General features: G+C 31.7%; 4 protein-coding genes across 6 annotated transcripts; 2 read left to right on the top strand and 2 right to left on the bottom strand.

Annotated features, from left to right (window-relative positions):
- Nucleotides 1-17,601: 17,601 nt before the first annotated feature.
- On the top strand, nt 17,602-27,494 carry LOC134715685 (protein disulfide-isomerase A3-like). Its single transcript, XM_063578030.1, has 13 exons — nt 17,602-17,852; nt 18,745-18,832; nt 19,252-19,369; nt 19,776-19,883; nt 20,531-20,657; nt 21,521-21,634; nt 22,384-22,506; nt 22,650-22,832; nt 23,480-23,582; nt 24,282-24,410; nt 25,201-25,280; nt 25,790-25,847; nt 26,595-27,494. Exons 1-13 carry the CDS (start codon nt 17,719-17,721, stop codon nt 26,706-26,708), a joined length of 1,479 nt encoding a protein of 492 aa, XP_063434100.1. The 5' UTR covers nt 17,602-17,718; the 3' UTR covers nt 26,709-27,494.
- Nucleotides 27,495-33,082: 5,588 nt separating this feature from the next.
- On the bottom strand, nt 33,083-41,632 carry LOC134715684 (methyl-CpG-binding domain protein 3-like). Of its 2 annotated transcripts, none has more exons than XM_063578027.1 (6): nt 41,449-41,632; nt 37,659-37,816; nt 35,790-35,938; nt 34,830-34,920; nt 33,997-34,151; nt 33,083-33,254 (listed from the first exon to the last, which is right to left on the bottom strand). In XM_063578027.1, the coding sequence occupies exons 1-6, from the start codon at nt 41,559-41,561 to the stop codon at nt 33,159-33,161; spliced, it is 762 nt and encodes a 253-aa protein (XP_063434097.1). In that variant the 5' UTR covers nt 41,562-41,632; the 3' UTR covers nt 33,083-33,158. The 2 variants fall into 2 exon arrangements, with proteins under 2 accessions (XP_063434097.1, XP_063434098.1); XM_063578028.1 differs by having other exon boundaries at nt 37,698-37,816.
- A 26-nt stretch (nt 41,633-41,658) lies between these two features.
- On the top strand, nt 41,659-51,874 carry LOC134715683 (uncharacterized). Of its 2 annotated transcripts, none has more exons than XM_063578026.1 (7): nt 41,659-41,701; nt 43,646-43,737; nt 45,370-45,451; nt 46,993-47,129; nt 49,025-49,089; nt 49,661-50,081; nt 50,696-51,874. In XM_063578026.1, exons 2-7 carry the CDS (start codon nt 43,653-43,655, stop codon nt 50,788-50,790), a joined length of 885 nt encoding a protein of 294 aa, XP_063434096.1. In that variant the 5' UTR covers nt 41,659-41,701; nt 43,646-43,652; the 3' UTR covers nt 50,791-51,874. The 2 variants fall into 2 exon arrangements, with proteins under 2 accessions (XP_063434096.1, XP_063434095.1); XM_063578025.1 differs by lacking the exon at nt 41,659-41,701 and adding an exon at nt 41,746-41,866.
- A 3,409-nt stretch (nt 51,875-55,283) lies between these two features.
- On the bottom strand, nt 55,284-69,166 carry LOC134716714 (uncharacterized). Its single transcript, XM_063579718.1, has 4 exons — nt 67,150-69,166; nt 66,682-66,711; nt 60,418-60,722; nt 55,284-58,645 (listed from the first exon to the last, which is right to left on the bottom strand). The coding sequence occupies exons 1-4, from the start codon at nt 68,699-68,701 to the stop codon at nt 55,352-55,354; spliced, it is 5,181 nt and encodes a 1,726-aa protein (XP_063435788.1). The 5' UTR covers nt 68,702-69,166; the 3' UTR covers nt 55,284-55,351.
- Nucleotides 69,167-69,647: the final 481 nt, after the last annotated feature.

Below are 69,647 nucleotides of genomic sequence, written 5' to 3'. Positions count from 1 at the left end.
CATTTCTCACTATTTCAATTTTAATTTCTAATTACCAAGGCAGCAGAAAATAAATTTACTTCTACCTATTATCTTGATGTAAAATCTAGGTGGCGCCAGCGATCTATATTTACTTCCTTTTAACCTATACTGACACATATTGAAATAAAATCGGACAACCTTTACGTTAGTCGATTACTATATACTACTGCTGCTTAAGTTCAAAATTTTGGATTAAAGAGACAATTATTCACCATTTAAAATGACTTTCTTTACAGGTACCCCCTTTACAGAAAACGTTACTTTTTACAGACTTGGGACAATTGACCAGCTCATTTTGACTGTTTGGTTATATTTAAAACGCGGTTTTTGATTAATGAAGTTCGATTGGGGTCTATTAAAGACTTTAGGCTGATAATTTAATAACTGTGTCCAAATTATATGTCTTTATCGCGAATATATGGACACCGTTGCATAAGAGTCAAAATATTTTATGAAACAGACTATAAAAATGCTGAAACTAAGAATTCATCATTGCTGTTATGTGTTTTATATGAATTGTGTTCAGAATATTCAATTCGACGATACTAAGGAGAAACATGTATAGCCTTTGATTTTTTACCTAATTTTTAATATTTTACGGTCATTTTGGCACATTTTAGCCATTAAAAATACAAAAAAATCGCTAATGTGAGCAAAAATAAGCCCCCCTTTTTTTAGATATGCATAAATACATTCAGTGTTATCGAGGATGAGGAGAAATTATTAAAGACAGAGTCCTTGACAGAATTCTCGTTTTTACAGTAGCTCGATGAACCCTACCCCTGAGACAGAAGAACAAAAAAACAGTAAAAATTTGATATAGACTATAGTTTCACGGCGATCAGCAATTTTCTTCTGATATAGTTAATCACTTAGTACCTTATTAATTTACCGATCCAATTTCTAAAATATCTCGAAAAATACAGTGATGCCGCCAGAAATCGTCATTTTGCTTTAGGTTACAAGGAAGTAATTATTTACATAGGCGACAATGGTAACCTTATTTGGTCCTGCCTTTTCACTATCAAAGATCCATTAAAAAAGATTCGAATTCTGAATTATCAACACCTTTGGGTGTAATTGCAATGGTCAAACACATATGGTGCCGCAGCTTTTTTGATAGAAAAATGGCATTTTTTAAGGGTCTCAACGGTTCCGGAATTTTCGAAATAGTATGAATGAAGAACACCCCATGCTTAATTTGGCACAGAAAATCTTGCTAGTCTTAGAGAGTTTTCTCTAAATTTCTCGCTATTTCTACACCAATGGCCAACACTCATTTCTCACTATTTCAATTTTAATTTCTAATTACCAAGGCAGCAGAAAATAAATTTACTTCTACCTATTATCTTGGATGTAAAATCTAGGTGGCGCCAGCGATCTATATTTACTTCCTTTTAACCTATACTGACACATATTGAAATAAAATCGGACAACCTTTACGTTAGTCGATTACTATATACTACTGCTGCTTAAGTTCAAAATTTTGGATTAAAGAGACAATTATTCACCATTTAAAATGACTTTCTTTACAGGTACCCCCTTTACAGAAAACGTTACTTTTTACAGACTTGGGACAATTGACCAGCTCATTTTGACTGTTTGGTTATATTTAAAACGCGGTTTTTGATTAATGAAGTTCGATTGGGGTCTATTAAAGACTTTAGGCTGATAATTTAATAACTGTGTCCAAATTATATGTCTTTATCGCGAATATATGGACACCGTTGCATAAGAGTCAAAATATTTTATGAAACAGACTATAAAAATGCTGAAACTAAGAATTCATCATTGCTGTTATGTGTTTTATATGAATTGTGTTCAGAATATTCAATTCGACGATACTAAGGAGAAACATGTATAGCCTTTGATTTTTTACCTAATTTTTAATATTTTACGGTCATTTTGGCACATTTTAGCCATTAAAAATACAAAAAAATCGCTAATGTGAGCAAAAATAAGCCCCCCTTTTTTTAGATATGCATAAATACATTCAGTGTTATCGAGGATGAGGAGAAATTATTAAAGACAGAGTCCTTGACAGAATTCTCGTTTTTACAGTAGCTCGATGAACCCTACCCCTGAGACAGAAGAACAAAAAAACAGTAAAAATTTGATATAGACTATAGTTTCACGGCGATCAGCAATTTTCTTCTGATATAGTTAATCACTTAGTACCTTATTAATTTACCGATCCAATTTCTAAAATATCTCGAAAAATACAGTGATGCGCCAGAAATCGTCATTTTGCTTTAGGTTACAAGGAAGTAATTATTTACATAGGCGACAATGGTAACCTTATTTGGTCCTGCCTTTTCACTATCAAAGATCCATTAAAAAAAGATTCGAATTCTGAATTATCAACACCTTTGGGTGTAATTGCAATGGTCAAACACATATGGTGCCGCAGCTTTTTTGATAGAAAAATGGCATTTTTTAAGGGTACTCAACGGTTCCGGAATTTTCGAAATAGTATGAATGAAGAACACCCCATGCTTAATTTGGCACAGAAAATCTTGCTAGTCTTAGAGAGTTTTCTCTAAATTTCTCGCTATTTCTACACCAATGGCCAACACTCATTTCTCACTATTTCAATTTTAATTTCTAATTACCAAGGCAGCAGAAAATAAATTTACTTCTACCTATTATCTTGGATGTAAAATCTAGGTGGCGCCAGCGATCTATATTTACTTCCTTTTAACCTATACTGACACATATTGAAATAAAATCGGACAACCTTTACGTTAGTCGATTACTATATACTACTGCTGCTTAAGTTCAAAATTTTGGATTAAAGAGACAATTATTCACCATTTAAAATGACTTTCTTTACAGGTACCCCCTTTACAGAAAACGTTACTTTTTACAGACTTGGGACAATTGACCAGCTCATTTTGACTGTTTGGTTATATTTAAAACGCGGTTTTTGATTAATGAAGTTCGATTGGGGTCTATTAAAGACTTTAGGCTGATAATTTAATAACTGTGTCCAAATTATATGTCTTTATCGCGAATATATGGACACCGTTGCATAAGAGTCAAAATATTTTATGAAACAGACTATAAAAATGCTGAAACTAAGAATTCATCATTGCTGTTATGTGTTTTATATGAATTGTGTTCAGAATATTCAATTCGACGATACTAAGGAGAAACATGTATAGCCTTTGATTTTTTACCTAATTTTTAATATTTTACGGTCATTTTGGCACATTTTAGCCATTAAAAATACAAAAAAATCGCTAATGTGAGCAAAAATAAGCCCCCCTTTTTTTAGATATGCATAAATACATTCAGTGTTATCGAGGATGAGGAGAAATTATTAAAGACAGAGTCCTTGACAGAATTCTCGTTTTTACAGTAGCTCGATGAACCCTACCCCTGAGACAGAAGAACAAAAAAACAGTAAAAATTTGATATAGACTATAGTTTCACGGCGATCAGCAATTTTCTTCTGATATAGTTAATCACTTAGTACCTTATTAATTTACCGATCCAATTTCTAAAATATCTCGAAAAATACAGTGATGCGCCAGAAATCGTCATTTTGCTTTAGGTTACAAGGAAGTAATTATTTACATAGGCGACAATGGTAACCTTATTTGGTCCTGCCTTTTCACTATCAAAGATCCATTAAAAAAAGATTCGAATTCTGAATTATCAACACCTTTGGGTGTAATTGCAATGGTCAAACACATATGGTGCCGCAGCTTTTTTGATAGAAAAATGGCATTTTTTAAGGGTACTCAACGGTTCCGGAATTTTCGAAATAGTATGAATGAAGAACACCCCATGCTTAATTTGGCACAGAAAATCTTGCTAGTCTTAGAGAGTTTTCTCTAAATTTCTCGCTATTTCTACACCAATGGCCAACACTCATTTCTCACTATTTCAATTTTAATTTCTAATTACCAAGGCAGCAGAAAATAAATTTACTTCTACCTATTATCTTGGATGTAAAATCTAGGTGGCGCCAGCGATCTATATTTACTTCCTTTTAACCTATACTGACACATATTGAAATAAAATCGGACAACCTTTACGTTAGTCGATTACTATATACTACTGCTGCTTAAGTTCAAAATTTTGGATTAAAGAGACAATTATTCACCATTTAAAATGACTTTCTTTACAGGTACCCCCTTTACAGAAAACGTTACTTTTTACAGACTTGGGACAATTGACCAGCTCATTTTGACTGTTTGGTTATATTTAAAACGCGGTTTTTGATTAATGAAGTTCGATTGGGGTCTATTAAAGACTTTAGGCTGATAATTTAATAACTGTGTCCAAATTATATGTCTTTATCGCGAATATATGGACACCGTTGCATAAGAGTCAAAATATTTTATGAAACAGACTATAAAAATGCTGAAACTAAGAATTCATCATTGCTGTTATGTGTTTTATATGAATTGTGTTCAGAATATTCAATTCGACGATACTAAGGAGAAACATGTATAGCCTTTGATTTTTTACCTAATTTTTAATATTTTACGGTCATTTTGGCACATTTTAGCCATTAAAAATACAAAAAAATCGCTAATGTGAGCAAAAATAAGCCCCCCTTTTTTTAGATATGCATAAATACATTCAGTGTTATCGAGGATGAGGAGAAATTATTAAAGACAGAGTCCTTGACAGAATTCTCGTTTTTACAGTAGCTCGATGAACCCTACCCCTGAGACAGAAGAACAAAAAAACAGTAAAAATTTGATATAGACTATAGTTTCACGGCGATCAGCAATTTTCTTCTGATATAGTTAATCACTTAGTACCTTATTAATTTACCGATCCAATTTCTAAAATATCTCGAAAAATACAGTGATGCGCCAGAAATCGTCATTTTGCTTTAGGTTACAAGGAAGTAATTATTTACATAGGCGACAATGGTAACCTTATTTGGTCCTGCCTTTTCACTATCAAAGATCCATTAAAAAAAGATTCGAATTCTGAATTATCAACACCTTTGGGTGTAATTGCAATGGTCAAACACATATGGTGCCGCAGCTTTTTTGATAGAAAAATGGCATTTTTTAAGGGTACTCAACGGTTCCGGAATTTTCGAAATAGTATGAATGAAGAACACCCCATGCTTAATTTGGCACAGAAAATCTTGCTAGTCTTAGAGAGTTTTCTCTAAATTTCTCGCTATTTCTACACCAATGGCCAACACTCATTTCTCACTATTTCAATTTTAATTTCTAATTACCAAGGCAGCAGAAAATAAATTTACTTCTACCTATTATCTTGGATGTAAAATCTAGGTGGCGCCAGCGATCTATATTTACTTCCTTTTAACCTATACTGACACATATTGAAATAAAATCGGACAACCTTTACGTTAGTCGATTACTATATACTACTGCTGCTTAAGTTCAAAATTTTGGATTAAAGAGACAATTATTCACCATTTAAAATGACTTTCTTTACAGGTACCCCCTTTACAGAAAACGTTACTTTTTACAGACTTGGGACAATTGACCAGCTCATTTTGACTGTTTGGTTATATTTAAAACGCGGTTTTTGATTAATGAAGTTCGATTGGGGTCTATTAAAGACTTTAGGCTGATAATTTAATAACTGTGTCCAAATTATATGTCTTTATCGCGAATATATGGACACCGTTGCATAAGAGTCAAAATATTTTATGAAACAGACTATAAAAATGCTGAAACTAAGAATTCATCATTGCTGTTATGTGTTTTATATGAATTGTGTTCAGAATATTCAATTCGACGATACTAAGGAGAAACATGTATAGCCTTTGATTTTTTACCTAATTTTTAATATTTTACGGTCATTTTGGCACATTTTAGCCATTAAAAATACAAAAAAATCGCTAATGTGAGCAAAAATAAGCCCCCCTTTTTTTAGATATGCATAAATACATTCAGTGTTATCGAGGATGAGGAGAAATTATTAAAGACAGAGTCCTTGACAGAATTCTCGTTTTTACAGTAGCTCGATGAACCCTACCCCTGAGACAGAAGAACAAAAAAACAGTAAAAATTTGATATAGACTATAGTTTCACGGCGATCAGCAATTTTCTTCTGATATAGTTAATCACTTAGTACCTTATTAATTTACCGATCCAATTTCTAAAATATCTCGAAAAATACAGTGATGCGCCAGAAATCGTCATTTTGCTTTAGGTTACAAGGAAGTAATTATTTACATAGGCGACAATGGTAACCTTATTTGGTCCTGCCTTTTCACTATCAAAGATCCATTAAAAAAAGATTCGAATTCTGAATTATCAACACCTTTGGGTGTAATTGCAATGGTCAAACACATATGGTGCCGCAGCTTTTTTGATAGAAAAATGGCATTTTTTAAGGGTACTCAACGGTTCCGGAATTTTCGAAATAGTATGAATGAAGAACACCCCATGCTTAATTTGGCACAGAAAATCTTGCTAGTCTTAGAGAGTTTTCTCTAAATTTCTCGCTATTTCTACACCAATGGCCAACACTCATTTCTCACTATTTCAATTTTAATTTCTAATTACCAAGGCAGCAGAAAATAAATTTACTTCTACCTATTATCTTGGATGTAAAATCTAGGTGGCGCCAGCGATCTATATTTACTTCCTTTTAACCTATACTGACACATATTGAAATAAAATCGGACAACCTTTACGTTAGTCGATTACTATATACTACTGCTGCTTAAGTTCAAAATTTTGGATTAAAGAGACAATTATTCACCATTTAAAATGACTTTCTTTACAGGTACCCCCTTTACAGAAAACGTTACTTTTTACAGACTTGGGACAATTGACCAGCTCATTTTGACTGTTTGGTTATATTTAAAACGCGGTTTTTGATTAATGAAGTTCGATTGGGGTCTATTAAAGACTTTAGGCTGATAATTTAATAACTGTGTCCAAATTATATGTCTTTATCGCGAATATATGGACACCGTTGCATAAGAGTCAAAATATTTTATGAAACAGACTATAAAAATGCTGAAACTAAGAATTCATCATTGCTGTTATGTGTTTTATATGAATTGTGTTCAGAATATTCAATTCGACGATACTAAGGAGAAACATGTATAGCCTTTGATTTTTTACCTAATTTTTAATATTTTACGGTCATTTTGGCACATTTTAGCCATTAAAAATACAAAAAAATCGCTAATGTGAGCAAAAATAAGCCCCCCTTTTTTTAGATATGCATAAATACATTCAGTGTTATCGAGGATGAGGAGAAATTATTAAAGACAGAGTCCTTGACAGAATTCTCGTTTTTACAGTAGCTCGATGAACCCTACCCCTGAGACAGAAGAACAAAAAAACAGTAAAAATTTGATATAGACTATAGTTTCACGGCGATCAGCAATTTTCTTCTGATATAGTTAATCACTTAGTACCTTATTAATTTACCGATCCAATTTCTAAAATATCTCGAAAAATACAGTGATGCGCCAGAAATCGTCATTTTGCTTTAGGTTACAAGGAAGTAATTATTTACATAGGCGACAATGGTAACCTTATTTGGTCCTGCCTTTTCACTATCAAAGATCCATTAAAAAAAGATTCGAATTCTGAATTATCAACACCTTTGGGTGTAATTGCAATGGTCAAACACATATGGTGCCGCAGCTTTTTTGATAGAAAAATGGCATTTTTTAAGGGTACTCAACGGTTCCGGAATTTTCGAAATAGTATGAATGAAGAACACCCCATGCTTAATTTGGCACAGAAAATCTTGCTAGTCTTAGAGAGTTTTCTCTAAATTTCTCGCTATTTCTACACCAATGGCCAACACTCATTTCTCACTATTTCAATTTTAATTTCTAATTACCAAGGCAGCAGAAAATAAATTTACTTCTACCTATTATCTTGGATGTAAAATCTAGGTGGCGCCAGCGATCTATATTTACTTCCTTTTAACCTATACTGACACATATTGAAATAAAATCGGACAACCTTTACGTTAGTCGATTACTATATACTACTGCTGCTTAAGTTCAAAATTTTGGATTAAAGAGACAATTATTCACCATTTAAAATGACTTTCTTTACAGGTACCCCCTTTACAGAAAACGTTACTTTTTACAGACTTGGGACAATTGACCAGCTCATTTTGACTGTTTGGTTATATTTAAAACGCGGTTTTTGATTAATGAAGTTCGATTGGGGTCTATTAAAGACTTTAGGCTGATAATTTAATAACTGTGTCCAAATTATATGTCTTTATCGCGAATATATGGACACCGTTGCATAAGAGTCAAAATATTTTATGAAACAGACTATAAAAATGCTGAAACTAAGAATTCATCATTGCTGTTATGTGTTTTATATGAATTGTGTTCAGAATATTCAATTCGACGATACTAAGGAGAAACATGTATAGCCTTTGATTTTTTACCTAATTTTTAATATTTTACGGTCATTTTGGCACATTTTAGCCATTAAAAATACAAAAAAATCGCTAATGTGAGCAAAAATAAGCCCCCCTTTTTTTAGATATGCATAAATACATTCAGTGTTATCGAGGATGAGGAGAAATTATTAAAGACAGAGTCCTTGACAGAATTCTCGTTTTTACAGTAGCTCGATGAACCCTACCCCTGAGACAGAAGAACAAAAAAACAGTAAAAATTTGATATAGACTATAGTTTCACGGCGATCAGCAATTTTCTTCTGATATAGTTAATCACTTAGTACCTTATTAATTTACCGATCCAATTTCTAAAATATCTCGAAAAATACAGTGATGCGCCAGAAATCGTCATTTTGCTTTAGGTTACAAGGAAGTAATTATTTACATAGGCGACAATGGTAACCTTATTTGGTCCTGCCTTTTCACTATCAAAGATCCATTAAAAAAAGATTCGAATTCTGAATTATCAACACCTTTGGGTGTAATTGCAATGGTCAAACACATATGGTGCCGCAGCTTTTTTGATAGAAAAATGGCATTTTTTAAGGGTACTCAACGGTTCCGGAATTTTCGAAATAGTATGAATGAAGAACACCCCATGCTTAATTTGGCACAGAAAATCTTGCTAGTCTTAGAGAGTTTTCTCTAAATTTCTCGCTATTTCTACACCAATGGCCAACACTCATTTCTCACTATTTCAATTTTAATTTCTAATTACCAAGGCAGCAGAAAATAAATTTACTTCTACCTATTATCTTGGATGTAAAATCTAGGTGGCGCCAGCGATCTATATTTACTTCCTTTTAACCTATACTGACACATATTGAAATAAAATCGGACAACCTTTACGTTAGTCGATTACTATATACTACTGCTGCTTAAGTTCAAAATTTTGGATTAAAGAGACAATTATTCACCATTTAAAATGACTTTCTTTACAGGTACCCCCTTTACAGAAAACGTTACTTTTTACAGACTTGGGACAATTGACCAGCTCATTTTGACTGTTTGGTTATATTTAAAACGCGGTTTTTGATTAATGAAGTTCGATTGGGGTCTATTAAAGACTTTAGGCTGATAATTTAATAACTGTGTCCAAATTATATGTCTTTATCGCGAATATATGGACACCGTTGCATAAGAGTCAAAATATTTTATGAAACAGACTATAAAAATGCTGAAACTAAGAATTCATCATTGCTGTTATGTGTTTTATATGAATTGTGTTCAGAATATTCAATTCGACGATACTAAGGAGAAACATGTATAGCCTTTGATTTTTTACCTAATTTTTAATATTTTACGGTCATTTTGGCACATTTTAGCCATTAAAAATACAAAAAAATCGCTAATGTGAGCAAAAATAAGCCCCCCTTTTTTTAGATATGCATAAATACATTCAGTGTTATCGAGGATGAGGAGAAATTATTAAAGACAGAGTCCTTGACAGAATTCTCGTTTTTACAGTAGCTCGATGAACCCTACCCCTGAGACAGAAGAACAAAAAAACAGTAAAAATTTGATATAGACTATAGTTTCACGGCGATCAGCAATTTTCTTCTGATATAGTTAATCACTTAGTACCTTATTAATTTACCGATCCAATTTCTAAAATATCTCGAAAAATACAGTGATGCGCCAGAAATCGTCATTTTGCTTTAGGTTACAAGGAAGTAATTATTTACATAGGCGACAATGGTAACCTTATTTGGTCCTGCCTTTTCACTATCAAAGATCCATTAAAAAAAGATTCGAATTCTGAATTATCAACACCTTTGGGTGTAATTGCAATGGTCAAACACATATGGTGCCGCAGCTTTTTTGATAGAAAAATGGCATTTTTTAAGGGTACTCAACGGTTCCGGAATTTTCGAAATAGTATGAATGAAGAACACCCCATGCTTAATTTGGCACAGAAAATCTTGCTAGTCTTAGAGAGTTTTCTCTAAATTTCTCGCTATTTCTACACCAATGGCCAACACTCATTTCTCACTATTTCAATTTTAATTTCTAATTACCAAGGCAGCAGAAAATAAATTTACTTCTACCTATTATCTTGGATGTAAAATCTAGGTGGCGCCAGCGATCTATATTTACTTCCTTTTAACCTATACTGACACATATTGAAATAAAATCGGACAACCTTTACGTTAGTCGATTACTATATACTACTGCTGCTTAAGTTCAAAATTTTGGATTAAAGAGACAATTATTCACCATTTAAAATGACTTTCTTTACAGGTACCCCCTTTACAGAAAACGTTACTTTTTACAGACTTGGGACAATTGACCAGCTCATTTTGACTGTTTGGTTATATTTAAAACGCGGTTTTTGATTAATGAAGTTCGATTGGGGTCTATTAAAGACTTTAGGCTGATAATTTAATAACTGTGTCCAAATTATATGTCTTTATCGCGAATATATGGACACCGTTGCATAAGAGTCAAAATATTTTATGAAACAGACTATAAAAATGCTGAAACTAAGAATTCATCATTGCTGTTATGTGTTTTATATGAATTGTGTTCAGAATATTCAATTCGACGATACTAAGGAGAAACATGTATAGCCTTTGATTTTTTACCTAATTTTTAATATTTTACGGTCATTTTGGCACATTTTAGCCATTAAAAATACAAAAAAATCGCTAATGTGAGCAAAAATAAGCCCCCCTTTTTTTAGATATGCATAAATACATTCAGTGTTATCGAGGATGAGGAGAAATTATTAAAGACAGAGTCCTTGACAGAATTCTCGTTTTTACAGTAGCTCGATGAACCCTACCCCTGAGACAGAAGAACAAAAAAACAGTAAAAATTTGATATAGACTATAGTTTCACGGCGATCAGCAATTTTCTTCTGATATAGTTAATCACTTAGTACCTTATTAATTTACCGATCCAATTTCTAAAATATCTCGAAAAATACAGTGATGCGCCAGAAATCGTCATTTTGCTTTAGGTTACAAGGAAGTAATTATTTACATAGGCGACAATGGTAACCTTATTTGGTCCTGCCTTTTCACTATCAAAGATCCATTAAAAAAAGATTCGAATTCTGAATTATCAACACCTTTGGGTGTAATTGCAATGGTCAAACACATATGGTGCCGCAGCTTTTTTGATAGAAAAATGGCATTTTTTAAGGGTACTCAACGGTTCCGGAATTTTCGAAATAGTATGAATGAAGAACACCCCATGCTTAATTTGGCACAGAAAATCTTGCTAGTCTTAGAGAGTTTTCTCTAAATTTCTCGCTATTTCTACACCAATGGCCAACACTCATTTCTCACTATTTCAATTTTAATTTCTAATTACCAAGGCAGCAGAAAATAAATTTACTTCTACCTATTATCTTGGATGTAAAATCTAGGTGGCGCCAGCGATCTATATTTACTTCCTTTTAACCACAAAGAACCCCTTTATGAATGTAAATCTAACTGCTAAGAAGCTGAAGGACGCCTCCGAGTGCGGGAAATTCTCGCTGCATTGAAGACCTGCTGGTGACCTGCTGTTGTCTGTTCTATGGTTGGGTTGTCGTCTCTTTGACACATTCCCCATTTACATTCTCAATTTTAGTTTTCATTTTTGAATTGTTTATTTCGGTGCCTTTTATAGCTGACTATGCGGTATGGGTTTGCACATGGTTGAAGACCGTACGGTTACCTATAGTTGTTAATTTCTGTGTCATTGATTTTGATCTCTTTTGAAGAGTTGTCCCATTGGCAATCATACCGTGGCACATCTTCTTTTTTATATTTATTTTAATTTGTTATTTCCTATTTGTGAAATAAGATTTAAGAAGTGAAATAGAATGGAAAAAGACACCGTATATATGCTGATAATTCATCAAGCAGAATTTCATGTGGTAGGCAATCAAACTTCTTTGAACTGGTTGTTATCTAATGTTGCACGCTTACCTTCTAACAGTCGTAGCAGTGTTGTCTGACATCAATGGCCAAGTATAAAAGCACACAGATAAGCGGGATGAAAAATACCAGTTTCCAAAAAAATTATCACATTGAATTTCAAACACATTTTCATAAATTTTAAAGGGGAAAAAATGGAAGAACGCTGACAGGCCTATTATTGACTTTGTCAAGTTGGTTGTTGTTGTTTGTTGTTGTTGTTGTTGTTGTTTTGTTTTGTTTTTTTGCAGTGCTGTTACTTGAACCTGATTGAGTCTATCAGGAAATTCACCAGTTTCTACAAATAGCTTTATCAATGTTGTTAACTCCCGCACGATAAAAGGTTTACAATATTTCACTTCGATCTTTTGCCATGTCACTGTCTGTTTGTTTTCGACTTATGAGGTTGTGGTATGATACTAATCCCTTACTGGACGGAATGTGCTTGATTTACATAGTATGATACTAATCCCTTACTGGACGGAATGAGCTTGATTTACATACGATGAAGACATAATCTATCAATTCTTAAAATGTGCATTGCTGAGTTTTTGTTTATCCTACATTGGCAAGATGTATAGGGGAGGGTTGAGATCTCACTAAACGTGTATTCCTAACGCATTGTTTTGCGACTGTCCCATGTCAGGAGCCTCTGACCTTTGTTGGTCTTGTATGTTTTTTTAAATTTTATTTTGTGGGATGAGTGTTGATGAGACGGCTCTCCGTCCAAGCTGGGACTATTATATAATTGAACCAACATAGCAGCCTTTGTTTAAATCATTTCGGAATACCAGTATTTTAAAACATTTGTAAGGATCAATTGCTCTCAAGCTATCCTATTTAAAGCAAATATTTTACAGATCCGTAAAATATCTTCTGACGAAAGAAATAGAATTAATTTTGATCTTCTAATGCATTTATGGTACTTTTGGTAAACCTAACTCAAACCACCAATACTATATATACTATACAATACACTGAATCTGAGCAGCATAAGAAAACCATCAAACATAGCGCCAATTTTTTTTTAACATTATAAAAAAAAACGTTTAGGTCGAATTCAACTTCCAAACTTTCATGACCCTCTTTCAAAACTTGATAACCCCTCTACCATGAACCAATAAGCAATGCTGCTACCAATATACATTTTTAAGACGAATATATATATAAACAGTTCATATGATAAACCACCACACAGGTAATTAAAGAATGCCCAACATGTACTCCATCAAAAACAGAGCTGACGAAACGTAAGCAGGTCTTGTTCCGCAAGTGGCACTCATCGTGTTAATCATTTAAAAAATCCATTTAAAAGTCTCATTCGTTGATGTCATAAAAAAAGAATGGAGTTACTATAATGGCCATCTTTTTATTGTTATTTATACGTGTTATTGCTATGTCTTTGCTTAAATTAAAATTGTGCTGTAAACATTAAACTCATGTAGTAATAATTGTCTGAAACATGCATGAAACATTTGCCACTGTACGTTAAAAAAGAGGGACGATAGATACCAAAGGGACAGTCAAATTCATAAATCTAAAATAAACTGACAACGCCATGGCTAATCAAAGTACTGAAGTACTGAAAATCAGAGGACCTCAAGTTATGTTGATTTTTTTATAATTGACAGGTGTTTATATTATACCTGCCAGACAGATATGTTCACCTTACAATATAGTACAAATACTATAATTTGCTATCATATCTGAGATACTGACTTGAACTAGAAAACTTAATTTTGTGAATTATCAATGGTTACGTGGTCAAATGAGAACTGTTGAACACACATACAAAAATCGTTAGCATATAACTTATAATAGAGAATCAACATAGCAAACAATTCTTCGAGTCGCTATAAAGTCACTCACTGAACTATGAAAAAGAGGTTCAAGACAATCATATTAAAACAGATAAATTGGAATATTGGGGCTAAATATACCAGATGAACAGCAAACTTGTAAATCGAAAATAAACTTACAATTCCATGACTAAAACTGAAAAAGACATCCAGACAAATAAATGTACACTAGAAACAACATAGAAAACTAAAGACTGTGCAACACGAACCCCACCAAAACTTGGGCCCAGGGGGTGATCTCAGGTGCTCTGGATGGGTAAGCAGATCCTGCTCTACAAATGGCATTTATAAACAATGTTTGTACATGTAGTATCCAGGTCTTCTATTTTCTGAAACATTTAGCTTTTGAAATTGCAGTCAACACAAACTTTTTAAATTTTCATAAATAGCTTCACTGAGTTATCTTGGTTTTATTGTAACACAGTCAATCATTTATCCATTATATTATTTTTTTAAATCAGCAGCTAAACATGTACATTGTAGGTTCTGTTTGCTAATTATACGACCGCAAAAATGTTTGGTCTTATCTTGGTATCACGTTGGCGTCGTCGTCGTCCGAAGACATTTGGTTTTCGCACTCTAACTCTAGTAAAAATTAATAGAAATCTATTAAATTTAAACACAAGGTTTATGACCATAAAAGGAAGGTTGGGATTGATTTTCGGAGTTTAACTTGAGTCCAAACAGTTTCGGAATTAGGTGCCAAAAACAGGTCCCAAATAAGCATTTTTTTCTTGGTTTTTGCACAATAACTTTCGTATAAGTTGAAAGAAATCTATAAAATTTTAACACAAGGTTTATGACCACAAAAGGAAGGTTTGGATTGATTTTGGGAGTTTTGGTCCCAACGAATTAGTGTCCAAAATTAAACTTTGCTTGAGTTTCATAAAAAAAATGAATTATTGGGGATCTTTGATATGCCAAATCTAACCGAGTATTCAGATTCTTAACTTGTGGTCGTGTTTTCAAATTGGTCTACAATAAGGCCAAAAGGGTCCAAAATTTAACTTAGCTTGATTTTAACAAAAAATAAATTGATTTGTTGAATCTAAATATGTAATTAGATGTTTGATTATGGGCCCAGTTTACATGTTGGTGCAAATCGGGGTCCAAAATTATTATATTTAGTATTAATTTATGCAATACAATCTCTCATAAAAAAAAATGGGCAACCCTTACACCTTACAGCAACTATAGAATATGCATGCTCCACACCATGCACGAACCGTTTAAAAGGTGCATGTTACACTTATTTCATGTTTTTAAGCCCAAAAAAAGGTCCCATTTTTTTTTCAAAATCAGAGATCTTAATTTTAATTAGTCAAACAACCTGATTTCTGTACGAGCACCGGCATTACAATCAAACGGCTTTCATTATTACTATGGGAATTCGTAATTAAATTTTTTTTTCTCCGCTTTAGTGTAGAAGATCTTACGTATTCTGTACAATATGAAGCAAACAACTTAAAACATGTTTAACCCCGCCACATTCTGTAAGCGCCCGTCTCAGGCAACTCAGCATGTAAATCAGTGGTTGTCGTTTGTTGCATTATATCATATCTTTTGTTTATTGTTTTTTTTACATAAACCATGCCATTAGATTTCTCGTTTCCTTTTTGGAATTGTTTTACCTTTGTCATTTTGGGACATTTATATATCTGACTGTGCGGTGTGGGTTTTGCTCATTGTTAAAGCAGTTAGGTGACCTACAACGTATTGCGTCCAGTCATTTTGGCTTCTTGTGGAGATTTGTCTCATTGGCAATCATACCACATCTTCTTGTTTTTATATATACCATTAATTTGGGCAACTTATGCTTTGTTTTTATATTCTACTATTATTGGGTTTTAGCTTTATCAGGGGCGGATCCAGCTATTTAAAAAAAAGGGGGGGGGGGGGGGTGATCCTAAACCAGAACAAAATTGGGGTTCCAATTACATGTCCCTATTCAAATGCATTGATCGTCACAAAAAGGGGGGTTCCAACCCCCCGGAACCCCCTCTGGATCCGCGCCTGTTTATGAAAAGCATGAACGTTGGACTAATACGTCAATCTATACTGGTCACAGCTTGTACAGGTTAAACATATTTTTTTTATTTTTAGGTGTCAGACAGTTTTTTCTTCATTATTATTTTCAGTTGAAAGTTTTCTTCTTCAAATAATGTAACATCATGACTGAGGGTATAGACAAGGTATACATAATAGAGAATAATGTTCACTAAGAAATGGCAGAGTAAAGGACAAACAATATAGCGAATTATAAAAATAGGCAACAAAAATAAATATTAGCGAATTAAACTGAGAATAGAGAAAATTAATTAGCATAAAAATGAAGAACCCCTATCCAGAACGTAACGACTTCAGAAGACACAGAACATCTGTTACACAGTCATTGATTTAGTAAAACAAAGACTTACATAAATTCAATTATTAGTTAACAAAAGATTTGTTATGTCCTATTGATTTGTATATAATGTTCTAACAAACGAGCGGAGGGTATAAATACTATGATCTGTTATTGACATGTCCATTGAATGGCTATTTGTTGCTCAATTTGTAGAGAGGTTGTTAATACCTCGGGCTTACCTGGCCCTTAAATTGACCTTAGAGAAATGCGTCTGTTATTGCCAACATTTGGTATTTGTCGTCGTCTCTCTCTTGTTAAACTCTATGAAAAAACCTTCGCTTAACCTACATGGCCGAATTTTACTCGAAACTTGACATGGATGTTCCGTAGGCCAATGTAAAGTTTACAAATTATAACCCATTTTAGAGTCATTTCTCGTGAAATGTCTATTACATAAAAAGCAAATTTCACTGGTTTTACTATCTTGAATATCGTTAAAAATGCAGAGAAAATCTGATAGCAAAATGACCAGCAAAATCAAATCTACAAATAAGACAAAAATGCCGTAATCGACAATTGTTCTCTAGTAGGAGTAATTGCCTGTGAGTTTCGCCAAGGATTTGTATAGTTACTATACAAATCCTTGGTTTCGCTAATATTTATGTCACCAGTTACATATCTTTTTGCACAGATAATAAAAGAAATTTGCAACTAGGCGAAACCCTGTGATATGAGACCACAGTCGAGGATTCCATTGAAAATATTTTAAAATAAAAGTTTTGTCATACAATACAGACTGATTTCTTAGAAAACCCAAGGACTTATATATACGTCCCTGGAAAAACTAAGAACATATAGATACGAAAAACAGAGTAGCAAATAATATAACATTTATGCTACCTTTCTTTTATTCATCTACTTCGTTGCATATATCTATCTTTGTCACCACATAAGTTCTGAGTGTGCTTTATCTAACTTTGTCAGATAGTATTAATTAAAATCGCTTCATCTTGACGTGTCTGTAAATTCTTGGTCCGGAAGATTTCGATAAAACTCGTCAGGTTCCGACATTTTCCGTCATTCGGAAGTGTATATCTGGACCAATCAATGCTCGACAGCACACGAACTCTACTACACGTTTTATTTAGAAGTACTCACACACATAACCGGTGTTTTGTATAGAGTAACAATGAAGACCATTCTGTGTATTTTATCCTTGACAGCTATAGCTTTAGCAAGTGATGTGCTGGAATTCACAGATTCAGACTTTGCAACAAAAGCAGCACAGCATGATTTGATTTTGGTGGAATTTTTCGCTCCTTGGTAAGACCGGTGTCCGGCCCACCCCCCTTTTTTGTGTATATTTATGTATTTTGATACTGATAAATCATTGCCAGTTATTAAGTAAGGGTTGCTCATAACTATGGTTGTTAACTTGCTTTGTGAATATGTTTGTACAATTATTTTTTTAGGTGTTTTAATAGATAATTCCCAGTCTTTTGGGAATGGACCCCCCTTTTTTCTTAATTTTGGTAAATATTTTGTAAAATTGTAATTAATTGTGTTTCTTTCTCTTAGCTTCATTACACTACAATAATAACAGTTGTTTGTAAAATTTGATTCTGTTCATAATTTCCACAACAATGCACAAAAGTGTAGTTCAAATAAATAGAGGTAAATTTACCCTTATATGCAAATTTGTCTGCCATTAATGATTACGTAAAATCACACAGGTTCCCATAAAGTTTGACATCACAATTCAAAACATTTGACATTACTATTAATCAGAAGCTTATTCAGAGGCTAAATTTAGCTGAACACCCAAAAATGTAAAGACGTTTACTATACACCATATTTAAATCACCATTTCATTTGTCAGCATATTTAGTATTTACTAGTACTGGACATAACACATGTCCTCGTAAATTATTGGCTCCTCAAGATAAACAGCACAATGGAAAAGTGATTATTGTATGATGTCATAGTACATGTACAAGCTGTGATTCTCTAGCCAAGCAGTGCAGATTTGCAAATACATCTTATCGCTATTTGTCTTCTATTACAGGACATCGCATAAGTTCAATAAAAGTCAACAAACTTGTGATTGCGTCAGTACAGTTTTCAATAAACTGATTTCAACTAAAGTTGAAGAATTGTTTAAATGGTAGCATTGATAAATAAAAAGTAATTAATATGACACATGTTTATTTTGTAGGTGTGGACATTGTAAAAAATTAATCCCTGAATATGAAAAAGCAGCTACAAGACTATTGGATAATGACCCACCAGTAGCATTGGCTAAAGTATGAAAAATTTATTGATGTAAAAATATATACACATGTATAAACATTGTTACTATTTGAATTTTGACAATTTAATCGAACTAGGTATATGAACTTGTGCGTACATGTATTATATCTTATTTTTATATGTAAAAAATATACTATATTGATACTATCAAATGTATAAGATTTGAGATGATATAGACACATGGAAACTAATGTTTTTATTATTGATAAAAGGACCAACCTTAGATTACAGTAGATGAACATGAACAGTTAAGTGTGAACGCGACTTTGAATTTGCATGACATCAAACATTAGATCCTTTCACCCTAAATTAGTTCTATTTGATAACATTTTGCTTGCAACTGAATAATAATTGATTGCTATACTCAAAAGTCTGAACAACATTTCTAAATCTATTTTTTACTATTTTTTAGGTTGATTGTACAGCAAGTACTGAAGTTTGTTCCAAGTATGGAGTAAGTGGTTACCCAACTCTTAAAATCTTCCGTAATGGTGAATTTGCTGAAGAATACAGTGGTCCAAGAGAAGCTGGTATGTATACAAAATTTGTTTACATATACATTTACAAATTTATGAAACTTATACAAAAAGAACACCCTTAAATTATAAAAGAAATTTAGCAATTTGAATGCTTTGACAAAATGGGAAAAAAATTAGATTGCAGATTTAAAAAAAAAATTATATGCATGTAACTTTTTTTTCAAATATTCATATATTCAATTAAGATGTATTTGCAACTGATGTAGTATTTGTTTTGCTTACTTTTTGATTTTCAAAATTAAAAAGGAAAAAAGATTCCGGGTAAAGTTAGTGCACATTGGAAGATTTTAATTATTCATAAGAAATTACAAAATCAAGAGACATGGTTGTAAATGTTTGTGTGTATCTGATCTAATTTTTATGATGTTTTATTGATTGTAAATATATTTGATTACAGATGGTATTGTCAGTCTTATGGCATCCAAAGCTGGACCATCCTCTAAAGAATTAACATCAGTAGCTGATGCTGAGAAATTCCTGGCTAAAAAAGATTATGTTGTAGCTGGTAGGTTTTAAATATTGTGTGGTTGCATTCTTTATGTATTAGTAGTATGCATAAAGATTTAAGAATATACCACTATATCCTGCAAGAAGAATGTAATCTCAAACCTGAATTTCAAAATATGAAACCAGAGACATAAAAAGCATTAGAAATATTTTCACTGACATAAGGGGAGAAATGTATGATACATGTTTTGCTAGCCTTACAGTGTATGTGCTCTTGTTAATTTTAAACAATGTTGACAAAAATAATAAATCAGTTACTAAAGTTTATTTTGTCTTTCAAATCAAAGTGTACAGATATTCATTACTGATAATTATTGATAACTAATCCAAACATTCAAATATAGAAAAAATACTGACAGAAAAACTCTTGAATTCAAGAATGTTTATCCCAGAAGTTATCCGAACTGTTTTCTTGTTAGACATGTTAGATGAATATTTTTTTCATATTTGAATTTTTAGAGAAGTTGTTAGTATTATTACTTGACTTCTCATAAAAAAAAGTACAGTATGGCTAAGATATAAGATTCTTTTACAAATATTTATTAACATGAATGAAATATACGCTACATGTCTATATTTTTCTCCTGATAATAGTTTGATTAACAGGTTATTACTGATCTAAACTTTATGTACATTGTATTTTAGGTTTCTTTTCTGATAAGGAGAGTGAACTAGCCAAAGCTTTCCAGAAAGCAGCTGATGCTATGAGTACTGATGTCAAGTTTGGTCATACAACAGCCAAAGCTGTACTTGATAAATATGGATACACTGAGTAGGTTTTTATTTCTCATTCAGATAGAGGGTTGTCACTTTGATCTCAAGCTGAGTCAAAGAAGTCTTAAAACATATGCAGTGGCGGATCTAGACTTTTCATAAGTGGGGCCAACTGACTGCCAAAGAGGGGGCCTGCTGCCCGGGCCCCCTGAAAAAACCTCTTAATCCGCCTCTGATATGGATACACTAAGTAGGGTTTTGTTTGTCAATGAGGTAAAATAAACATCCACATACATGTACATGTCAATAAATTATGTTTTCTAAGAGGACAAATATTAATCCATCTGACTGTTAATCAATGGAGAATTACATCGTACTTTGGATTCATCATTATAATGACATTATTCGTTGTATATCAATTTTTCGTGGGTTTCATTGGCATCTGTGAACCGATAATTTCAATATTTAACAAATCACCAATTTGCCATAGGCTTTGTACGCAGAGATTTACAATTGGAATTCAAGTATCCAAGAAAATGCAAGTTATTTAATCCATGAAAACTGATAAACCTAGATAATAAATGAATCCATAGTAAATGGACAGTTCTATACAAGCATTTGCTTACTCAGTCTGCACGGTTAGCCACTAGTCCGATGCCCCAGACTGGTAAAATTTTATTCAGACTAGTAAGATTTTGCAAAGCTTTGTTGGGACAAATAAAAAAAAATTCAGAATATTGGTTTTCAGGCTAGTCATTGCTAGTAGTGGAAAAAGATTTTGGTGCAGACTGCTTACTTTATATTAGTTGTTAAGAAATAAGAATAAATGTACAATCTCTCAGTTTGAATTAATTTTTCCTAAAAGGTTATTTTATTTTAACATTATGGTAATTCAATTTGCTAATTTCTTTTTTTTTACAGCAAAATCATTCTTTTCCAACCTAAACATTTAAGAAGTAAATTTGAAGATGCCCAACAGAAATATGGTGGAAGCAGCAATGTCGATAAGATAAAGAACTGGTTGTCATCATCATTGTAAGTATAATATTTATGTTATACAACCAATTATACTAATTATAGGACTTTTAATTCAGAAATTATATCAATGTTTTTATTATTGTGAAAAATGCTAGAGTATTATACATTTGTAATCACAATAATATAAACTTGTATTATTTATTTTTTTTGAAATAAACAGAATTTTTCTCAATATATAAAAATTTAAATCACATCTTAGTCATAAATAACATAATTGACAAACTCGCAATAATCAATGCATGCAATAATTTCTGAATAAACAGTATCCTGTTACATCCTCAAATCAAGTCTTAGGTCTAAATTAAGATTGAATTGATGTAAAAGAGCAGATTTATTTATAAATGAACTAAATAATTACAATATGGAATTATGACTTTCAGTATTATTTGATTTTGATCTATGACGAACCTCATAGCGGATATATCATTGATAAACAAATTATTTTCCTATCAAGTAAATGATAGGACTGAGGTAAAAGTTTAGTTTAATATGTGTTTTTGTGAGAATTTATAAATTTTGTTTTGTTTACATAACACTTGAATTAGAATGGAGTTCTAACACACAATGAACAATGAACAAACCATCCAAATCTGTATAAGGTTTTGCTAGACTATCTTAGTCAAAATCAAATACTTTATTGTGCTAACGGGATATTAATGATGAACCATAGGATTGAGGCCAAAGTTTATTTTTATTTTTATTCTTCTGACTAACTTCAGAGTAATGATTATTTATCTTTTTTGCAGAACTGGTTTATGTGGACACAGAACACAAGCCAATGCTGACAAATTTAAGAAACCACTTATTATTGCTTATTATGATGTTGATTATGAGAAAAATGAGAAGGGAACAAACTATTGGAGAAACAGGTAAATTTCACCAAAAATTGTATTAATAACAAAAATACGTATAAATTTGATGAATTAATTGATCAAATAGTACAATAGAAATTATTACACAGTGAATCATTTTGATATTTATTTAACTAATGCAAATATTATTGATTTTTCAGAGTTATGAAAGTAGGAAAGAAATTACAAGGAGAAGGAAAAGATATTTACTTTTCTGTTAGCAATCATAAAGACTTCAGTTTTGAGTTGGGAGAATTTGGACTGAATGATGTCAAGGGAGATAAGCCAATAATTTGTGCCAGAGATGATAGAGATATGAAATATATTATGTCTGGTGATTTTAGGTTTGTAGCATACTACTTATTTAAGGAATGACTATTATTTTTTCTGTCTATGAAGAAATAACATAAAAAAATTTGGTGCACACTGAATAACGCGCGTAGCAGGTTATTAAACAGTGTGCACCACATTTTTGGGTTATTTCTAATAGACAGAACAAATATTACAGTCATTTCTTATAATTTAATTCTAAATTCCATTGTAAACCGTAGAAAACCATGAAAAAACGTTGATGACGTCACGGTCACATGACTAAATTATGTATATGTACTGATAACAAAATAATGTTAGCCAATCAGACGAAGTGTTAGATCCAAAATTAAATTATTGTAAGATGAAGTTTGATTTTATTCTTTAATTCATTTTTAATCCTGTGTTTGGTTAAATTATACAGTAAACATATTAATTGAATGTTTATACAATACTATACATTGGTTTTAGCCTTCACTTTTATCAAATTAAAATTTAATGATTTCTAGGGCCAAGCCTCTTCACTAGATTTTATTTTCATGTTTTTGTTATAAACCTAATCCTTGATTTTCCCTTTGTCAAATTTATCCAAGGGCTTTTTTTAAGATTTGATAACCATGAAATTAACAAAATGTTCAAAATTCAATGTTTAGTAAATTATGAATTTATGTTTTTATTTCAGTATGGATAATTTAGAAAAGTTTGTTAACGATTTATTAACTGATAAATTAGAACCATACCTGAAATCAGAACCTGTACCTGAAGATAACAGTGGAGGAGTTAAGGTAATTAATATTATAGATATAAAATATTGATCATTATACAGAATAAAGTATGGGAGAAATTCTGTAAAATGATTGAGTGAAAGGTTACATTAGGGTTTAAATAAGATAAGATACAAAGAGCATATTTACGTACATTTTAGCTCATGTGGCCTACAGGTCTCATCAATTGGCAAAATTGTCCAAAGTTTTACATTTTTCCTAAATGTAATAAACTAAGGTTAGGGACGACATCAAAAGATCAATGAAGGATAAAAAACTTAATTCAAATAGTTTGGGGGTGGGGGGTTAAACTTACTGCAAGTTTTGTTTATCCTACATCGATTTTACATATATCCATATGGGTTAATAAATTTTTCCCAGGTTAAGTTAAGAGGGGGTAATTAAAAAAACTATCTGAATTAAGTGTTTTATCCTACATTGAACTTTTGATGTTGTCCCTTATAGCATGAACCTTTTACATAGAAAACAAGTAATAAAAATACAAAGGGGGTTTCATGTAGTACTGTTTTATCCCATAGAACAGATGTAGCATTGCAGAAGAGATTTCTATGTGTTCTTGGTCTAATCTGTTACATTTATTGTACTCATACTTTTGAAATTATTTGTAATGAAGAATATTGAATTGCTATGAATTATTTAAAATTGATTATATATACATAAAAGACACAATAATCAATTGTCTTTATTTTAATTTTTCAGACTGTTGTTGCTAAGAATTTTGATGAGATCGTAAATGATGACAGTAAAGACGTATTGATAGAATTTTATGCTCCATGGTGTGGACATTGTAAAACATTGGAGCCTAAATTTGCAGAATTAGGAGAAAAGGTAAATACTTTTACTTCAGTTTAGAAATGTTTACTTGTGCTCAGGGGTCAAATTTAAGCTTTTTTGTGTACTGGTCAGCCGGAGCAGTAGACTAAAAATCTACTGGTCCAGCTCCAAATCTACTGGTCCTACAAAAATGACATGCATTTGACAACTTTATCAACTGTAATACTAAGTATCCCCCGTAATTGATGTCGCAGGTAAATTGTTTTGTAAACAAACCGAGATTGCGAAGCAATCAGTGATTTTTATTGGAAAATTTCTACTGGTCCGACGCAAATTCTACTGGTCTTGCACCACCGGACCAGCGCTAATTTCAACCCCTGCTTGCTTAAAAGTTAAACCTGAAACTTGTTGGAACTGAACGCTGATATTGTACCACAGCTTATCAAGTCTTAAGCAAATAACTGTATATTTAAACAAAAAAGACACAATCCTACGCAGGCTTATAAAGGATGCACATGAAAAACTAGTGTCACATAATAATGCTGGTCACAGATTTGATTTTTGTATGATTAATCTACATTGGTTGTGTTGTAAGTTTACATCTTCATTTGAAAAATAATAAGCATCCATGACTTTTGTTGAAAGTAGGTCAGCTCACATGTGAAGTTGATCTACATGTTAAGACTATAATTTATAAATAAAATAATTTTGATTGATATTTATCAAAATTGTTATAAATAATGTGATTGCTCCACAAAATAAATTAATCATTCACTTTGAGTTGATTTTCTTACTTCTGACCAAAGGTATGAACAATGTTTAATCTGTTATGTTTTGTTAACAGTTGGGTGAAGAAACTAGCATCACTATAGCTAAAATGGATGCTACAGCTAATGATGTACCTAAACCATATGAAGTTAGCGGGTAAGTAAATTTAAGTCTTGTTAGTATTCAATTCAAGCATGAAACAATGTTAACTTTGACATTATGTTTGAATCAAATGCATTGTAAGTTTTAAAAAAAAAAATTACATCAAGACTCTTTTGCCTTTAAGCCTTCATTTTAATTTCCATTCATGCATATCAAATTAATTATGAAATTAACTTTGAGTTAACATGCTTCTCCCCTCATCATTATTAAACCATTTAAATCCTTTCCCATGTTAGTGGCATTAATAACAAAAGTTTTCAAAGAACAGGTTTTTTTTACTGAGAAGTAAGTTGTTGAAAGAAATATAAAATATCAGGAGCAATTTTGATTAGATTATTTCAAAATAATAGTTAAATAGTAAATAGCAAAGACTATCTAATAGAAAACAGATAGAAAATAGATAAATATTAATAAGAATAGTAAAGGTCGAGATATAGATAACTTATGACTATTATACTATAGTGGTTTGTTGTACCTTATTGTTTTATTATTTCTACTTTCAGATTCCCAACTATTTATTATAAACCAAAGAATTCCAAAAATAATCCTAAAAAATATAACGTAAGTACCAGTATTTAGTAGCATTTTAGTTCAAATTTGAAAAGTGGGGATGATTTGAGAAAATCTTTCAGCATGTACATCTGCTTCACAAGTATTAATTTATGGTTGGATAAAAGACCTGTTCTCACAGTAAAAAAAAATGATGTGGCATGATTGCCAAAGAGACCACTATCAAAGACAGTCCAAATAATGTGGATTTATGCAATTATAAATCACCATATATATAGCTTTTGATAATGATCAAAACCCATACATGTAGTCAGCAATAATAGACTCTGACATGGCAAAATATTAAACAATTTAGATGAAAAAAACTAAACCCCTAAAGTATGAACAACAAAAACACACATATAACATACAGCAACAAATGGCAGACTTTGAATTACATGTACAAGCTCCTCCTGACTTGGTACAGGCATGTAAATAATGTAAAAACATATCTGCAAGCACTCAATCCTTCCCCTACTGTAATCTGGCACTATGTTGTAACAGTCCAAATAAGAATGGAATGACACCAGATCTGACCAAATAACGCCACTTTTTAGTTCAGTGCAAAGCCGGGTTTTGTTATCCTGAATATTCATTTATTATTTACAACTAGATGTTAAGCAGACATCAATCACTACTATTTATATAACATTCTTAACACATCCTTATAAAAAAGTAAGAAAAAATATCATGCAATGGAAAACAAATTACCCATCTTTTTGAGAAACTGATTAATCCTATCGTAAAAATATTTTTCAGGGTGGACGAGAGGTTGCCGATTTTCTAGAATATTTGAAAAAAGAATCTACAGATGGTCTTAAATATGAAGGAGAGAAGAAAAAGAAGTCAAAGAAATCTAAAACCGAATTGTAAACCTGTTATGGTGTGTTAGTGCTGATGTCTGAGTGACTGAATGGACTTGTGAATGGTTCAGAATAACTGTTTTTTGTCTTGTAAATTGTATATTTTAACTCATCATTTTTGTGGGAACATCTCATTAATGGTATATTCTTTTTCTACTTAGTTCGCTCTACTTTTACACCAAATAAACTAAAGCTGTGATTTATAATTTATTGTTTGATTCATGCTAGAACAGGTATGATGTTGATATGATGATTGACAGAACTATAGGTGTAATTCTGTTGGAACTGATTGGTTGACAACTGTATAATTACATGCATGTAAAAGTATTTTCAGGCACACATTTGATACCCTAAGACTGTATGAAAATTAGACCGATATTGAAGATCATGTTTACAGATCAAATTTTAATTTTTCCTAAGTCTGCATACATGTTATTGCTAAATACAAACTTTATTATTTAGTTTTTGATAGCTAATCAGTAATTGTATTTAAACATTTATTCTGCTATTATCTACAAATTTCTTTCCTTTTACAATAACAGTTCTAAATTCTCCATTGGTTTTACACATGCCCCCTTTTGAGGGTATGGATGTATGAATAAATATCAGCTCTTCCACAAGAATAATCAAACCTTACTGAATATTTTTATCAGTTTTTTTGTTATTGAATGTTAAGAATATATATATATATATTGGTGCATTGATGCAGACAAGTTGTCAATTGTTAGAAGTACGCATGTATTGGGTCCATTGAATAGTGTATTTATGAAAGGTGGAAATAAAAGTTTATTACATATTTATACAGTTGTCTTTTATTCAAGTTCAATAACACGATGAAATTCTTGTTCCTCTTTGATAAAACTGTATGGCTTCAACAATGAGCAAAACCCATGTGTCATAGTAAACTTGAAAAGGCCTAGAAATGACAAAAGTAAAACAATTAAAACGAGAAAGCTAATGGGCAGATTAATGTACAAAACAGTAAACAAAAAACAAATATGATGTACCGCAACTTATGACAACCACTGATTACAGGTTACTGATATGGGACAGGCACATAATTAAGTGGGTTAAACATAATTGTGTCAATCCTCCTCCTAACCTGGGACACTGAAACAAAACAACATGAAAACAAACGATATGAATAAGTTGAAAAACTTATGAGATCAATACAAAGCAAAAGGTACAGATCTGAGAGTACTTGCAGTTACTAAAATCTAACTAGAAGCAAAAAGCAACTAGACAAAATAATTTGTATCGAAAACAAAAATATCAAAAAGTACATATCCAACATCCAATGGATTTAGTGTTAAAGCTTCATATTCAGTGAAAACATGACCTTGACGAGAAATTCCACAAAATACTACCATACTCATAATATTATAGTTTGAGCATAACAAAGTTAAACAAATCCTATAAAAACTGGAAGTGGACTGAAGTGCTCCATCATTACCAACCATGCAAGTGCTGTATAGCCAGTCAAGTTCGTAACTTCCATTTGTTGTAGTTTTCCACCATCAGCAGTGTTACTTGTGACAAGTTTTGGTTGTTGCATTTGATGACTGGACATGGAAATATTTCATTGCAGAATTAGGTGAACCCAGTGCATTGCCTTCAATCGGCAAAACACTCTTTTAACACTTTTTAGATGTCAATTTACCAAACTTACTTCTTACTTAATTATTCACATTCTCATCATAATCACTAATAGACAAGCCTTCTGATCTATATCACATCTTGATTTCTGTGAGGTTTTGCAATACTAGTATTACAACTGTTTTACTCAAAAGTACCATTTACAAAAGAACTTAACCATGATAAATAACATACTGAAACAAGACAACCCATCGTTTAGGAGTTGGGATAATTCATGCATTGTACTTGATGATGGAGAAACATTGTAATATCACACCTGCTACCCCATCTTCGCTAGCCAAGGGTTACGATCCACTCCCGCTCTCTTCACCCTTGGCGGATTAAGCCAACATTTGTGATAACAATGTTGTGTCATCTATCGGAAGATAAAAATCACGCCCATTCTGAATACATTATTCTTGACCAATGGTAGCACTTGAACTCTTCAATTTGGAGGTAAAAACATGGTAGCGTCTAGATTCTACACACTTGGTAAAGCCGGAAATGAAAATATACGTCAACATTCATGCATTTGTGCATGAAACATACACAGGAACTTCTATTGGTTGATTAAAAACCTTCAAGTTGTCACTAAATATAGTATGTTTAGGGATGTAAAGACTTGTTGCACAATAAATACGTGGTAATTGTTTACAAACACTTTATACATTTACACGTGATCATGTTATAGGCGCTTTTTCATTGGATGCAGCGAGTTTTGACTGCAATCAATACAAATCCTTACCTTGTGTCTCCGAAATTTTAACTCAATCCGCCAAGGGTGAAGAGAGCGGGAGTGGATCAGAACCCTAGGCTAGCGAAGATGCTGCTACCCATCCCTGAAGGCATTTATAATATATTAAAGCACTTTTTACGGAAAGGTACCAGGATTATAATTTAATTACATTCAACATATTGAAAATGCTATTTTAAACAAGAATACAAACTAAACATTTAAAGCAGTGCCTATGCTTAAATATCTAGCCTGCATACTGAGTGTGTTTGAATGGGATCAGTTTTCTTTTTTCGTTATTACTTAACTGATCCACAGGATAACACATACCTGAAGTTGGCCTTTTGCTTATAATTTAGTATCTGCAAATCAGACCAATTAACCATGTATATGATGTAAAAATCAATGAAAACTATCAGACAGGCTAGTACACCTTACAATCAATCCATACACCAAATAAAAATGACCTTCTGCCCATAGTATTGGATAAAGATCTTGCATCAAAAATAAAGCCAAGCAATGAACTATAAAAATGAGGCCAAGGTCAGAACAACACTGCCAGATTAACATGAATACATCCACCAACATAGTAGACTGAGAAACTGACTAAAGTCACTAAACTATGACTATGTTGAGCAATAAAACATGAAAATGAGGTAAGAGTCGTTACCTTAATGAGATTCCCACATTGAACACTCGCACAATGATAAGTGCCTTCATAATATAATTTTATCTGCAGTGTTTGTTTCAAGCATGATGAAAAAAAATGTGTTGTCGAAAACTGATTATTTAAGTGAATCCAAGGACCATAACTATACACAAAATCATTAGACCGAAACAAAATTTGAGCTTGGTCTGTAATTTTTCATGATAAACTATACACCAACTACCAAATCAATATATTCACGCATGACGATAAAAGGGGATAACTGATTATTTGAGTGAATTTTAAAATTCAAGAACCATAACTCTGCACAAATTATCAGACTTAAAAAGATTTAATTAGTCATGATTTAACTATACCAAATATCTAATCAATATCTTCAAGCACGAAGAAAAAAAGTGGCAAACTGCTTGACTGATTAATGGACAGACAAACAGCCTAAGAGTCCACTTTGACTTCTTCGGTAGGGGACTAATATCAAGAGTGCAACAAGGGAATCAAAAACCACAAAAGAACACAGAAAATGAGGCCAAGGTCACATGAATCAGTCAGACACTTACACCTTACAATCATTTCATACACCAAATATAGTTGACAATTGCTTACAAGGTCTTTGAAATGGAATTGATCACATTACTTTTTCCATGGATTTAAGTCAAGGTCAGGTGAAGCCTACCTGACAGACATGTAGACATTGCAAGAAACCCATATACCAAATATATTATCCTATATCTCAAAATGAGTCAGTATTACAAAACAACTGTCAAGCAGTCACTGAGCCATGAAAATGAGGTAAAGAACATATGAACAAAACTTTATAAAATGTGATATCTGCATACAAGGTATGACGCATCAAGGTCTTCTTTCTACCTCCTGAAATATAAAGCTTCAAACAAATAGTTAACGCCATCAGCAGGAAGTGATACCTATGCCTCGAGTACTGTGACGAGAAGACTAAAACTCAAAAAGTCCAGGCAAGATGGATAGACAAACATGGGTGAAGATATGTCCATTTTCTGAGAAAGAAATTTAAAATCAACAACATTATCCCATGATGAAGGTACAACTGTATAAATTGATATCACATAAGCAACACGACGGGTGCCACATGTGGAGCAGGATCTGCTTACCCTTCTGGAGCACCTGAGATCACCCCTAGTTTTTGTTTATTCTTTGGTTTTCTATGTTGTGTCATGTGTACTATTGTTTGTCTGTTTGTCTTTTTCATTTTTAGCTATGGCGTTGTCAGTTTGTTTTAGATTTATGAGTTTGACTGTCCCTGTGGTATCTTTCGTCCCTCTTTTACAAACTTGATTCCTTCAACCGCCTAGAAAAGATATGTCAGAAATAAAAAAATGCATTGTAAAGTTTTTATTTTATACAAAAATGACAGAATGCATGTTATAATATATACAATTTGTATAAAAAAATCCTGATTCATGTTCAAATTCTTCATGTAAATAAGAGAGCAGATTCTGTTTTACTGTCACAGAGAATTTGACCCAATTAGTTGTTAATGAAGCTATGTATCAATTCACTTTAATGTACTTAAAAGTTTTTGTGAAAATAAAACATTAGAGGCTCCTTTGCCTATTGTTTATCTTGCTTGCATTGTCAAAAACCGACATGTTCTCAGAAGAGCAACTTTATAAAGGTCTTTAATGCTCAAGTTTGGATATCACACTGATGAAAATGTATCAGAGGAAGTTTATGCTTTCTACCATAATGTCCTATGAGGTAAGAATCCATGATGGATTTTGGACAGTTATAACTCACAAGTAATCTCATAAAATTAGAAAAATCATATCATAGGGCACATGTAAGAATGAACAGATGAACCAACGAACAGATGGACAAATGGACTTACAAACCAGAAAACATAATGCCCCTCTACTATTGTAGGTCGGGCATAAAATTTGAAAGTGTACCTTCAGTCTTCATGCATTTGACAATTATGCTTATTTATTTGTTTTCATCAATCTATAAAAAGTCATTGATCTTATCATAAGATGTATAAATCATAAACAATTTTTCTCAATAAAAAAACAAATCATCAGAAGCTGCCAAGGTTGGGCGGTAAATACCACCCCTGGTATTTACCATTATTTACCGCCCCGGACAATACTCCCCAAGTGGTCAATACTGGCAAATACTTGGTCAATTGAAATTTTCATGGTTGTTTCTACTATTAATTGAAGTAAAATCTTGATAAAAGGTCAAATATAATGTGTTTTATTCATTTATAACACTTATTTTTACTGATTTAAAATTCAGTTTTTATGAATTATGATATGGCATACCTAAGATATATATATATACAAATTTATATTTTATTTCAACATGTTTAAATCTATATATTTTTCTTCAAAATGTATAATTTAACAGGTAATTACAATTAAAGATAAATAAAACTACAGGTAAATGAAGTTTCATGGGTCTTTTTACCTATCACCAGGCATTGCTGGGTGTGAAAATTTAATTACTAAAACAACAGCCCCCAATAAAAGTTGACAGTACATGGGTTGAAAGTAATAAAATTGATATATGAAGACTCCCTTAAACAATAAATTATTTCCTGTCTGGAGCTATTCAACTGTGAGATAAAAACCTTCTTCATGCTGGAAATGGAAATTTGAAGTAGGGACAAAAAGTTTTTATCTTTTACTATAATATTATGTACACATTAATCAATGTAGATCCCTGTTTGAATTTACAATAGAATTAGAAATGAAAGCATTTAAAATGATTTGAACACTTTCTTTATAAACTAGTTATTAATTGTAATTAAAATTGACCATGATGATGATGTATGGGTTTTTTCTGTCCGACTATCCTGTTTGGGTATTGCGGACTTTCTACTTAGTGTCTGGTTCTGTTGACCGTTTTGCCTTTACTTTACTTCTAGGTGTGTGATAAGGCGTATCTGGCCGTTCTAGGATCAAAAGAGCTGATGTAACTGCCTCTGGAGATGGCATCACTAGTGGCGATGTGTGAGGTGGTGTTGTCCGGAGCAACTTGGGATCGTCTAGGTCGAATCCCTCGTCATAGTCGATAAAATTGACCAAGTAGATCTAGTGGTTTTTATAGTAATGACCACTAAAAATTTCAATCGACCAGTATTTGCCGGTATTTGCCAGTATTTCCCGGTAAATACCGGTATTTACCACTGGCATGGTCAATACTAGTATTGACCGCTTTTTTGCCAACCTTGGAAGCTGCCATTATTAACTGAAAAGAAAATAATTTGGAAATATGTACATATTGCAATTAAAATCACACGTCATAATTCTTCCACTGCCCATTTCTCCACAATGGGACTGTGACTGATGTAATAAAAACATGTTTTATTGGGCAGGTCAAGTTCATTACTCTACTTAGGATAAACCTAGCTGCATGCAACAAAATGAGTTTTGATTGAATATTGTTCATCATAATAATCCTTTCATAGCTTCTTCTAATCGTCTTCTGGCCTCTATGACTTTCATCTCTTGTCGTTTAATATCTTCTTCTGTAATCATTGTTTGCTAAAAAAAAAAAGGGAAGATATTGTTGTTATAAAAATTAAATTTGAATGCATTAAATAGTAAAGTCATAATGATCTATGAAATTGTTTCGAGCCATAATAAGTATTTTACAACAATGTTTAAAGGGATTTGGAAAATGGTTATCAAATGATGAATATTTTTAGTTTGGATACTGAATAAGTTTTCATTTGTATTATCTGGTTTCTACAATATTTTACCTTAACTTAAATATTTACTCATATTGCAACTTGGCAATTCTATTTAAATTTAATAAAGAGCTGATTTAAAAGAAATACCAGGTGTTGCTCAAAATCACATGAAACAATATATTTCATCAGTGCAATATTTTAATCTATTTTAAACGAGGTAATGAACAACAGACATATGCCTGACTAAATGCAACAAAACTAATCTAAATCTGCCACATCTTCATGTGCAAGTTGGTAACAATGCCATTTTTTATTGTTGATTTTCATCTCAACTTTTTGATGATTAAAAGCTGAACATATTGTTATGACAGATATTTGTGGTTGTGCTTTCTAGATGTCTAGTGGTTTATTTTGTTGTAGGATTGCCCTATAATTGATGTATAACTTATTTATCCTCTTAATCACATCAACATGTCTGGTATGTTGCTTAGACATTTTAAACTATTCTGTTTGTATTGTGATTCAGTATTTTTTATATTATCTGCTGGCCATTTATATTTATAAACCAATTAGAAATGAAATATAATTCTTACTTGAATGTGAGGTTGATTTGCATCTATATTAGCACCAGGATTTTTAGACAGAGCTTGTTTATTATTTCCTTGTCCCATAACTGGACCATTGTTCATGTGTAACGCTGCTGATATACTTTGTAGAATGTTCTCTGTGCTAAGTTCTGGTCCAACACCTAAAACAAAATCAAAATTCAAATAATTACTGGTATACAGAGATTTGTCATTCCTTTTTTTCAAACTGAAAATCATTTTATAGAAGGTTTTTTGTTTCATTTTGTAACTGAGGTTTCCAATTTTTAACAACTTTAAAACACATGATTCTAAAAGAAAATCTAAAAATTATCAAAATCAAACGGGTTTGTATTTGTTAAGCCAAATATTATGTAAGAGAAATGTTTCAACTTTACCAAATTATGAACTTTAACATGTAAAGTATGCAGCAATCAAGTTCAATGTATTATGATTGATTGAAAGGGCAGGAAAATATAAATTCTGTAATAAGAGAAATGTAAATTTTTATACAACTACAATGTAGTTGATGTCAGCCTTGCACGACACAGTATGCTTTTAAGTCTTGATTATTCAACTCTCTAGATTAGACAAAAAATAGTAATTCTGGACATACTTTAAATTATTGTATGACACAGATATACAAATAAACTGTATTATAATATGTGGGTCATATAAAAACAGATATATCTATCGTATATTGCAACATTATAAGCATTCAAACATCTCACAATATGGACAAAGCATCCAAAACAGATGCCAGTAATTTAAGTTCAATAAATAATATAAAGCATTTTTTCCCAAATTTGTTATGCATTAGTTGTTGTGCAGCCATCAAATACCTTGTACATTTCTTGGTAAATCTAAAGCCTTTAGGATGTCTTCACTACTGTCAACTGCATGGAAACCTTGAAGACGTTTCTCCCAAAATAACTGTAAAATAATAAACATAAACCTGATTTTATCTGAGGAATTGTGTTGAGTTGTTACTATGTACTAGCCATTTTTTTGTAATTGGGGATTTTGGTCATTGGCAGTTGCTTTTCATATTCAGCATTCAAAGCAAATTTTCCAATATTCCTGCATGTCCCCTAGCTGGTTTCTTAACAAAGAGCAATTTGTGAGTATTGCATGGCAATACATAGTCCCCTATCAGTAAATAAAATAATTGAATTGGAACACAATTCTAACTTGATCTATAACACCTCATTGTTTTTACTATATAATAAATATCAAGTCAATACTTTCAGTCATGACAAAAAAGTGTTGAACACTGATTAATCAAGTGAACTTTCTAAATCCAAGGACCATTACTCTGCACAAAATAATTAGAACCTATATATATAGCTAACAAAACTTAAACTTGATCTGTAATTTGTCACAATAAAATTATAAACCAATTTTCAATATCAATATCTTTAAGTAAAACAAAGAAAAGTGCTGATAACTGATTAATTTAGTTGATTTCTAAGTCAAAGGACTATAATTCTGCACAAAATCATAAGACCAGAACATATTTCGAACATGATCTGTAACTTGTGATAAAACCGTCGGTAGTGGATGAATAAGCTCGAACAGAGTACAAAACCAGATTCAGGCTCATGAATGTTTTTACAAACAATTTTGAAGAAACAAATATAACATTGGATTTAACTCTAAACATGCTAAATGCTTTTCATTATTTTTATTCAAAATAAATATCCATTGCTTTTCAAGGATTCTATGACCTGTGCATACCCCAAATTCGCTAGAAATTTATGAAGTCTGGTCTTACATACTTGATACATTGACATTGTACAGACCTGTTTAGGAGGATCCTGTGGACCATGTTTTAAATCTGTTTTTGTTTTACTGTCTGTGTCCTCTCTGATTCTCTTTACTGTGACTGGCTGTTTGAAGATTGAAGCTGTCTGTCTGATAGGTAATGATAAACTGGAATCTTGTCTTATTCCTATAAAACAGTTTCATAAAAAACATTATCTTTGTCAGGGTATCAAATCAAACCACTGGATCACTCATAGAACTCCAGCTTTTGATATTTACTACACACTAATTACATTTTTTAAGAAACAACATGGTGGTAGCCATTTTTTGTATGTACATGTATTTTACAGTATTTGCTAAATTTGAAATTAGTTTAAGATTTACATACATATGTAAACTGTTTGTTGCTTATTAGGGAGAATTAATTCCCATTTCCCATAATATTATTGGTATCATTTTGACTACAACAGATTTAAGTAATTTAAATTAAAGAAGAGTGCCATCTGATATGGTTGACAGCTGGAATTACTCAACTATCATTAGGTCAGATTTCTAGGTACAAAAAAATGTAGAATTAATAACTGCAAATTTTAAACCAATTGTGTGGATTTCTTTTTGCACATCTTTAAAAGAAGACAATAATGTGACATTAGTAAATGTGACAACTACTAATGTTTTTAGTAGAATATTTCCCTTGTGTCACAAAAATATATTTCACATTTTTAAGAAATTTTTCAAGATCCCTATGCACCGTACTAGTCTAGAAAGAATATTTCTAAGATGAAAAAATAAAAAACCATGGAAATCACTACATTTACATAATACAAGAATCTATGGTTACATTTACAGTCTACATTGTCATACACCTTATTGCTAATCCCATCTGACCAGGCCACTTCAACTTTGACACATTCAACAAACTTTTCCATTGTGGCGTCAGATATTTTGTTATATGGCGTAAAATTTTATGGGAACCTGTGTGATATCCAGTAATGGCGGATAAAAAGCGATAAGGTGTATTGAGTTGACAAGGATCCATACATTTATGTACCATGCAAATCACAATTTGTTGTTTCAGAGAATGTAAAGAACTTTGCCTATAAGATTTAAAATATGCCATTAATGCTTTTGACAATGTTATGAATTTATCACAATGTATTTGGTGATTTTTATCATTTCATTTGACCAATAAATCAATAGATTCTGAAACAGTGAATTCATGTATAAGTTTCATATGTATCTGTATATACGTATATACATGAAGTTAATAGCTAGAGTGACCAAGGATATTATCAGGTTATGATGGGTTAATTTGTAATAACTGGATCTAAAACTGTTTTCAGTCTACAAATGTTTGATCATTTTAAAAACAGCCATGGAGAAGCACACACTTGAAAATAATCTGCCAGATGTTATCTATTTATCTGAACTATTTATTAAACACAGGTGTGATCTGCTTTGCATATATCACCAACAATTTACACCACAGCTAGAATACTGTACGATTTCACATTTTAAACTGATCTTGGATCAAATAATAAAACTATTCCAAATTCAGCTAGAAATATTTAGAAATAAGCATTTAAACTACCATTTTAACAAATTTTGAAGTCATATATATATATCAAACCAGATATTTGTCCCAATACGTATTTTCATGTAACTTTTTTTAGAAGATACAAAATAAAATTTTCCAATGTCTTTTAGTATACCCTTCTTTGGTTTCAGAAATCTTTTACACTGTATGGACCTTTTACTTTATAGATCCAAAAACTCCCCCCCCCCCCCCCCCCCCCCCCCCCAGTTTTTTAAACTTTGATCTATCTACTATAAAAAATGATCAAACATTTGTAAATGAATGTGCCTTCACCGATGAAAATCAAAGTTGAAAACAGAAAATGACAAACCTCTAGCAAAGTCATAAGGACCACTGTTTGGACGCTTACTTTTTCTGATTGATGAATGATTTATTTTACCAGTGCGAAAATCAAAGGTCGCTAAATCAAACCCTTCTCCTAGATACCTTGCCATCATTGGTTTGCTTCTAACCTTCTTGCCATCAGGGCTACAAAAAAAATATTTCATGTTAATTTAACCCTTTCCTCCATAATGACGCCTTTTGACGGCACCCCCCATACTCCATAATGACGCCTTTTGACGCATGTGTAGTACCTCAGTTGAAACACTTTGACTACAAATTGTCTGCAGTTGACTTAATAAAATTTGTATCCAATATGAAAAGGAATATTATAGGAATATCTGACTTAAATCTATTTGATGAAATAGTTGTTTTTCGCAATGCCTTAATACTTTAAAGCATAAGTAATTCACCAAAATACAGTCATGACAGTTAACATGCATATGATATGGTTAAGGTACTATTTCATTGTTTATTTGTATTCTACTTCATTTTGATAATATAATTATGTAGTTCCGAACAATGAATTACCGGTATAAGAAAATCTTATTGGTTTTCAACTTTTCAGATTAATGTTTGTGCATAACATTTGAGAAATATGACAATAATTTGTCTAGATTTTATAACTAAATTAGCAAAATAGCATGACATAAATTCATGCCTTTCTTCATTGATTGTGATGACAAAGCATCAGTGTGCCTGCTTTTAAAGCCTAACTAAAGTAAGACATACATTTGTTAACTTAAATCCATTATTTTTTTTCTTCTTTTTAGATTGATTATAGTTTATTCCAAGAAACAAATACAATCAACAAACAATCAATTAGGCCACACCAATTTAATTTCTTGTTCTATGGATTTTTGGACTCCAAAATTTGGGGCGAGCGAGCGATTTGAAAATTTTAATAAAAAAATATTTAATTTGCAAATTTTTGAGGCTTAGCTTGAAAAGTAAAGGCGAGCGATTATAATTTTTTTTTGTAAACATAAAATAGGAGGTTTTGATAAAATTAATACAAATTCGACATTTCTGAAATAGAACGAATCAAGGCCCTACATTTGAAAATGAAAGTACTAAAGCGACACCTACCGGAAAATATATTTTCAGCTTTCTCAGGAGTTTACCGAAATATGAGGACGAAAGACAGTATTTTCCTAATTATTCCCGCCAAATTTTACATTATTGAAATCAAAAATACTGTAGACTTCCAAAACATTTATGGTAAACACCCGAGAGTGCCGAAAATATATTTTCCGATAGATATCGCTTTAGTACTTTCATTTTCGAATGTAGGGCCTTGATTCGTTCTATTTAAAAAATGTCAAGTTTGTTTTATGGATTACAATAGTTATAGAGGTTATTTAAGGTAACAAATATATGTCATTGGAGAGATAATTCAAGTGGGAACATATTTATTCAGGTCACAAAGTAAGTGTAAGTATTACAAAAAAATTACAACAATAATTTGAAGCATTGTCGCAAATTAGCTTCCTCCCTTGTATTTTTTGTGTGTATGGATAGTAAACCTGGCAATTGTAACAACCCCCTGTGATTTGACTATACTGCCTTCCGGGTGTCGATTAGTCCAAATAATTATGACGTCTTGAAAGGGCTATTATAATTTTTTTCTTTGATGCCTTACTTCGACGCAAGGTGTCAAAGAAAAAAATGTCATAATTATTTGGACTAGGTGTCAATTTGACTATGGAATTTCTTGATACTAACAGTCACTTGTTTCGGTCCATGGGAAGATCCACTTAAGGTAGCACTCCACAGTTAGAAAATAAAATAAAAAATGAGCCACAAAATGTTTTATCATCTCCTATTCCTGGATTTCTAATACATTAACTTAACTGTTTGTGTTGTACAGGTGCATATGTATGTAATCAGTATCTTCCATAGATTTGACTTTCAAAAGTGAAAAGGGTGAAAATTAATTCCTTTTATGTGTATCCATGGCAACATTCTGCATTTATTTCCAATAAAATATTGCAAAAAGGGGGGTGAACATGTCACATTTCACCCAAAAATTTGGATCAAACTAGAATTTCATTGCCTTTGAGTAATACCTTTTCAGAAACTGTTTCCCTAAATCTTCCTAATGATCAAATAAAAAATGGGTGTCTTTCGCCTCATTTTTTCGTAAAATCCAATCACAAAGTTCGTGCAATAAAAAGTTGGAAAAAAACATTGCAATAATTGCCGGACCAGTGTATGATAGGGACATGCAAATACGGACTGTCATACAGAAAACCGCCTACATTGTATATTGCATACATTACATAACCTTGATGTTCATATAAACCCAATACAAAGGTTATTTTAATACTCAGCTATCCAAAAATGAATTTTATTGCACACTAGCTCTAGATCTCATATTTGAAAAATTCACAGGGGCCAAAATGCGAAACTACACATCTAACTGTGGAGTGCTACCTTAAGGTGAAATTTTTCCCCTCATGCCTCAATTTTTGTTCTATTTTCTGTGTTCTACTAGCTGTTACGATGAAAATGGTACCTTAGTTTTTAAAATTGGTTCAGTAATAAAGATTTTATGAAGGTAAGCAGTTGATGTTGAAACGCGACAAAAAGTTATTTAAAAATAAATGATGGATCATAGTGAAAAACTGCAAGTCTGTCTCAATTTTGGGGTAAATTTCTAAAAACTTTCCCTTTATCTTATTTAAAATCATAAAATTACCTTAAAAGAGGACATATTGTACAATTTTTAGGTATTTAAAAGTACTTATAGGTCAATTTTGCTGTAAATAGCATACCTAACCTTGGTTTAGAAGCTCTCAAGCAGGGTATAAATTTCTAGCCATACTGGCATCATTAAATGTAATTAATGCCAAATTATTATATAAAATCCTGCTAAAAATGTTTATTTGACTTATTCGCATTCAAAAATATAAAGAGATACATTCTGAGGATATCATATAAAGCGCAATCTTTGGTTACAAGGGCAAAGCTAATGGAGTACAAATTTAAGACCGCAATATATCTAAGTGTCAAAATGTGTATATTTGGTTGCTAAGGAGAGTAAACAATAAAATAAACATAAATTGCTTCCCTAGCAGATTTTTTACCTTCAGAACTAAAACAAGAACATAACAGACTAAAGATTTGTGGTAATTTTTATCTTTAAAAGTGCATTTCTATACTTTCTGATGTGCCATAAGGTAGCACTCCACAGTTAGAAAATAAAATTAAAAATGAGCCACAAAATGTTTTATCATCTCCTATTCCTGGATTTCTAATACATTAACTTAACTGTTTGTGTTGTACAAAATCTTCCTAATGATCAAATAAAAAATGGGTGTCTTCCGCCTCATTTTTTCGTAAAATCCAATCACAAAGTTTGTGCAATAAAAAGTTGGAAAAAAACATTGCAATAATTGCCGGACCAGTGTATGGTAGGGACATGCAAATACGGACTGTCATACAGAAAACCGCCTATATTACATACATTAAATAACCTTGATGTTCATATAAACCCAATACAAAGGTTATTTTAATACTCAGCTATCCAAAAATGAATTTTATTGCACACTAGCTCTCATATTTGAAAAATTCACAGGGGCCAAAATGCGAAACTACACATCTAACTGTGGAGTGCTACCTAATATACGTATATTCATATATATATATATATATATTATACGTTGATAGTGGGTCTACCCATGGATAGATTCTGTATTCTGTATAGAAACAAGTGTCTGATGACAGTACTGTGATCTCAAACCGGCGACTGAAAATCTATCAACGTAATTTTGTACCTATAGTAATACACATCTGTTTTGCCTGCAGATAGACCAGATTGTCTAACGACTTCTTCTCTTCTCCAACCAGGGGGTAAGGATGGACAGTCTGACTGTCGTTTTAGTTCCATTCTTTAAAAAAAAGATAAGATGCTTTCAAGATGGGAACCGGAAGTAAACCAAATTACTGAACAGGTTATATTCGCGCATAAAAGTACAATACATTTCATCAAACTTTTCCTCATTAAAATCAATTTATATTGTACTAAAGGTGAAAATAATTGGATTGTGTCAGGAAATGTATATATATTTTTATTGTAGTATAAACATAGAGTTGTTTTTTATAAACAACGTGTAGGAATATTTAAAATTTCTTGCAGACGAAAAGTCCGGGAAATTACAACTTGGCATTTTTGCCTTTGTGTGTATTTTTAATGTAAGATATAAGCATCCCAATGTCCCGCTAAGTATCAGACAGTCACAGAGTACACGAACCTGTTTGTTTAATCAATCAAACAATGGATCAGGTCTTAGATAAGAGAGACATAATAATTTCAAACTTGATGAACAGGTTGGGAACAAACCCCCTGTAAGGTGAATATAATATATCTAGGGATAATTCTTCTTTAGAGGGATAAAATTATTACAAAGATTATAGCCAATATAACAAGAAAATGCTATTCTGCCCTATTTTGATTTAAATCCAGGCTAATACTCCCTAAACAAAAATACCCTTCTACAGAGGGATAAATTCATCCCTCTATAGAAGGATTATCCCTCTATACAGGTATAATCACCATACAGGGAGTTTGTTTCCAACTTGATGAAATAAACAAAAAAAACTGAATGACTGAGAACACAACTATTAAAAATGAAACCAACCAAAAGTCATACAAAAGTACACAAAGCACAACATAGAAAACTATTGACAAAGCAACACGAAACCCAACAAAACCTTGGGTAGTCCAAATAGTTATGACGTCTTAGCTGAAAGCACAGGCACTTGTTTCTATCCATGACCATGGTAAGACCCACTATCAACGTATATTTAAGACTCATAAAAATATGTTAATAGTAGGTCTTCAGTCGTAAATATATGTTGATAGTGGGTCTTGTATATTTTGTTGCTTTGATGCCTTACAGTCATGTTTAGTATATAGCAGATATTTTAGTTTCAATAAAATTGAGAATGGAAATGGGGAATAGGTCACTATAATAATTTTGGAATTTAAGGGATGGAACTGTATTTACAAATTAGGAAGATATCTGCAGGCCCGTAGCCAGGAATTTCCATAGGGGGGTTCGTTGGACTCACAAACTCAACTTTAACAGTCACAATTTCGAACAGAACATTGACTTTAACAGTGCTTATTTGTTTTCAAGGGGGGGTTCGAACCCCCCCCCCCCTGGCTACGGGTATGATCTGCTATCATCAATGAAATGTACATTCCATTATGCTCAAGCAACTCATGGTGGGGTCTGTTACACATACAAGCCATGTATTATGCTGGAATGTTGCTACATACATTTGGAAATGGAAAGTTCACAACTTGGATGCTGAATTCATCTCTTGTGAAGCCAGTATTTCTTTGCAGATGATGGTCTAATCTAAGAGGGTGTTTAAAGGAGGATGCTTGCACTTAAAGAAACTTGGATTAGCTCCAATATTGATAAGGAACAGCATAGGCCTTTGCAAGAATCGCGTTATAAATCTTAAAACAAAAATTTATATAAAAATTCAGATATTGGGTATGAATGCAAATGAGAACAATTTCCACCAAAGTTCAAATAAAGTGGATGTTAGCAATTAAAGGCAGCTCACAGTACAGCCTTCAACAATGAAAAAAAACCATACCACTATAGTCATGATAGTTGGCTGTTGAATGTCCTAACAGCAAAAATATGAAACAATTGGTTCAATTGAGGAAACAAACAGCCAAATTTATAACAAACAAAAATGAAAAACAAATACATGTATATGTCAGACAGATGAATCCATTTTTTCTTGACCATCACATGACCATCCCTGCCAAGTGTTTGAATTTCATTTGATAAAATAGCGAGCATGCAAATTAAGAATTTGAAAATCACAATGCAAATAAAATAAGCGGCACACAGTGTACACCCGTCTTCCACCAAGGAGATAATTATAGTATTGTGTACATCATCTTATATTACATGTTTGTAGAAATAAATCCCTTTGGTGTTTTTTCAGAAGCTGAATGATGTCAGAAAATCTGCAAATATTTGAAGGTCTGACTGCATGGTTTTCTGATAGTGTTTCCACTGAAAGACAAAGAAAATGGAGTGAGGATTAACAATATAACTTTCAGTAGGGCCTTATGCAATCAATGTGACTGATTAACACAAAGTTTCCAAAAGGGAGGCAAACGATACCAAAAGAACCCATAAATCAAAACTAACTTACAACTCCATGGCTAAGAATGATCAAAAGATAAAATACAGAAGGCAGATCCTGCACCTCATGGGATACTCACGGTGCAACTCCCATAAAGATGGTTTGCTTATCCAGGCACATGTATCGATACTTATTACACTGTTATTATTAGTCTGTCCTGGGCGTAAAATGTGTGAAATATAGCTTTCCCAATGTCCATATATATTTAACAACTGTGAGTGATAAAAGATCAACACAGAAAACAAAGTACAACAACTATTGCTAATAATACTTCTATTAAAAGAATCATATTATACACCTACTCCTAGTCCTATGGGCTAAATTGCATCTACATTGTTTGTATGACAGATGGACTTCCATGTTTAGTCAGCATGACATGAATAGGTGTTGTAATATGTGAGGGTTTTTCAGATCTTTTAGATACCTACTTTCTGTTTGTGGATTCTTTGACTTTTTTAATATGTTAAATGATTGATTTATTTTTGGTGCTTTAATCCACTTTCAGTATTATAGGCTATATCATAGTTATCAGTTTTTATTGGTGGAGGAAGCCAGAGAAAACCACCAACTTTGGCAGGAAAGATGACAATGATTGTCTGTATAGATAGGAGTCAAATTCACCTGCCACATTTAATTAAAACTTCAGTGTTGACTGGCTAGTGATAAAGGAGATGAAAGGCTTACACCTCTTAGGCACTGAGGCACCTGTTATATGATTTTTTTTTTTCACAGGTCTTCATTACTACTGAACCGAATCATTTCAATTTTGTTCACATGATCAACAAGAACATTTTATAATGCAGTGATTCCAATCCTTATTTTAGGTCCAAATTTGGACCTCCCTCATAGAATATGCTCTTTTTTTCCCAACTTTCAGCCTAGAATTCCAAATAGTATATAGACATCATTGCAATTTTGTTGGTGTCTTATCATGGTTTTTGTTTACAAATCTCTTGAATTATTTGCAATCCATGCAGTTATTTCTTCTCGGAATGCAGAACTTTGTACCTATTTTTTCAAAATTACCTTAGGGGGCATGTCCCCAAACCTCCTAGCGTGTTTCACATGGTTGATCCTTTGTTCAAAGGGACAAATGTATTTCCTCAAAAGCCAATATGTCACGAAAACATTTATTCCCAATTGCATGGACCCTGAGCCCCTTCCCCTAAGCACAAGGAAAATCACTTTAATGTATGTGCCCTTCTGGAATCTGTCAAACAGCTTTTTCCAGTTTTACAATACATTAAATTATTAGTGGGAATATGCCTAGTAAAACACATGATTTTTATACCCCTGCTTAAAAAAATAGAGGTGGTATACTGTTATACCTCTGTTTGTCCATCCATCAGTCAGTCCATTCTTCCTATGAATATTTTTTGTCGCATCTGCCTCAGGAACCACATCATCAGAAGCTCACAGTTTCACTTTTTACTATCAAGAATATTTCTATTATTGAAAGTAATCATTTATTTTTAGAGGATTTAATTTCTTTTAAGTAGTCATATTTGTTTTTGTTTTAGAGGAAAAAGGAGGAAAACAAGCTGATTTTGACTCTGCACAATTTATATTTAGTGAAAATGCAGACAGTCAAGATACAAAACAGTAAGTTCTTTTAAAATTGCATTAGAAAACTGTAAGGGCTATTCAAGAAATTATTATGGTTGATGAATCAGGGATGTGTCGGAAGGCATTTTATGTCTAGCCTCAGCCGCAGCCTGATACATTATGTTGTGGAAGCAAAACATAGCAATCGTACATTTTGTTATTGCCTACGTCATCAATATATAAGTTCAGTTAGTAGTTAAAAGTTCTGTTTTTTATTAATTTTTTTAAATTATCTTTGTAGTTTTCATGAAGATTCAAACTTTAAGATAAAGTTTTTCATACATTTGTAACTTTGTCAAACCTCCACAGAATTTTTCAAAACTTGGATGGAAGATTTTTTTTATTCATTTTTTCATGTGACTAGTTATTCAAATACCCATGGAATTATAAGCTTTCCTCAATCCACTAAATCATTACATGTATCAATGAAATGTCAAATTCTGTAATTCCTTTAAAATTGCAAAAATTTTACCCGTAACCATGATTATTCATGTTACAAATTATATTTGTATGCCACAAATTTCATTTGTATGCCCCTGCCACTAGGCAACTGCCAGGGGCATTAAGTTTTACCCTTGTCCTGGGTTTATGTTCTGTATTTATAGTTTGTCTCAATCAGAGTTAAACTTTTACAGAATTCATATTACGTCCTAACACTGATCAAGTTTGAATTTGGTTGTGTTACTTTCACCATTCTCTAGTTAGATCCCTTTTTTAAATGGAAAAATTACTGTTTGCACCCTCTAAATTTACTTTGCCTCAACCAAATGTTATGACAATTACAAACTGCTTTTAACCACCAAAAATAGATCAACTTCAAATTTGGGTGGTGTCTCTTTTACCTTCTGAAGTTATTTTCATTTATAAATTGAAAAATTGCAGAATTTTAGGCTTACACACTCTCGCTTTACTTTGCATTAACCAAACGTTATGAAATGTATACACAATTTTTATTATCACTTAAAAAAACAATGTTAAATTTGGGTTGCATTTCTGCCACAGTTTTTGAGTATGTTCATTTTTGAAAGAAAAATTGATTTGTACAAGTAGAGCTTCTGTGTCACATGGGCACATTATTCTCCTTATTTGCTGAACATATCTATAGCTATCATTGAGTCATAAATTATAGTAGAATTACCCTTGTCAGATCTCTGTCCTAAATCTCATTTGATGCTTGTTGATTGATATAAAGCTTGTGTTTCACATAAATAAATTGTATTATTTACCAGTCATTTTGTTGACATAAATTAAAATATTGTTAAATATTGATATATTTGAAGTTATATTTTTAATAAGTCAGCTTACAATCATATTAAGGAGATTCGAGGGTCTTAAAATTTCAGAAAAAAAATAAACATTTGTTTTTCATTACAAATTTTATTTATCACCTTTAGAAGTTGTTACTTTGTCATATGGTACAAAAATCATTTATTCTAGATGCTTTTTTTGACAATTAGTTTTTCTGACAGTTTGTTTCTATGAAGATTGATGAAAGATTTCAAGTATCCAATAATTGACTATTTGTTTTTTTATTTTAGAATATTTCAAAGTGGTGCCTATAGAGATGAACATCTAGCAGTATTTCATGCAAAGTATATTTCTGATTCTACAAAAGTGCCATCACAGAAAATAGCAGTTGGAAAATACTTCTTACCTCCAAAAGAAATACAATACTGTAATGTATTATTTATAGCAGTTAAAAACAAGATTAACTTAACTCTCCTGCTGAAAAGGGACTTGTTTGTGTTGAATATGGCACAGAAATACAAGATGATTAGCTAGTTCTTCCACTCAACACTTTTATTTTATAGCATTTAAAATCGAGATTAATTACTACTGTATAAAGGGACTTGTTTGTGTTGAATATGGCACAAAATGAAATAATATATAAAAACAGACATTTTAATAATCTTTTGATAGAATATTTTTTACACAGAAATCAGTAATCAAAATTTTGGGAGGATCATGGCCATAACTTATTTACTTAAACATATTAGAACTAGATGTGTCAAAGCGACAAGAATGGCCCGGTCTCAGAATGTTGAAAAATCTGCAATTTCAATAACACATGTGGACACAAACATAATGGTAGTATCACAATTCAAAAATCAGCTCAAAAATTGGAGGCGTATAGAAAAATGGCTGTATAACTGTGAATTTCACCAATTTTCATAGTTGTTAACCCTTAATTTTGGCAAAAATTAGCGGACTAAAACGAAATTTAAACTAATCTGCAACTCATCATAGTTTAATAGCTCACATACCAAAAATCAATATCTGAAAGCATTTAGAAAAAAAGTCTGTATAAATGGGATTTTTCAAAAATCCAAAAAAGTCCAAAGCCCAAAATTACAGCAAAAATTAGCTGAGTGAAAAAAAACTTACAATTGATCTGTAACTCATCATAAGTAACTGGCATACCAAAAATCAGCCCAATATCTGAAAGAGTTTAGAAAAAAAGTCCTTGTAACTGTGATTTTCAACAATTTATCAAACTCCATTGCTTTTAATTTCCGTAAAAATTAGCCAAGCAGAAAAAAACTTAAACTTGATCTGTAACTCATCTTGTTTAACTCACATGCCAAAAATTATACAAATATCTGAAAGCGTTAAGACAAAAAGTCCGTATTACTGTGCTTTTCAACAATTTATCAAAGTCCAAAGCCCATAATTTCGGTAAAAATTTGATCTTTAACTCATCATAATTAACTCACATACCAAAAATCAGCCCAATATCTGAAGGCGTTTAAAAAAACCTCTGTATAATAGTTTGTTGCGGAATGACGGAATTTCAGACAAGGGTAAAACTATATGGCACCAACAATTAACTTCTTTGCAGGGCCATAAAAATTATAATTTATATTTTTTCTAGTATTTTTTTTAAGCTGTGATAAGCAATGCATCACTGAGAAATTACAACTTTACACTAACAATTCAGCAACAGTGGTGTATCACTTATCCACGTTTCATGTGTATAGTGACTGGTTTTGAATTCAGGTAAATTTTACAGAAACACATGATTAAGTTTGATAGTTCTTCCACTCCACACTCTTGTGTACTATTAGGACAGATAAAAAAAGATGGCACCAACAAAAAAATATACAAAAACTTCAGTTCATAAAACATTTCACAGGGAACAAGGATTGTACAATGGGATTCACATCAAAATTTTGCGGCGAAAAGATTAAACAATATACATGTTAAATGCATTGCCATCCCTACATTTGTTTTGGAATGTGAGTGAAGTTGCATCTAGATAAACTCTTTCATGTTATGTCCATTCCTTTCTGTACTTTATGACAGCACATCAAAACACATTTATACAAAACAGATGTCACAGATAATGATAAAACAATCACTTTAAAGTCTTAAGGAAGTTTACAGGAATTTGGATTATTTAGTCATCCAGTATAATACAAAAACAAAAACAGCTTATGTGATGTCAATACAACATAATTCTCATCAGAATTTGAATTTAGGCCTCAGCTACTCCCACAAAAACTACATAATTTGATGCTCTAGGTGAGAACATGATTTTTATGCCAGATAAAGTGAATTCTTTATTTTCAGTGGTAAGAAGACAGATGAAGTACATCTGGGATGATACAGACAGTGGAGTATCCAGTGAGGAGGAGGTTTGTTCAAATATTTTTTTAGGGGCCAGCTGAAAGACGCCTACAAGTGTGGGAATTTCTCGCTACATTGAAGACCCATTGGTGACCTTCTGTTGCTGTTTTTTTCTATTGTCAGGTTGTTGTCTCTTTGACACATTCCCCATTTCCATTCTCAATTTTATTTTTCAAATAATTGTAGCAGAAGTGCATTGTTTAGTGTCAAAGATTCAACCTTTCTATGAAAGACATACATTTTGTTGTTCAGTTCTGTTTTAGACCATAAGGAGAAAGATGTGATAAAAAAAAGTGTTCAATGAGACAGCAAACTAAAATTGCAAATTTTTAACCAAGAGGTCTTTAAAAATAGATAACTTGGCTATACAATAGCAAGCTCAAAATTGCTTCATAAAAAGCTAAACGATTTACAGTGTCTACCAAATACCTGCCATCAACATCAGTTTCTTCTAAATAACAAAGACCTTTTAGAAAATGTATATGACAAAAGATTACCATTTATGAAACTCAATATTGAATGAACTAGTTGATAACTTTTAAGTTTCAGCTTTATAGCTTTACTTTTACTTATTTATAGGATGACGGAAAAGCAATTGGTGTTCATATTGGTGAAGATATACAGAATACAGACTTTATATCTAAGAAAGACAATTATATAAGGAAAAGTGATGGACAAAGACTTGATAAAAAGACAGAACCTAAGGCAACACCATCTAAAAAAAGACAGAATGCCTCAATGTTAGCAAATTCACCAGAGGGAAAATCAAAAAGACATGATGATTCTATTGTACATAAACCACAATCAAATAGTGATAAAAGAAAATCAAATGAGGATGTGCAAAATTACAGTTTCCGCAAAAGGACTCCCAAAAACTACAGTGATTTGCAAAATATTGATGTTGGTGATATCGTACTAGATAACTCTGATAAATCAACCACAGACTCACATGTCAAAACAAATGGACATTCTAGTCAGACAAAGGGTCAACATAATCAAGGTATTCTTTCTTTACTTTCTTCAAGTGGTAATACAAAATAAATTTTCAAAGATATAGTGTGACATTGAATGCTAAAATATCTTTAATATACTATTGTGTCCTTTGCAGTGTGTCTGAGTAAATGTAAGAATTAAACACTGACTAATGATATAACCATACAAAAATAAATATTTGTCTCAAAACAGTTTTCTATAGTTCCTACAGCTAATTGTTGAAGACCTTATGGTTACATGTAAATACACTTTTAATTAGTTTTTAACTTTGATGTTTTCTTATTATACTTAATAGTTGGTACAAAATTTAGCAGAAGACAAAAAAAAGACATGACTAAAACATAAGCTTGAAAAAGAAAGATACTAATCATGAGGCAGTTGGCCTACTGTGAGCATGGATATTTTTAGGGGTGTTATTTTTTAAATTCCCAGGCATAAATGTTTCACATTAGGATAAGTTAACATATTGGTGATAAAACTATTTTTGTAGGAGATTTTTATGCATTTTTATCTTTTATTTCAGCAAATATAAAGAACATTTTGACATTTACAATATAAAATAATATATTGATATTTGAATTTCATGTAAGTGAAATAAAGTTTGTTGTGGTTTTTTTTCAGATTTCTTTTGCATTGATGATTTACCAAAAGTCACAAGTGAAATGGAAGATCTCATACCTGGACAAAATGGATTTGAAGTAGTGTCAAAGTCATGAAACAAAATGTAACTTACTTTAGTGAAATTTTAACTGAAAAATTCAGCAATTTTGAATGCTAATCATCAGTTTTTCGTAAACAGAGATGTATGAAAAGAATACAGAGGATTGTATTGAATAGCACAAATTTTAGTCAGAAAATGTTGTCATCTTTCTGTACTGTCACATATTCCTGGGAGGATACTTTTTTAAAGTTTAAAAGAGCGAAAATATGTATATATGGTTACTGCCCTTAGTTTTGGTTTTAGACATTGGAGTGCTGTGATGACTGATGAGTTAATGTTAGGATCATGTCTTTTCATAAATAGAACAGACCTTTTTGAAATTTCTGCACACAAAGTTGTAGTTCATGAATACAATCTCTCTTTATGTTTAATGTTTAATTACCAATTACAATGTCAGAGTTATTGGAAGTTTTTTATTCCAGAAAATGGACCATTTTAGTTTGTGTGTGTGTACAATATTTTGGCAACCTTATAAGCAATACAGCTGCCTAATTTCTTTTTTCATTATTGTTTTGCCTTCACAGAAGCAAAGGTGGCATTAAGTGTAACACTTCCTATAAGTATGTCTGTACGTATGTATCTTCGTTTTTTCTATAAGTCTGTACATATGTCCTTAAATTGGTTTCCTTTCTCAAACTTTACTTGTTTGCCACAACCAAATTTTATGAAAATGCTTATTTCCACAAAACATTTATAGATCAAGTTCAAATGTGGATGGCATCCTTTTTACTATCTTGAGTTATGTCCCTTTAAAACATTAAATGCAAGAGGGGTATCATTTGTGTTCCATGGTCACATTCTCTATTTATTTTACCGGTAGATCTGTTTCAGAGTTGAATGTATTTTTCACAATATTTTCAGTTTATTACTTATAAGCACAAATGCACTAGTTTATGAATACAATACTTGTACAATCAATGTATCTGTGAAGACTTGGGCTTGTTCATTTACTTATATTTGATTTGGCAACTTTACTTTTATTGTAACTTTACTTTGAAGAAAAAAGACTGAAGTAAAATTGAATTCATGCTTATGCTTTTTTTTAGATTTTTCAAAATGAAATAAAAGACTTTAATTTCTTTGATTTGTTGTGTAAATCTTATTCCAGTATTTTATCCTTAAACAAACAACACTGAAATTTGTATAATTATTTATAAACAGTCAAACATAATGCAAAGGAATGATATTCAAATAGTGTTAAAATGTCCTCAAATATAGAAGCAGCCAGAAAAAATAAAAGGAAGCTGTTGTCTCTATTGTTCCTAGCTCAGACTGTTTTGATGGCTTTAAAATGACCTTATTTTTTTTTCTTTTAATACCCTGCCAAGGATAATTGACAAAATTTTGTTTTCCCGTGTGTGTGTGTGTCAGTTTGTTCATTCATATTGTATCAGGTTGAGGTTTTTGGTCAGAAAGTTAACCATGAAGTCTTGAAACTGAGTACACATAGATATAGGAAGATGTAGTGTGAGTGCCAATGAGACAACTCTCCATCCAAATAACAATTTATAAAAGTAAACCATTATAGGTCAATGTACAGCCTTCACCATGGAGCCTCTGCTCACACCCAACAACTAGCTATAAAGGGCCCAAAAATTACAAGTGTAAAACCATTCAAACAGGAAAACCAACGGTCTGATCTATATAAAAAACAAAAACCGAGAAACATGTATAAATTACATTAACAAACGACAACTAATGTACATCAGATTCCTGACTTAGGACAGGTGCAAACATGTTCATTATGATTTTAACTTTGACAACCATATTGTACACTGAAGAAGGGAATATAATGTGAACAGAGCATGGTTTCCTATTGACAGAGCTTCTGGTTTTGTGTTATTGTTGTGAATTATAGATGTATGTTGAAATAAGGCTGTACTAACTGTCTTCAAGGTCAAGTTGACAAACAGTTGATTTTGTAATAAGATGTGGTATGATTGCCAACAAGACTGTCTTGTTGGCAATCATACCACATCTTATGACACTTATCAAGCAGAGTTCAAATGATGTACCGGTAGATAAAATCAGTTTATAGGTCACTTTACAGTCTTCAACAATGAGAAAAAAACAGTACCATGTAGTCAGCTCTGAAACCTATTGATGTTACTTTCAAACTTTGTTCTCCCAATTATGTCTCAAATAGTTGCCACTGTTAAAAGGCCAACTTTTATTTTGTCCATCTAAAACAAGGATTTGATATCATAGGAAATGTAAATCCAAAATGTTTTATAACATTTTAATATTGTGAAATAATTAACAAAGTACTATAAACTAAAAAAAGTAACAAATTACAATTATATAGTGGATAACACAGACAAATCTTGTTCTTTTCATATTACTGTGGATTCATTAATATTCGTTGTATACTAATTTTCGTGAATTTCGTGGGTACAAGAGAACCACGAATTCAAATGTTAAATGAATTACTAATTTTCTAGAGGAATGAGTGTAGACTTTGCCAAAACCACGAAATTAAATATCCACAAATATATAAGTTTTCCTCAAACCACGAAAATTGGTACCCACGAAAATAAATGAATCCACAGTATATCATCTTGACTGAAATTTGCAGATACACATTGGAATTTTTTACTTTATAATTATTATGCTTTATGTTTTTTTCCTGAATTGTTTAAGCTTTATATTAACCAGCATTTTATAAAAAAAGTTCATTTTCTTATGAAGGACAGCAAAGTAATAAAAAAAGTTGTTCATAAGTAATTAGTAAATTACACACACTACACACAAAACATCATTGACAGAAATGGTCAGTAAAAAAATGTAACAACACAAATCAAAGAGAATGAGAAAACAGAAAAAAATACTCAAAATATGGAAAGAACAAGATTTGTTTGTCTGTATGTGTTTAACAATAAAAACCACAAATAATGGCACTTGAAATAGCATATTAATATCAATACATTTGGTTTATGAACACAGCTTATTTACTAGCCATGCTATGATATGACAATAAGGCCTGAATGACAATACTTTATATCTAGCTACTGGACTGAGAACATTTTTTTCACTGTAGCTAATTTAGAAATTAATGTGTGCATTTATTTTTGAAAATCATTGACTTCTGCAAAATCTAATTAGTGCATCTCCAAAAATCCCTCATAAAATTATGAATGCAGGTATTTATTTTGTAAAACTAATAATGTTGCATTTTTCACAGTAATACAAACATTACACTAAATTCTAGATTTCAATGGCCAGAAGATGATGTCACGGTCATATGTCTAGTTTTCGATAATGCTTAGGGAAATATTAATTAATAGATTATTTATGGTAAATCCAAGGCTATCATCATTTGGTGATGTATAAGCTGGAAAACTCTCTATTGTTTTCAGAATTAAAAAAATCACAGATAGCAAATGCACTCAAACATCTTCATGATTATAAATATATCAATGTAAGTATAGTTACAATCAAATATACATCGCTTGCATACAGAAATGAGTTTAATATCAAACGAAGGATTTACAAGCCTCTCAATAATACTAGAAAACAAGAAAAGTAGGCAGTCTGTTCCAAACACTTTTACTAAAATTCAAAACATGGTCCTATATGAATATATAAATTTTGAAAATTTTTACCAGTTCTAAACAATGTTTTGGCTAACAGTGCAGACTGGAACAGACTGCATTATTATAATGAAAAAAAAAATCGCCTTTTTAAATATTTGTATCTACTAATTTTAATAAGAAACAAAACTTAATGAAAGCCTCAGCCTTTTCCTGGACAAATTGAAGTAAATAGAATAGCCATTACACTATATGATTATAGGAATAATTATATTCACACTTGCACTTATTACTGAGTATACTATACAATATAATACATGTATTTTTTTTATGCATATTGTACAAGCAATATAAAAATATTGTATCTAGAAATGAGATTTTTTATTGTTTACAAAACATCAGATGTGATTTCATGTTACTTATTTTGATTTGGTTATTTTGATTCAGTAATTGAAGTCTTAGCCATTTAAATTATTTATTTTATAATGTGATGCCAAAATATCTTGTATTATATAATTTGAGAAGGTATTTTATTTTTGCCTTACATTATTGTATTTTAGAATTCATTGTTCTTAAAATGTAAAAAAAAAGATTTAAAAGTGACTGTTATAGAATATACATTTATATGCAGTTTATTCACATTTAACTGCGTTTTGAATGCTACAAAAATGTAAATGATAAATATAGAGTAATCTCCCTTTCGCCACCTAACTGATTGTCTTTATCAGAATAGTTTGAGCATGTGTACAGTGGATAAAAATCATACAAACCTGCCAAAAAATCTACAAGTATATAATTTTGACCTGAAATTTTAACCTTGTGATTTTTCAGCTCTCAAAAGATCTTAACTTGATTTCAGTAAAAAAAAACATTTGAATGCTATCTTTAATACCAAAATTATGTTTGCAACACTAACTTTTTGGTTGTTAGATTAAAGAAAATCTTTAACATAGGCTTTTTAAATAGTTACACCACCACTTTCCCAAAGAGTTTCTGAATTTTAAAGATCAAATATTCTTGAATTTATTAGATAAGGTAAGTTGAATAAGAAAAAATGCTCTCACTTGTAGTAGACAAGTACATGGGACTAACATATATTCCATAATAAGTACATATAACTCCAACAGCTCTTTCTAAAGTTTGTAGAACCCAAATACAGACACATGTACAGAAATTATCTATTGCAAGTCTATAGTCATTCTCTAGAGATACTGCTGTTCCAAAGCACCAAATTGCCTCTTCAATTACTCCCATTTCCATCATTGAATATCCAAGCACTGAGTATAAAATTGGAATATCATAATCTAATGTTTCCATAAGGAGGTCAATTAGATTGTCCTCGGCAAGTTTTGTATGACCTAAGTTTATATGAGATAATATCAATAAATATCTTGCAAGGGATGATGGTGGAAGTACAACTTCTTCTTGACAGTCGACTTCATCTTGTAGGACATCTGGCAGAGTGACTTTTTCTAAACCACCATAAACCAAATCTGGTGCTGTTTCAATGTCCTCTATTTCTAGAACACTTTTCAAATGTTTAACAGCATCAACATAATTATTTTGGCTAAATAAAAAGTTTGCATAACGAATAGTGATTACTGGGTTTTTCCCCAGAGCTAGAGCTTCCTGGAAGTATTTTTCAGTGGCCACAATCATTTCCAACTCACTATCGACGTCATCACAAAGACAAGCTTTAACATAACACATTGCTGCAAGATCTCCCAATGTGGAGACAACTTCAGGCCCTAAGTTTCCATTATGAATTTCTCTATAGACCTCTAAGCTTTCATTATACGAATCAATTGCTTTATCTACATCTCCTGCTCCGCAGTACATTTGTCCAAGAGAATGAAGAGTAGCGGCTAAGTCTCCTTTAATATCATCTCCCATAGTTTCCTGCATGTCATGAGCTTGCTCTAGATAATGAACTGCATTTTGATATTGTTGCATGCTAATGTGAGCCTCTGCAGATTTGCTAACGAGCTGATTGTGCATTGACATTTCATCAGAATTGGCATTTGCATCAAAAACTTCATTGAAAGAAATCTGACTTTCACAATCTCCATATTCTAGTGCTTCATTGTAGAATTGTAAAGCTGATTTATAATCGTACTGAGCAAAATAACAATCTCCTAAAATTTGTAATACTCTCATGAACTGTCGACGATCTCGATGTCTGGACGCCATTAATACTGATCTTGCCACTGAAAGATATTTGATTGCTTTCTGATGTAAGTTCAAATTGTTGTAAGAATTCCCCATGACATAGAGAACTTGGCACACCAGCCAGAATTTATGCTTTGGTAGTTCTGGTAATTTATCACCATGCAGGGCACAAAATATTTCAAAAGCCTGATAACACATCGATACACAGCGATGATAATTTCTCATTTTATAGAATGTTATTCCCATTAAGGCCAGTAAAAGTCCATGGAAGAATGTACTTTTAAGTGAAAAGGCATATTTCACCATATGTAAAGCCAGTTCAAATGTTGATGCAGCTCTTGGAAACATAAGTAGCATAAAACTAGAGACACCTAGCATACACAGCACATGAGCATTTTCTAGTACAAGATCACGTCCTACTGATGGAGTATTCCTTAACATGGACAAAGATTTCTCATAGCATTCAAGTGCCTTATCATATTCCTTTTGCATAAAGTAACAATCCGCTAATCTTCTAGTAGATCGTGCTACCAAGTCTGATTGTTTATCCTCCCTTTGACTCTCATGATTACGTAGGAGGTGTAGAGCCTCTTTATAACACTGTATTGCATCATCAATGTTCTGCTCTTCCTCAATTTTCTCTGGTGAGGAAAACTCAGATTTTGAACTTGATGTAGAACTTGTAATATCATCAGAACCATCTTTTTCAAAGAATTCACAAATGGCACCTATGGCATAGCTAAACACAGCATTGTCTTTATCTCGACCAGTAACATAACCATTTCCTAGTTCCAATAATGCTAGAGCTATTTCAAAATTAGCCTCATCATCTTGTAAGTCACGATAAGTCTCAAGTGCTTTGTTAAGTAATTTCAATCCCTGAGACATTTTTCCTTGTTTTGATTTTGCAGTTCCACAATTCTTTAGAAGTCTAGCATGAAACCTTAGCATGCCAGCAGTACCATCTTGGATTTCATCTACAATTTCTAACACTTGTTCATAGATGACTTCTGCATTTGCATAGTCTTCCTCTGTCATTAGTTTATCTGCTAACTTAGCATAACATTTTGTCAAAGTCAGTTTAATACTATGATCATGTAAGGGGGAGACAACTTCTTTTTCCTTAATGCTTTCTCTTCTTTGAATGTCAATAACGTCATTTTTCGAAGGCCCATTTGTATGATGTGGATTTGATGCCACTTGTACTACACTTTCAAATGTACAATTCTTGCGATCCCCTAAAAAGAAATCCCATCCTTCATTGTTTATGTCACTTGCAGCAAGTTCGAAACCAAGTGAATGTTCTTTGACGGGGGACTCTTTTTCTTCTTCCACAGGTTGGCCATTACAAATTTCCCTATCTAAATCACTGTGATCCCAATCTAATGAACCTCCTGATACTGCACTTTCTGCATCATCATTATCATGCTTTGAATGAACCTCCTTTTTCAGAAATAGTCTATTGAAAATAGTCCCAATATTTTTGGTTTGAAGTCTGTCGTTACAATACTGGTGGAATTTGGATAGCCATGACAAGCCAGTATGGCTATCATCAGCACTTTGGTTTTCATTGGTTTTACTAATAATTTGAGAATGCATGGTTGAATATAGATTGAATTTGTTTCCAGTAGATAAAGGAAACATACTTCTTGATGGTGTTCCAGGAGTATTCGGGAGAGAAAATGAACGAAAAGGGTCTAAATATTTTCTTGCTTCATGTTTCATACAATTGTATAAAGCTCTATTTAGACTGTCTTCTAAAGGTTTACATTTCTGTTCTAGAGCTTGCTTCTGTTCTGTGTACCATTCAATAGTATCATTTTCCATTTCTGTTTCTAATTCAGAATCACAAATTTCCATTGTATATTGAAGAAGAGCAATAGCATGCATACAAAGCCACTGCCATTCCATTGGGTTGGATCGGCACATACGACTTCTCCTCGTACAGACATCAGCAAGCCCATTCAATGTTTGAACAAGAATCTGGGTTGTATCTTCTGATTTCTCTTGCATTTGTTGATAGAGAAAAAGAAATTGCTTCTCTGCCTCATCAATCTGTGATGAGCTAAGCATTTTGACAGCAGTATCATAGGAGTCAGACAAACTTCCACTAGATGTGGTGGACTCATTTTGACTTGTCTGCTCAACCATCTGAAAAACAAAGAAATTATGTGTTTATCATCTATTAAGTGAACCATTTTTGTTTTAATACAAAATTTCTAAATGTCTAATAATAGTTTTCTTATAAATGGTCAGATTTACGTACGGCTTTTTTTCAAACCATTTATACTTTTAAACTCAAATTTCTTGGGTGGTACATGTATTAAGGTGCAAGTCCTCATGAATCAATACTTATTTTATAACCAACAAGTAATGGCTTTTAAGTTAGACAAAATTGAATCTTTTAGACATAATTTTGCTTGTTTTCTGCTGTCAGTTGATAAAGGTGTCATCTTGGAGTATAGTATTATATAATTAACTATTACTGAAAATGCTGTACAATGTACCAATTTGCCAAAAAAATGCAATAATCACCATAAGTTACTGATGTAAAACATTCATCTTAATAAAACAGTAGTATATGTCTAAGTGATGTGTGTTGCATGGGCTGCTTAGAGTTTGTAATTATATAAAAAAAAAAAAAAAAAAGATCAAAGTTATGTAAATTTATTGATAAATAAGAAGAATGATATAATGTCATTAACATGTCAAAATTGACACATTTGGCCAAAATTTGTCTTTTTTAATAGTTTTGATCAAATTAGAAATGAGCCACAACCTTACCCGAAAGATATATTTCAACATTAACATCTTTGTGTAAGATATCTTGTAGTCAAATCTTTTGGGGTGAGGTTTTGACTTAAATCTAAGTATAATTAATAAGGTCTCAAAGTAAGGTTAATTTGCAAATTTGCTTTGATGCAACAAGTTTAAAGTCCTTAAGCAAATATCAAGACACAATTTTTAACTCACTGAAAAATAGTTGAATGTATTGTGAACTTTAAAATGTATGATACTTTTTTTCATTAAAAAGTTTGAAATTATTCATGCAAAGACACTTGTGCATTTCTTTTTATTTGGATTTGTTGTTTGTTGGGCTGCTTTTAGATCCTTTTAATTTTGTTATTATACGTTTAAATATTTAGTAATGAAAAAGCTCAATCTATTTTAAATGTACAACAACAGATAAAATAGGGCATCAAATGACAAGACTTATTTTTATTTCTTTTATATAGAATTGTATAGGTATAATTAACTTTAAAAGTTAAATATTTATTTAGAATTAAATAGACCATTAACATTGAGGGGGGATTGGAGGGGTCCTGATCCCGAAATCCCGGGTTTAAAAACACGAAATCCCGAAATCCTGGCATAAAAAATAAGAAATCCTGAGGTCCCATAATCTGAAAAAAAAAGAATTCCTGAATCCCGAAAGGGTCAATCCGGAAATCCCGAGCTTAAAAGCACCAGATCCTGGAGTCCTGATAAAGGTCCTATCCCCCCTCAACATTATTGGAGTAAATATCAAATGACAGAAATAGATTTCATTATCCAAAAACGTTTAGATCTGTTTATTTCATTTAATCAAAACATTTCAGCTTTTCCCATGAGTATTAAGATACTTATTTTGATTATTTTCAATTTATAGTTATTAAGAAAATGTTCTGTATGCTTTGATATTTTTTTATTTTGATTGTTAAAATGTTAAGAAATATTGGGCTTGTGCAATATTAAATTCTACTTGGGACAATATTTCCCAATATTCATGCAATAACGCTATATTATATACTTATGATGGAGTTATTGCCCTTGGATTCAGGTGACAGCATTCTTGTTGGAACATATACATTTTTTAAGGTTCTTCATATTTCATAAAGTTTATGATTATAAGCTTATATGTGTAAACATAAGATTATACTTACATCGCTGTCCTTTAGATTAGCATTTGTATCAAATTCTTTGCTGTCATTGTCTACAGTGGAATCACTTCCAGATAGTTTATAAGTCACAGATCCGTCATCGGTGGAGGAAGATTTAGACGAGCCTAATAAGGAACCACTACTTAATGAAGACTTGTATGAGCCTGAGCTGGAGGATGATCTGTATGAGCCAATAGTAGAACTACTACTGGATGAGGAAGACTTAGATGAACCAATCAAATCATGTCTTGGTAAGACCACATTGGTAGATGACATCTGGTATGTCTTTGGTTCGTGAAGGGGGACATCTGTAAAAGTAAAAGTCAACATGTAAATAGATATAGGAAGATGTGGTATGAGTGGCAATGAGACAACTCTCCATTCAAATAACAATTGATAAAAGTAACCCATTATAGGTCAAGGTACGGCCTTCAACACGGAGCCTATCTCACACCGAACAACATGCTATGTATATATTTTTCATTCAGTATTGATTATCTCTAGTGAAATCTTGTTATTGTGGGATCACAGTTTTTGTTCTAATATTAATTTTTAGACCTAAAGGACCAGTCTGTAACAACTGCAACTGTACATTTGTTATAAGCTCTCATTGAATAATTGCACTGGCTTAGATTCACAGACCAGGGGGCAAACTGATAGACACTAAGGTAATTATTAAAGTAAGAAAATGTGGTATGATGGCCAAACCAAATGACACAGAAATTAACAGCTATAAGTCACTGTCTGGCCTTCAATAATGAGTAAAACCAATACAATATTCAGCTGTATAATGCAAGATTGCAGATAAGTTATAGAATACAAAATCTAACTTTAAGCAATGGAAACAAAAACCAATTAATGACATCTTTCTTTACTGTGAAATCAAGCTAAAATCTACATCTGTAAGATGTGATCTAAACAACTGTCCGAAGTCAGGAGCCTCTGGCCTTTGTTAGTCTTGTATTATTTAAATTTTAGTTTCTTGTGTACAATTTGGAAATAAGTATGGTGTTCATTATCACTGAAATAGTATATATTTGTTTAGGGGCCAGCTGAAGGACGCCTCCTGGTGCCGGAATCTCTCGCTACATTGAAGACCTGTTGGTGGCCTTCTACTGTTGTTTTTTCTATGGTCGGGTTGTTGTCTCTTTGACACATTCCCCATTTCCATTCTCAATTTTATTACAACTGTAATAATGAAATTTTATCACAAAAAAAGTTATATTTTAAATATCAGAAATATGTTTGACCTTTGAAAAAAAGGACTTAATGACCAAGATTTCTCTTTATTAGATAAAACAATATTGTAGCAATAAGTAAAAAGAAAATCAATATTCCAAGTTGTCTCTTTGTATTCCCCTGTTATGGCATATATTGAGACATATTGTTTTATTCCTTCTATCCAAAGGCTTTTTATCAATAAAATAATTTTGTCAGTCTATAGATACATCATCTTTCTCAGTTTTTATGTTGTAAACTTTTTTTCAATTGCAAAGATACAAGCTTTATTGTTTTTCCAGCTTATATTTCCTAGTCATAAAGCTTGAGCCTTTTCAATTTCAAAATGTTTATTAAAGGTGTACATAATTCAATGTTTGCATCACTTTGTTTAAATGACATCTTTCGCTGGTTTATGATCAAAATTAAAAACACCATTCACCTCAAAAACAAAGTTTAATGAGATATTATCCACATCAAAGATGTAAATTGTGTTAAACTACTTTCAATATTAATGGCTGCAGTGTTCATTGATAAGAAGTGGTGTTTTACTAACTTATAAAATCAGATTGTAGATTCATGTAAAAATTAAATTTAGATTGTTTTAATTTGTCAGAAAATGGTTTTGTTCATTTCTACAAAAAAAATGTATTCATTGAAAGTGTACAAAGGTGAATGTTTTGATTTGTTTTTAATTTTCATCTTGTATCTATTTTCGACTGTTTTGCATATCATCACAAAAATAAATTGATGTCTTTTTCTTTCAAATTGTAGGATACTGAAAATGATGATTTCCCTTAAAATTATGATGTCATTGGTCATACAGTTTTGTTGTTGACAATGTTGTTACGTTTCGTACAGAAACATGGGCCAGTTAAGTGTCATGAGAGCTCTTAATTATAATGTGTTAACAAATAATTTCACAAAGAAAAAAAAAACCTTACCAGGAAAAAGTCATGAATATATTTAAGGTATAATTCACTAACCAATTCTTTTATTATTATTTTTTTCTCTCATGGTTGAAGGTCGTATGATTGCTTATAGTTGCTTGTATCTACTTTATTTAAACTTTGTTGGGATAGTTGTCTCATTGGCAATCATAACACATCTTCTTAGTTTCGTATTAATGGTAAAATTTTTGTTGTGAAAAGAGCAACAGAGGAGAAGTTTTGATTAAGTCTTAGTAGAACCATAGTTCATACATTTGTACATGTGGGTTATTCAACATGAAAATTGGAGGCATCATCTTTAAAAAAAAAAAGTCCTTTGTTTATAATCAGGGGCAGATCCAAGGTTTTTAGGGAAATTATCACTGACTGCAGCAAGGCAAATCAATTTTGACAATCATATGCCAAAAATATATATCTCCCACTTAAATGGGGAGAGAGGCATATATCCTCTACAATCCCTTTCCATCAGCCACTGATAATTATCCCCGAAATGAATTATCTGAAGAAGTCTATTGTAAAGTGAAATAATGTTATAAAAATGATAGATTATTAAGTTATGTTACACTTCAGGCGTTTTTCTTTTATGTAAACATTAGTGTGTATGATAATACTTATCTTGTTATGAATAACTTTTTTTACCTTTTACATGTAAATTCTATATAAACGTCACTAGAGACATGTTCATGAAAGAATGTGGATAGTGCAATATATATGTTGTATGCAGACATAAAAAAAATAAAGAAAATTGACTGGTGAATTTTTGCATACTTAAGAAAGTATTTTAATACTCTTTATTCATTCTAATAGATTTCTGGATTTTTGGTATACTACATTGTATAAGTAAATTGTTCTTCTATCCTTTTCAGAAAAGAGGTCAAGAACGACTTCAATGCCATAATTAACTAGACAACACTGATTTACCTGAAAAATTACTTGCCTTTTTTATTTTTAAAACTTTTCTTGAAAAATCAGATTAGGGTGATTTTCATTTTTGTCAATCTTAAAACAATATAAGAAAACAATCATTTATGCATAAAATCAATCTCTAGTTTACATACCTGATTCCTGCATGTTTACCCCAATAAAATTATTTTAAGGTCAGATTTATCAGGTGTGCTAAATTCAAAAATAGGTCATATTTTTTGTTCAAAAAATTTAATCAAAATCGACTTAAGGCTATCAGTATTATAATATGTTTACGTTTACTTTAGTTTATTGTATACTTTATCAATTCAATGAAGGACATACTGTGCTTCAAATTAGTTCATAAAAGATAAAAATACATGTACCAGAAAATATTAGGCCAACATGAAAATATTAATAGATTTAAACCGATTATCTCCCCCTGTCTGCCCCAACATCCACAATGTAAAAAGAGAACAATATTCATTTCAACTTCAGAAATATTTTTTTAATTGCTGATTGAATAGAACCTAGTATATATTTTTTATTTATTACCAATACATGTATATCAATAGAAGTAGAATTAAACATACTTTGGCCATTCTAAAGTCTTATATTGGAGGTGTAATGAAGAAATTTTAGTTTATGAAAGGTTTAGATCTCAACCTAAAAAATATGATGTCAATCCAAATAAAGGTACTATCTTAGTCATGGGTAATTTAAAATTATAATCAGGGTAGATACCAGTGATATATGGAACAACATATTTTGTGTAGTCTTTCCTTTCTTACAACACATAATCTTTTTTCAAGAGAAGCAGGTATCTTGCTATTGTTTATATTATTTTGAAGGGTTCTTTTCTGTGTGAAACATTTATTATATATAAAGAGCCTTATATTAGTTGTACTCCACTGAACTGTAAGACTGTTAAATTACAATAGTGTCTGGCTGCTAGTAAATTATTTCATGTAGTCTAATCCTGAGAATTTTAGGCCATTTAATTAGAATAGTTGAGAGAAATGTTTTATTTATCTCTTTTTAAAGAGTTTATTCAGTCATTAAAGATACTTGTATGCGGAGGTGTTAGATTTAAATACTTGTAATGATGTGACATCAATTTTTAATCTTTATGAATGAAATAGAATTTTATTATCACTTATGATTTACATCATAATACAAATGCATGTATGTGATTCATAACATTGATAAATGTGCATAGTTTGAAGTACTTAATACATGTATAGGATAGTCTAGTGAATCTATTTAGCATCACATACATGTTAACGTAAACTGAGATTACTATAACACCATGTTTGGTATTCTCAGACCTTTTGAATTTTATGGTAATATTGCAAGTGAAAAGTATGCCTCTTTTTACTGATATACAAAAGAAGTGTCTCTTAACAAAGTTTGGTTAATATCCAGCAGCAAGTATTCCATGCATATTCTAGACAATGACAAACCTTCTGCATAGGATCAGCCAGTTTTAAGGCTGGAAATGATTAACAAGTAAAGGAGAATGAGATTATGTTGGGTGTGTACATTATATAATCTTGCAACAGGTTAACCATAAAGTTAAAATTGAGAATGGAAATGGTGAATATATAAGAGACAACAACCAGACCAAAGAGCAGAAAACAGCTAAAGGCCACCAATGGGTCTTAAACACAGCAAGAATTATTCTGTTTCATATGAAGAGAGCAGCTGAGCTGAGTAAACATAATTCTGCATATTATATCACCTAGAGTCAATAAATGGATGTTGACACAGTTATAGCAGCAAATAATGTTTCCATGGAAATTCATAACCTGACATTTCTACAGTTAAACCATATTTAAAAATTTAGATGTTTTGACTTTTTGCCAATGGCTGTTGTCTCAATGTACCTACCCTACACCTCTTATTGTTCATATTTAAAGTCTGCATAATACAGAAATAGTTTATTGTAGACAATTTTCTAACCAATACATGTATTAGATAATAGAAAATAGTAAAATATCTTAACTAGATGCCATATATACTATTTTGGAGTTCAAAGAAACTTTGCATTTTTTTGCAGTTTCCATTGTAAAGTTTTTTTATAAGTACAATCGCATACTTGCAGAATACATTTTGTTCTGTTTTATCATTTCTGATTTAAAGTTTATTTTTTAAACTGACATTTTATTAAACTATTTATAGTTGTTTGAATATAACTGCAAGCTCAGCAACTTCATAAAGATCGCGATCTGTAGCTTAATTCTATAATTAATGATTATATATTATGCAACCTAACGCCCTGATCAAATTAGACATATTCACGGTCAAGATGACCAAAAGTATTAAAAAACAAGAAAATGCTTCAATACCTTGCAAGACCATAAGACATTTTGGCCTGTCATCCCAAAGATAATTCTCTGAATTTTCTGTTGAGGAAACCATTGTAAACGTCCATGCAATTTAATGTATTCCACCATAATATTCTAAACATTGTACAATCAATACCATCAGAAAACATTCCAGTTTATTGATCCGTCTGCTTTCTAGTTGCACAAATATAGGGAATTGGTGAATAAAGTATTAGCTTTAAGTTTCCTGAATACATCTTAGATCTGATTATTTACATATTCTGCAATGTATTTGGATGTTTGTTTCAATAATGTCATCAATTGTCTTTCCATTTTGTCAAGGTCATTAAGTTTTTTTATGAGTTTTTTTTTTATCACATGGTTATGTAATTTGAATTATCTATAAAGGGCACTATTGATTCTTTGCTTCTTTGATGTGCATGCAAATTAATTCTTTGAATGTAATTTGCTCTTTTAATCATTCTATAATTATTCACAACAGTGGTCCAACATTTTTAATGTATAATGTAGATAACACCTCGGATAACATTGTGCTAATAAGGCAGCAAACATTTCATTTGAAATCAAAAACAAATTATTTTTTTCTCCAAAAACTGGAAACAAACTTTTTTTCCAAAAAAAACCATAGCTGTTTCTAACTTCAGTGGTCTAAAGGTGATATTAATGTCATAAACGCAGTTCATCTTTACCTACCCCATATTTGAATGTAGCTCATAATAGCTGATGAATTTGGGGGAAGGTTTTATTAAGTTAATGTGGTGGCAAACAATTGAAGTGTGTTTCGCAAAATTGCAGTAACACTGTGATTGATTGATTGGGTAATTAAATTTTCTGTGTGCTTAACGTACCTGTCACACATTGACAATTATAATGGCTGTCTGCAAGATAATCATAAACAAATTTCAGTTTTTTACAAAAAAATACAAAGTTGTGTTAACTTCGGAACTTTTGAATGCCGCTGAGTATTATAATACTTGATACAAAATTTTGTCTCACTCCCCCAGCGAAGATTCCAATGTTATCCTCCAAGGTTAGGTCCAAAAACTTACTGCACCTTTTAATATCAAGAAGTCAACAACTTGCGTTCAAATGTAACTTGAGAAAAGATACCACGATCTTTACTAAGTAATCGTGCAAGGCTATGTCATAGTTCTTGCAAAACATCAATTTAAAGATATGTTTCCAAATGTATATATTTATATATATATAAACAGAATAATTCTATTTTTCAGATGATTTATTGAATTCATCTGTCTGTGAGTCCGACCGAGGTATCTAATGTTGTATTTATAATCAGACATTTAAATTTTGTGGTTATTTATCATCTGACCCCTCTAAACAAGGGTCATCAATATCTATTGTAGTATACATAAGTTCTTTTCCTCCTGTCAAACAAACACGTCTTTTATTTTTCAATTCTTCCATTTTTTGCTGAAAAATATTTTTGACATTTAATGGGAGTGTCCTTGTAACTTTCAATGGAGTTATTTTTACATGCCCTTTCTCTTTAGCAGGGGACATAAAAGTTATTACTTTTACTTGTCCAATTTCTTTTGTTTGTAAACGCCTTGATAAATATTTGTCTTTACTGAGCGTAGCCTTTTCGTATGACCAGTCACATTTATCTTCAGGACTTGAATCTGACGGATTTATTTCCTGATTTATAACATGTCTACTTTCACTATTGTTTGACCTTTCTTTTAATGATTTCATTAATTCCCATATAAGTACGTCGTCTTCGTCGTTTTCTTGATTTGAATTGTCAATGTTCCATTTATTCACAATATCATTAACTACTCCTTTCTTGCTAGTAACATTACAGTTTTTTACTAGAACATCATAGTGTCCATTTTCTTTAAGCTTTTTCACCTTTTCATTTGCCTCTTTCGAAATCCCAGGTTTTGGAGTGAATTTGTTCATAACTGTACACTGTATCTCCTTTTCTCCAACCACAAGATTGTCAGCTTTTAAAGCCGCCAGGTTAGATATAGTTTTTGGTCTTGCTCCTTGGTTCTCATATTTAGATATTAATTCTACATCAGGTGAATTTTCTTCAGTTGGAATAATGTCATTTCCATTCAAATCACTGAACACAGATAAATTTTCCTCGAATGTTGATAAAGTGGTATTTTCCGGTGTACCTGAGTTATCATTCGAAAAACTGCTTGTTGTTCCTTCATTAATATTTATACTTCTATCACTATATGTTTCATGTTGTAAATTTTTCTCATTTTTATAATTGTTTAAAGTAACAGAAGAAATTGTGTTATCATCTTCAACATCAGATTTATTTTCTGCTGAAGAATTCGTGCTTAAATCCCGTTTTAAAGTTAGACCTTCTGGTAAATGACTGTGTGTCCATCCACAAGTTTCAGAAATATTTCCTAAACTTTCTGCCTTGTTTTCAACACTGCATGTATTTTCTCCTGCAGAATTCGTACTTAAATCTCGTTTTAAAGTTTGACTTTTCGGTAAATCACTGTGTGTCCATCCACAAGATTCAGAAATATTTCCTAAACCTTCGGCTTTGTCTTCAGTTGGAGACACGGATCTTCTTCTTGGTCGTATTAAGATAACTACATTTTCCGTTTCTTCATCAATTCTTGTAATGGTTTTAATTTTTGAAGTATCTTTCTCTTTTCTTAAGCCACAACCAGATGTGTTTTGTTTAGCATATTCCTGATGAGTTGCTGGTGATTTCACGTCACATGTTTCAGAGTTAGTTTGATCTTCGTCAAGTAAATGTTGAGGGACGTAAAAAGTTTCGTACTCCTCTATGATAAACTCTTCCTCACTGTTGTCTAAATTATCTTGGTTTACAGAAGTGTCACCTTCGTGGGGATATCTGTCAAGTGAGTTATCTCCCATATTGTGTCAAGATCACTTATAACTTAAAAGTTAGGCCATTATCAGAGAAAACAATATAAGTATGTCATGTTTATTTCATCTTGCATTTATTTGGCTATAAAAATCGGGATATTATCGAAAACATCCATAAATTTTATGTTTGTGCACACAAATCCTGTCTATATTGTAAATACAAACTTAGGCTACATAAGCCATTAAATATTTCGTTATCGCTGTATTTTTCAGATTTCCAATTTCACACTAAGAAAATGAAATATCACTGTCAACAATATTACTGAAGGCAAAGTTGTATAACTGGACACAGTAGCCAATTCTATTTCTAGAAAAGTTTGTCACGTTGAGAAAACTATTTCTATTTATAGTCATCTACATCGTTGAACTCTCCTTGCAAATTGTTGATGAAGAAATCTTTAAATACTTCAATAAAATCACTTGAAATCTTTATTCACACAAGAATCCTGTTCTTTAAAAGTTTTGCCAACAGTTCAGTCTCTCAAAATTATAGTGAACCTTAAATGGCCACAGAATTTCATGTATTTTTTTAAGTCGTGCTCCATAAATTTCAATCATCAGGTTCAGGTATGGATTATAGCCAAAATTAAAGCATCACTTGATCGGGTCGTTAAATTATGTCCCTAAAGCTCTTGTAAATCACATCAAAGAAAAATACATTAAAACTTGTCCAATTGAACATGTATTCAACAAAATCACTACTTATTATGTTTCTTATTCACAATAGTATATTCTAAAGTTACTTATTTGTTATTTTTACTTTATAAATCCTTACATTTCCACAAGTAAGAGGTTTAAGCAATACATTCCTAAGCACCTCTTTGTACTTATTTCATAATTATCCGAATTAAAGATTAATGAATGATCCATGTTTCAATTCTTTTATGGCAGTACACTTAATCACAGTTTTCATCTGAACAAAAGTAGTTTTCCA

This window comes from Mytilus trossulus, chromosome 4 (genome assembly GCF_036588685.1).
Source record: "Mytilus trossulus isolate FHL-02 chromosome 4, PNRI_Mtr1.1.1.hap1, whole genome shotgun sequence".
Taxonomy (NCBI): Eukaryota; Metazoa; Mollusca; class Bivalvia; order Mytilida; family Mytilidae; genus Mytilus; species Mytilus trossulus.
The sequence above is the reverse complement of the archived record's forward strand: the minus strand, read 5'-3'. Positions and strand labels throughout refer to the sequence as shown.

What these genes read in the sequence shown, in the direction of transcription:
- LOC134716714 (XM_063579718.1), bottom strand. Translation starts at nt 68,701, where the DNA reads ATGGGAGATAACTCACTTGACAGATATCCCCACGAAGGTGACACTTCT. An exon ending in AGAGGGGTCAGATGATAAAT is followed by an intron (nt 66,712 to 67,149) that starts AACCACAAAATT and finishes ATTATCTTGCAG; the next exon opens with ACAGCCATTATAATTGTCAA. An exon ending in TAATTGTCAATGTGTGACAG is followed by an intron (nt 60,723 to 66,681) that starts GTACGTTAAGCA and finishes TTACTTTTACAG; the next exon opens with ATGTCCCCCTTCACGAACCA.
- LOC134715683 (XM_063578026.1), top strand. Translation starts at nt 43,653, where the DNA reads ATGATGTCAGAAAATCTGCAAATATTTGAAGGTCTGACTGCATGGTTT. An exon ending in TGAAAGACAAAGAAAATGGA is followed by an intron (nt 43,738 to 45,369) that starts GTGAGGATTAAC and finishes TTTTTGTTTTAG; the next exon opens with AGGAAAAAGGAGGAAAACAA. An exon ending in AAAGGGTCAACATAATCAAG is followed by an intron (nt 50,082 to 50,695) that starts GTATTCTTTCTT and finishes GTTTTTTTTCAG; the next exon opens with ATTTCTTTTGCATTGATGAT.
- LOC134715684 (XM_063578027.1), bottom strand. Translation starts at nt 41,561, where the DNA reads ATGGAACTAAAACGACAGTCAGACTGTCCATCCTTACCCCCTGGTTGG. An exon ending in CACAGGATCCTCCTAAACAG is followed by an intron (nt 34,921 to 35,789) that starts GTCTGTACAATG and finishes ATTATTTTACAG; the next exon opens with TTATTTTGGGAGAAACGTCT. An exon ending in TTTACCAAGAAATGTACAAG is followed by an intron (nt 34,152 to 34,829) that starts GTATTTGATGGC and finishes ATTTTGTTTTAG; the next exon opens with GTGTTGGACCAGAACTTAGC.
- LOC134715685 (XM_063578030.1), top strand. Translation starts at nt 17,719, where the DNA reads ATGAAGACCATTCTGTGTATTTTATCCTTGACAGCTATAGCTTTAGCA. An exon ending in GTGGAATTTTTCGCTCCTTG is followed by an intron (nt 17,853 to 18,744) that starts GTAAGACCGGTG and finishes TTTATTTTGTAG; the next exon opens with GTGTGGACATTGTAAAAAAT. An exon ending in CACCAGTAGCATTGGCTAAA is followed by an intron (nt 18,833 to 19,251) that starts GTATGAAAAATT and finishes ACTATTTTTTAG; the next exon opens with GTTGATTGTACAGCAAGTAC.